The sequence below is a fragment of the Molossus molossus genome, unplaced genomic scaffold, assembly GCF_014108415.1.
Source record: "Molossus molossus isolate mMolMol1 unplaced genomic scaffold, mMolMol1.p scaffold_m16_p_3, whole genome shotgun sequence".
Classification (NCBI taxonomy): domain Eukaryota; kingdom Metazoa; phylum Chordata; class Mammalia; order Chiroptera; family Molossidae; genus Molossus; species Molossus molossus.
The window spans coordinates 127,538,975-127,611,063 of record NW_023425366.1 but is presented as its reverse complement, the minus strand read 5'-3'; the positions used below and the strand labels follow the sequence as shown (position 1 = coordinate 127,611,063).

At 41.3% G+C, this 72,089-nt stretch overlaps 1 protein-coding gene across 2 annotated transcripts; it reads left to right on the top strand.

Annotated features, from left to right (window-relative positions):
- Positions 1 to 26,478: 26,478 nt before the first annotated feature.
- RBBP6 (RB binding protein 6, ubiquitin ligase) lies at positions 26,479 to 58,914 on the top strand. Of its 2 annotated transcripts, XM_036278762.1 has the most exons (18): positions 26,479 to 27,679; positions 32,170 to 32,269; positions 35,005 to 35,041; positions 39,337 to 39,381; positions 41,434 to 41,522; positions 41,637 to 41,733; positions 42,082 to 42,221; positions 44,738 to 44,910; positions 46,901 to 47,004; positions 47,127 to 47,464; positions 49,183 to 49,279; positions 49,422 to 49,500; positions 49,599 to 49,653; positions 51,002 to 51,070; positions 53,204 to 53,566; positions 53,854 to 53,955; positions 54,824 to 56,578; positions 56,936 to 58,914. In XM_036278762.1, exons 1-18 carry the CDS (start codon positions 27,514 to 27,516, stop codon positions 58,551 to 58,553), a joined length of 5,427 nt encoding a protein of 1,808 aa, XP_036134655.1. In that variant the 5' UTR covers positions 26,479 to 27,513; the 3' UTR covers positions 58,554 to 58,914. The 2 variants fall into 2 exon arrangements, with proteins under 2 accessions (XP_036134655.1, XP_036134656.1); XM_036278763.1 differs by lacking the exon at positions 53,854 to 53,955.
- The last annotated feature ends 13,175 nt before the right edge of the window (positions 58,915 to 72,089 follow it).

Sequence of the window (72,089 nt, the reverse complement as noted above, 5' to 3'; positions counted from 1 at the left end):
ATGCCACAACGGGCAAACCAAGGGAAGAGTCTCTGGTAAAAGGAAATAGAGCTTATGTCTCCAAAAGAGATTGAGTTGGAGATAAACATGGCCCTAGGACCTAAAGCCATCTTCTAAAAACAGAAAGTGCCCTGGCTGATTTGGCTCAGCGGTTAGAGCGTCGGCCCACGGACTAAAAAGTCTTGGTTTCAATTCTGGTCGAGGGCACATACCTCGGGTTGCAGTTTGGTCCCCAGCCCTGGTCAGAGTCCTGTGGGAGGCAACCAATCGAGGTGTCTCTCTCACATCAATGTTTCTCTTTCTCTCTCTCCCCCTCTCACTCTACCTGAAGATAAATGGGAAAATATCCTTGGGTGAAGATTTAAAAAACATGAAAACAGAATGTAATGAATTTTTATACTGGCAACATGTTGAAGCCATGATAATCTAGACATGCTGGTTTAAGACATTATTACAATGAATTCCATTGAATTCCACTGAATACCTTTTTACCTTTTCAAGGTGGCTACTAGAAAGTTTTAAATTATGTGTGTGGCTCACATCATATTTCTATTGGCCAGCACTGCCCTAAAGGAAGAGGGCATTCCAGAAGGGTAGATCTGAGCTGGCCACGGAATCTTAAACCCCACCCCGAAACTCGAGGCTGACAAGGGTAGAATGATGTGAAGGTAGAGGAAGTGGGAAGCAGGGTACCCAGAGACAGAGGTGATCTATTCCGCCTCTAAGTACACTGCCGCTGTCCCCACCCTAATCCCCCAGTCCACCCATTCACTCAGGGAGAAAGTTGTCCTGTAAAACCTGAGAACAATGGGAGCAAATTTCCAGTTTTTAAGAAAAAGTCATCCTCCAGACTAGATAAAGCACCACAGCCTTTATTTACATCCAAGAGAAAGAGTTGGACAATCTAGATTCACATCCAGCTCTGCCCCTTTCCAACTGTGTGACCTTTGACCACCAACAGGAATTTATGTACATCAGTTTCTTTGTTGGTAAAATGTGGCTGGTAACAGTACCCACCTCACAAGGCTGCTGGGGGGTAACTCACATAAGGACTTGGAATAATGACTGACCCCAGAGGGACCTCTGCACAGCCTCAGGGCTGAACGCCACATCGCTGGTCCAGTAAGGACAGCGGTAGCTGCCATGTTGTTGATTGATAACCGTGCAAACAAGGGGCGAGTACACACAATTCCTGTGTGTGCCCCAATCATTGCTCAAGGTCTGCCTGATCTTCTCCATGATGTCAAACCTGCCAGAACGTTCTCAAAGGATGGTTGGGCTCTGGATTCCTAGTGATAGGGGTCCCCCAAGGGACTGTGCAATGCCCCTTTGTAATGAGACTTCCTCCCTCAGTCACCAGGCTCCCTGAACTAGCTGAAGCTCACAGGCCTTAAAATAAACAGGCGTGACTGGGTTGTAAAGCACTATTCGCATTTAGGGTCTGAAGCAGTGTACACGCTGTCAGCCTGGGGTTGGCTTTTTACCGTCAACTTTAGGAGGATTGACGGATTACTTGGACCAGGGAAGTTTGCTTCTTGCCTTTCCATTCAAGTAAGAGCCTAGACTCGACCCAGGCTGCCCATGGCCATCTTTCCAGGGCAGCCTCCGACATGCTCCCAGTTCTTGCCACTTCTGTGTCATCTGATGAGACTGTACAGCCCAAGTGCTGCTTTTCCCTTAGCAGAGGAGGCCACAATGAGCTCTGCTTCTAAATGGGCAAGTGTCAAGTCCACAGGAAGTATCCATGGGCAGTGAGCCTCACAGGGGATGACTGCTGAGACCTGGCTCAGAACCGCCAGGACCGCCAACTTGTCTCATCCCGGGCTGGAAACTCTCGAGAGTAGGTACCTTATGCCTGTTCATAGTCCCAGAACTTAGAAAATAGAAGCACAAGTGTGTGGTAGTGAATGAATGAATAAATCAATGGCTTTACAGTCATTAGGAAACAATTGAAGTCATACCTTCCTGGTGGGAATATAGAAAGAAGGGCACTTCCACTTTAAGTAATGTTCAATGAGAAGAGTCAAGCAACCAACCATCAGCAAATATTTCTATGCACCTACTATGTGCCAGGCACTGTTATGGGCATTAGAAGGAATGTACTAAACAAGAAGTCTTGCAGATAACATGACACTGTATGTAGAGAATCCTAAAGATTCCACCAGAAAACTACTAGAATTGAAAAATAAATGCAGTAAAGTAGCAGAATACAAAATAAATATCCAAAAATCAGTTGCATTTTTATAAACCAATAAGTAACTATCAGAAAGGGAAACTAAGAAAACAATCCCATTTACACTGCATGGGAAAAAAACAACAAACCTAGGAATGAATTTAACCAAGGATGTAAAAGACCTGTACTCAGAAAATCGTAAGACACTGAAGAAAGTAACAGAAGAAGATACAAATAAATGAAAGCATATACCGTGTTCATGGATAGGAAGAATTAACATCATTATAATGTCCATACTATCCAAAGCAATCTATAGATTCAATGCAATTCTTATCAAGATATCAATGGTATATTTCACACATCTAGAATAAATATTCCAAAAATTTATATGGAACCACAAAAGACCCCAAATAGCCACAGCAATCTTGAGAAAGAAGAACAAATTTGGAGGAAGCACACTACCTGATATCAAAGGCCACAAACAGCCTGGTACTGGCATAAAAACAGACATATAAATCAATGGAATATAATAGTCTCCAGAAATAAACCCACACCTATATGGTCAATTAATATTTGACAAAGGAGACAAGAACATGCAATGACATAAAGACAGTCTATTCAGGAAATGGTGTTTGGAAAATTGAACAGATATATAAAAAAAAAATGGAAAATAGACCACCTTCTTACAACATACAAAAGAATAAACTCCAAATGGATTAAATACTTACATGTTAGCCTGGCTGGTGTGGCTCAGTGAACTGAGTGTTGTCCCATGGACTGAGAGGTTTGGGTTTGATTCTGGTCAGGGCACATGCCCAGGTTGTGGATTCAATCCCCAGTGGGGGAGATGCAGGAGGCAGCCAATCGCTATATCTCTCTCACATCAATGTTTCTCTCTTTCCCTTCTGCTCTCTCCCTAAAAAAAAAAAAAAAAAATCAATATAAACATATTTTTAAAAAAAGACTTACATGTTAGACTCAAAACCATGAAAGTCCTAGAAGGAAACATAAGTAGTATAATCTCAGACATTCCTCACAGCAATATTTTTTTCTAATATATCTCTTTGGGCAAGGAAAACAAAATAAAAAAATAAACAAATGCGACTACATCAAACTAAAGAGTCTTTGCACAGCAAACGAAACCATCAACACAATGAAAAGGCAACCCACTGAATGGGAGAACATATTTGCCAATGATACATCTGATAAGGGGTTAATAGCCAAAATTTATTTTTAAAAACATAAAACTCAATACCTTAAAAACAAACAATCCAATTAAAAAATGGGCAAAGGACCTGAATATACACTTCTCCAAAGAGGACATACAGATGAGCAATAGACATATGAAAAGATGCTCGCCTGGCCGGTGTGGCTCAGTAGTTGAATGTCAACCCATGCACCAAGAAGTCACCAGTTCGATTCCTGGTCAGGGCACATACCCAGGTTGTGGGCCAAATCCCCAGTGAGGGGCATGCAGGAGGCGGCCAATTGATGTTCTCTCTCATTGATGTTTCTATCTCTCTCTCTCCCTTCCTCTCTAAAATTAATAAAGAAAAATATATTTTTAAAAAAGAAAAGATGCTCAACGTCAGTAACCATCAGAAAAATAAAAATTAAAACCACAATGAGATATCACCTCGTGTTTGTCATCAATAAATCAACAAACGAGCTCTGGAAAGGATGTGGAGAAAGGGGAACCTGTGTGCACTGCTGGTGGACTGCACGCTCGTGCAGCCACTGTGGAAATGGTGTGGAGGCACCTCAAAAATTAAAAATGGGTACATAAACACAATGGAGTACTATGCAGCTGGAAAAAGAAAGATCTCTTATTCTTTGAGATGACATGGAGGGACCTGGAGAGTATGCTAAGTGAAATAAGCCACCCAGAGAAAGACAAATATCACATGATCTCACGTATTTGTGGAATATAATGAACAGAAAAAGCTGATAAACAAAACAGACCCAGAGACATAGAAAGGAGTACGGTTCAGACAGACAAACCTCAGAGGAGGGGGGCAGTGGGGAGGGATGAGATAAACCGAAGACCTTACATGCACGTATGCATAACCAATGGACACAGACGACAATGCTTCCAGGGGGCAGGATAGGGAGGAGGGTGTCTGCGGGGAAAAAGGAGAAACATCTGTAACAAAAATAAATTAATAAAAAAATTTAAAATGGAACTGCCTTATGACCCAGTGATTCCATTTCTGGGAACATATCCAAAGAAACCTGAAACACTAATTCAAAAGAATATATGCACCCCTATGTTCACTGCAGCATTATTTATAATAACCAAGACTTGGAAGCAGCCCAAGTGCCCATCAGTAGATGAGTGGATAAAAAAAGCTGTGGTAGCCCTGGCCGGTTTGGCTCAGCGGTTAGAGCATCGACCTGAAAACCAAAGGGTCATGGGTTCAATTCCGGTCAAGGGCAGTTACCTGGGTTGCAGGTTCGGTTCCCAGCCCCAGTCGGGGGTCGTTTGGGAGGCGATTAATTAGTGTGTCTTCCTCACATTGAGGTTTCTCTCTCTTCCTCCTTTCCACTCTCTTTAAATAAAATCAATGGAAAAATTTCCTTGGGTGAGGATTAAGCAAAAAACAAAAACAAAAAACTGTGGTACATTTACACAATAGAACACTACTCAGTCATTAAAAAGAAGCAAATCTCACCCTTAGCAACAGCATGGTTGGACCTGGAGAGTCTTATGCTAAGTGAAATAAGCCAGTCAGAGAAAGACAAGTATCACATGATCTCACTTACACATGGAATCTAATGAACAGAATAAACTAACACACAAAATAGAAACAGACTCATAGATACAGAGAATAGACTGACAGCTATAGAGAGGAGGGTTAGGGACTGGGTAGAAACGGTGAAGGAATTAAACAAAAACTCATAGACACAGACAACAGCACGGTGATCACCACAGGGAAATGGGGTGAGGAGAAGGAGAAGAGGGTAAAGGGAGAAGAAATGGTGACGGATGGAGGCTTGACACTTGGGGTGATGAACACACAGTACAATATACAGATGATGTATTATAGAATTGTACACCTGAAACCTATAATTTTATTAACTAATGTCATCCCAATAAATTCAAAATAAATGAATAAATAAAAATAACAAACAAAAATAGAATATATAAGACACAACAAATGGTAAATTGATTAAATGATGATATACAAACTGAACTAACATGCAAAATAGAGACAGACTCATAGAGAGCAGGCTTACAGCTCTGGCTGGGGGGGCTAGAGGAGCGGAGAGAGAGAGCAAAACAGAGAGAACTCATGGACACGGACAACAGTGTGGGGACTGCGGGGGGAGGGGGGTTGGGGGAGGTTGAGGAGGGTATAAAGGGACTAAATGGTAATGAAAAAATTAAATTTTATATATATATATATTAAAAAGAAGAAGTTTTCCCTCTAGGAACTCACATTCCGGAGGAGACAGGAGAGAAGTCGGAGGTTGGACCTGTGAGGTAGGTTCTACATTTCATGGAGCAGAAACAGAAGCTCAGCGAGGTACATCCTTGCCCAGCCACACAGCTGGCGAACGGCCGTGTCAGGATTTGAACCCGTGTCTGTGTGTCCCCCAAAGGGCCACAGACAGGAACGAAAAAGGAAGGGATTGAGTGCCCTCTATCTTCCAACATGCTTGAAAGATGTGGCCAAAGCCCAAGGTGACCTGGGCCTGGGAGGTGCGTCTCGGAGCCCGGCCTGCAGCGAACCCGCCGGTTCCTAATGCAGTCAGGGGCCCGGGCTCGTCTCCGCCGCTTATGTCCTTGTGCCAACCTTCGTCTGCAAAGCGAAACTAAAATACCTACCCATAGAGTTCTGTAGCATTACGCTGATTCATACATGTAAAATCTTCATAAACACTTCCAGCACATAGTTGACACCCAGAAATTCTTATTATTACTTTCAGCTTTGTCTTCCTTTGTCTCCTGATATTTGTCAGAAGTAACTCAGCATATTTGCCCTCAGTGGGTGTCCCCATCCTCTTGGACTGGTGATAGAATCTGAGTGCTGATTGGGCAGGACAGAGACACGCCGGAGAAGGCACACGTGTCCAGTTTCATAGGACAAGGTGACTTTTGCCTTTGGACACCTGTTTCTCTCTCTGAAATAGGAGCCTTGAACTTTGGGGTTTGCCTGACCTCTAGTGGCCAAACAGAAAACTCAGTGGGGCCTTGCAGACGCCACTGCCCAGAGCCCTCGGTGCCGAGCCAGGGTGAACCTCACGGGTGTTCGACATTGCTGTCCACAGTAAGCTCTTGGACCGAGTCTCCTTCCATCTCTTTGCAGACACAGTTCCAAAGACGGCAGAAAAGTTTTGTGCTGTGAGCACTGGGGAGAAAGGATTTGGTTGTAAAGGTCCCCTGCTCTCACAGAATTATCCCGGGATTTATGTGCCAGGGTGGTGACTTCCTACACCATAATGGCCCAGGCGGCAAGCCCATCTACAGGGAGAAATTTGATGATGAGAATTTCATCCTGCAGCACACGGGTCCTGGCGCCTTGTCCATGGCAGATGCTGGGCCGACACAAACGCCTCCGGGTTTTTCATCTGCACGGCCAAGCCCGAGTGTGGATGGTCAGCGTGTGGTGCGCAGCCGGCTGAGAGACGGCATGATGTTGTGGAAGCCACGGAGCACTAGGGTGCAGGACCGGCAAGACCAGCAAGGGGATCACCACTGCTGACTGCGGACAACTCCAATACATCTGACTTGTGCTTTATGTTTTTTAAAAAAATGATCAGGAAGCATGCTCAAATGTCAAAAACTTAAATATTGCCCAGCTGGTGTGGCTCAGTGGCTGAGCATCAACCCTGCACCAAGAGGTCACCGGTTTGACTCCCAGTCAGGACACATGCCCCGGTTGTGGGCCCGATCCCAGGGGGGCATGCAGGACGCGGCCAATCAGTGTTCTCTCTCATCGATGTTTCTCTCTCTCTACTTCTCCCTTCCTCTCTCTATAAAATCAATAAGGAAAATAAAAATAGCCCTGGCCGGTTTGGCTCAGCGGTTGGAGCGTCCGCCTGCAGTCCGGAGAGACCCGGGTTCGGTTCCCGCTAAGGGCATGTATCTCAGTTGCAGTTTGTCCCCGGCCCTGGTTGGTCGTGCGGGTGGCAGCCACTCGATGTGTCCCTTTCACATCGATGTTTCCCTCTCTCTCTCTTCCTCTCTCTCCCTCCCACTCTGTCTGTACAAAAAATGGAAAAATGTCCTCGGATGAGGATTAAAAAAAAAAAAGAAAAGAAAAATAAAAAATGTTAAAAAAAAAAATCCATTGGTCTTGACAACCTGGGGCTTCCTCATTGGGTAACCACATCTAATTTCAAAAAAACAACAACAACAATTTAAATATCAATGGACCTCAGCAAGGGGCTTTTTCTGAGAGCTTACTAAATGCTGAATTGTGCTCATCCACAGAGAAGTTCCACCTGTGGTGAAGTCCACACAGCTTATACGTGGCAGGGGTGGATTTTCACCGAATCCTGGCTGACCTCAGAACCCTCTTGTTCATCCACAAGGCACAGTGCCGGGTTGGGGAGATGACCGTCCTACATTCGGAGAAAAAGCCCATTTATAAAGCCCCCCACTACATCACTGCTACACCACAGACATTCTGTACAAAGGCTGGGGGCCCATTTTCACACCTGGAAGCTCAGTTCTGAAGAGCCTTCCCCAAAGTCACACTCGGCCCTCCATTCAACACGTTCCGTCCGTGCTGGGCGCTGTGCTGGACTCTGGTGGTGGATGAAGACAAAGCACATGCACCCTTGCCCTGGGGAGCAGAGGTCCCTTACCCCTCACGCAAACGCTCTTTTCTCCACGACACTGGAAATGCCATGGAAAGCCAGCTTGTTTCGGGGTGGTTGGTCTTCCCACCTGGACTAGAAATAGCAAAAACAGGTTTGGCATGGTTTTATTGCCTTGTACTGCATCTTTGGAGCCTCGGGTGGGACCTCGCTTGGGGTCAGCCAGAGGCTCCGGATGCCCTCAGTCACGTGGTTTGAAGGGGCTTTCGTTTCATGAACACTGTGACTTAGGGTTAGTGCTTGCTCAGTGTGGGCCCTGCCTGGCGTGACGCTAAGCACTTCGCGTGCATCTCCCAGCTCTTTCTCACAGCACCCCGAAGGGAAGGCTCGATGGTATTATAGAGAGGAGGAAACTGAGGTTTAAAGAGGTTAAACAATTCATCCAAAAATGGTAGAGCCAAGACTTGAGTCCAGTATGACTCCAAACCCCACACTTCTACCAGTATATCCCTAGTAGGAACACTCTATCCCTCGTAGAAACCTAGTACCGCACAGCCAGTGTGGCTCAGGGGACTGAGCGTCATCCCATGGACTGAGAGGTCCTGATTCAATTCCAAGTCAAGGCACGTGCCGGGTTGCGGGCTCAATCCCCAGTAGGAGACATGCAGGAGGCGGTCGATCGATATTTCTCTCATATCGATGTTTCTATCTCTCTCTCTCTCTAAAAAATCAATAAAAACATATTTTTAAAAATTGTTTAAAAAGAAAAAGAAACCAGGGACCTGACCATGGGCTGCCCAATATAAGCTAGCTGTTGTTGGACCCACTGAGTCATAAGAGTGGGCAAATACAACAGACACCTATAGGACAGTAGAAATGGTCCACTCAGAACCATTTCTAAGCAGGTCCACGGGGTTCAATTAAGTCATACAAACATGTGACCCAGACCTCCCTGCTGTCTATCTCTGTGACTCTGACACTCTTATTTATACGTATGTCCTTTTGAAGGGTTTCCTACATACAGCCACAGAGAATAAAAAACCAAAGCCAAGTCCATGGATGCTCAATACTTCAGTGTGAGCTGAAAATGCACTGTATCCCCACTCAGGGACAGCTTCGAGAGACTGGACAGAGCTTCGGGCAGCAGACCTGGTCATCAGCTTGGCAAGAAGAGAGAAGTGACTTATTGGCAGTGGTGAATGGCTTCGATGACTGGTTGGGAGTCTTGAAGGAGCAAGCTAGTAAGTCAGAGATCTTGAAGCAGAAGATGAGTCTGTGGGAGAGGCACAGAGAGAGTGTGTCATAGTGCCTCATGTCAATGCCCACCAGAGAGCATCCTCCAAAAGAAATCAACTGAACTGAGTGGACAGGATGAGTTGTCCCATAGAGATGGGCCAGCCTCTGTATTCAGCTAAAACTGAGCTGTAACTGTGAGCCCTTGAGTGAAATAACCATGTTGCAGGAACCCGGCAAAGGCCCAACCATGTGGGTCCCTCCCACCAAGGCTGATCCAGTCACTGCTGCAGATGAACACTTTGCCTGGCAGCATCGTCTCTTGATACTATGTATGGAGCCTTCACTAGAAGAACCCAACTATTTCTACCCTGGAGCAGGTAGTGAATTGTCCCTCCTGAGAGCCATATGGATCTCAAGTATAGGCTTGTTTACATTTTCTGTCCACAGTACCTTGGTCGACACCACTGTCTAAAGACTCGCAAAGTGTCTGCTTTTCCATTCTGGGGCCCTGGATAACAAACTCTTAGGCTAAGGGACTTACCTTATGTAGACGGAGAGATGACCAGGGACATGCTAGTCCCCATCCCTCAGTAGCTGCTTGTCAGATAGGACAGTGAAATGGCCTCTTAAAAAGCACAGCTTGGGGTCAGGTGCTGTCCCTCAGGATGCAATATATCCTTTGACCCAACAGCCGGTACATGGTGTCGCGTCCCCACAGGGCATGATGAGCAGATCTGAGAGCCGGGGGCAGCAGTGGCCCCTCCACTGTCACTCCCAGGGGCCCACTGAGAAACCTTTCCTGTCCCTGAAATGTTGGGCTCTGCTGAGCTTAAAGGCCTGGTTCCCAGAGGAGGGATGCTCCTACCAAGTGACACGGTGACCATTCCACAAACCTAAACCTGCTGCCTGGTCGTTTGGGGCTCTGTATACCAGTAGCCCAGCAGGCAAAACCCAGCAGTTCCTGTATTCGCAGAGCTAATTGACTTTCATTAGCACAAGGACATAGATGGCTGCTACATAATGAGGACAGAGAGGAGGATTCTGAAACTCAGAGGACTTACTGGGGTGTCTCTTGGTGCTTCTGTGCCCAATTTTAACTGTGAAGAGGCAATTACAGCAACCCCAGCCTCCTCTAGGCGTGAAAACCAGGGGCTCAGAGCCCTCAGGGATGAAGATCTAGGCTAAATCACCAAGTGAGCAAAATTGGGGGCCAAAATAAGCACACGAAATAATGCTTATCATCAGTCGTTGGGGGAATGCAAATCAAAACCACACCCACCAGGACGGCCATAATCAGGAACAAGTGTTGGCGAGGCTGTGAAAAAGCTGAACCCTCACACATTCCTGGTGGGGACGTGCAATAATACAGCTTCTTCTTTTTTTATTTTTTTTTATTTTACTTTTTTTGGTACGTGCCCCTAGTGGGAACCGAACCCGGGACTCTCTGGTCCACAGGGTGACGCTCCAACCGCTGAGCCAAACCAGCCAGGGCAGTATAGCTTCTTTAAAGAACAGTTCAGCAGTTTCTCACAAAGTTAAACTGTGAGTTACCATCTGACGAAGCAATTTCACTCCTAGGTGTATACCAAGAGAAATGAAAACAGGTGTCCACATAAAAACTTGTACATGAATGGTCTCAGCAGCATTGCTCATCATAGGCAAAAAGTGGAGTAAGCCAAATGGCCACCTTGAATGAATAAACAAAATAGAATGTTCATGCAGCCACAAAATGAATGAATTACTGATACGTGCTATAACACGGATGGACCTTGAGAATATGATACTAAGTGAAAGAAGCCAGCTTCAAAACACCACATACTCTGTGATTCGTTTTATATGAAATGTCCAGAATAGGCAAGTCTGCAGATTAGTGGTTGCCAGGTGCTGGGTGCAAGGGTGGGGAGGGGAGTGGGGATGGCTGCTAATGGGCACGGGGGATGAGCCTGTTTTGAAATCAGATAGCAGTGATGGTCGCACACCTCTGTGAGTACGCTTAAAGCCTCTGAATCGTGTATGTTTAAAAGGTAAATATTATGTAGGTGAATTATGTCTCAAAAGTGCTGTTATAAAGATCTATGGTGGCAAATAAGCACATGAAAAGATGCCCCAACTTATCAAACTAGTACGGAAATGTGTATGAGAGGTACTCCTGTGTACCCACAAAGAAGGATGGCCAGTGCCGCATGCCCACGAGGCTGCATCGCTGGTGGTGGCGCGCACGGAGCCACTATGGGAAACAGGTGGGCAGGCTTTTGCAAATTTAAACAGACACGTACCTTGTGGCCCAGTAACCTGAGCCTCGGTCCTGACCAAGGGGCAGTGAAAACCATGCGCGGGGTCGGAGGCAGGTAGTCACCATCGCCAGAACAGGAAACAAACCACGCAGTCCGAGGAACACGGCAACCGTGGTGCACCCAGAGAACAGGGGATTAGTCAACAACAAAAAGGAATGAAGCACTGATACATCGTGGATGAAGTTCAAATGCAACCTGTTAGGTAAAAGAAGTCAGCCTCAAAAGGTGACATACTGTACAGTTCCATCTACATGGTGAGCTGGAAAAGGCAAAAGGGGGGGGGGGTTGACCATAAATTTTGGAGGGTGAGGAAAATACCCCGTATTCTGACTGTGGTGGTTGTTACATAATGGTGTGTGTTGGCCAAAAATCAGAAAAATGTAAACCAAAGAGGGTGAACTTTTCTGTATGAAAATTATACATCAATGAATGTGGCTGGGGAAAAAAAAACAAGCCAGGCCAGTGTGGCTCAGTGGATTGAGTGTCCTCCCGTGGACTGAGAGGTCCCAGTTGGATTCCCGGTCAGGGCACATGCCCAGGTTGTGGGCTAGATCCCCAGTAGGGGTCGTGCAGGAGGCAGCTGATCAATGTTTCTCTCTCACATCTATGTTTCTATCTCTCCCTTCTTCTCTAAAAAATCAACAAAAATATATTTTAATAAAACAACAAACCAAAGTGGGACAAAAACGGTTCTGCCTCCTACATTGGTCAACCCAACACCCAATTTCATCTCCCCTTCCCAGAAAGTAACCACTCTTATCAGCTGCTGTTTCCTTTGAGCCTTCCAGAAATATTCTAGATACAATATACAGAAGTGTGTATGTACATAAACATGTGGCATGTATATATATGCACATGTCCATATACAAATACATATGTACATATAATTTGGACGCATGTTATGCACTGGTTTTCACTGTGCCTTGCCCTTAACTATCCATTCATATCTTTTTGTCCCAGCACGTGGCAGGCTGAACCCCCCTGCAGGACTGCCACCCCTGGGTGCGTGGCAGGCTGAACCCCCCTGCAGGACTGCCTCCCCTGGGTGCGCGGCAGGCTGAACCCCCCTGCAGGACTGCCACCCCTGGGTGCGCGGCAGGCTGAACCCCCCTGCAGGACTGCCACCCCTGGGTGCGCGGCAGGCTGAACCCCCCTGCAGGACTGCCACCCCTGGGTGCGCGGCAGGCTGAACCCCCCTGCAGGACTGCCACCCCTGGGTGCGCAGCAGCTGAAACCCAGCTCACCCAGCTTAGCTCTAGCTGGAGATGCCCTGCATATGTGTTCTGCCAGAAATCTGGGCAGAGTTCATGAGAATTTGGGGCTCCCTTCTCTGGACCTCTTTCCAGGAATCCGCCCCCCTCCCCGTTTCCAGAGGCTGTTTGGTTCTTCGGGCCAGCAGAACCAGGTAGTGTTCGAGCAGAGTCTCAGCTACGCTCCCTGGCACGAGCTTGCCCTGCCTTGGAAAACGGCACTCGTCCCTTGCTGTCCCTCTCCTCCAAGTGAAGACAGCCCTCTAGCACCTGCCGCGGCTCCCTCGTTCCCCGGTGTTTTCAGGCAGTTACATTTTCTCCGAGTTCCTAGCTGTCATTTGCGCAAGATTGATCTGTGACTGTGACCGGGATTTTGCCTCAGTCTCTAACTGCCACGTTTCACAGGACAACCCTGCAAGAAAAGTAGTGTTATTATTTTTTAAGTATTTTTTCCTTTATTGATTTTAAAGAGAGAAGAAGTGAGGAAAGAGAGATAGAAACATCAATGAGAGAGAACATCGACTGGCCGCCTCCTGCACGCCCTCCACTGGAGCTGGGCCCACACCTGGGCATGTGCCCTGACCGGGAATTGAACTGGTGACCTCTTGGTGCATGGGTCGATGTTCAACCACTGAGCCACACCAGCTGGACAAGAAAGGTATTATTATTGCCTCCTATTTGCATGCAGTGCCACTGATCTGCCTGCTGAACCCCAGATCATGTGAGCTTTTGGGATGGAGTGTGGTTTTTTGTCCTTTTGTTTTGCAAATAAAATGCTTTCAGTATGACCTTGGAAAGGTCACTAAACCTCAGTTCTGGTTTGTAAATGTGAACAGTAGTGAAGCTTTCCTTGCAGGGCAGGCTTGAGGTCAGTGGGACAGCGCAACGATAGCCCCTGTGGCACTTGTGTGGTGCTGCCCTCAGGTGCTGTTCCTTGGAGTAGCCTCTGGTTGAGGTGCTATTATTATCGCTCCATTGGACAGTGAGGAAACGGGGGCACGGTGAGCCTGTGTGATTTCTCAGTGCCTCTCATGAGCTTCCTGGCAGAGCTGGGATTTGAACTGAGGCGCCTGCACCTGGGCACTTAACCACGTGCCTCTGAGAATGGGTGGTTCCTCATCCCCACTGTGCCTGGAATCACCCACAAAGCCCTGCTGAGTCAGACGGTCTGGCCTCCGCCTTGGAAACAAACCCCCGCCTGGGCAGAGTCCTGCGGGCATTCCTTCCTGCGTGGCTCCCTTTGCCTGCCTCGCTGAGGGGCTTCTGCTTCCAGGCCCTCCGGGCCCGCACCAGCTCGCAGGCCGAGATCAGCAGGGTCACCTTTGAACATTCCTGCCAGAGCTATGTCACCAGCCTGCATGGCGGGTGGAACAGGCTCCAGGAGCTGCAGGATCCGTCTTGGGATCCATCCTTCCCCACCCGTCTGGAACCATAGTCCTGGCCATGTGACCCCTGGGACAGATGCCATGAGCCATGCATAGTGTGTGTGTCACCCAACTTCTGCCTTTTAAACAAACCACACCTGACATCCCTGTGCTCTCCGGGGCCTCTCCAAGTCCCTGGAAACTCCAGGATGCCGCTGAAGGTAATTACAGTTCAGCAGTAGCTGGGGCCTAGGAACCCATGGTTCCCGCCCCCACACTCAAATCGCCCTGAACATTAACGTAGGGTGGTCCTGAGTTCTCGTACCTTCCGAGAATGGTCCTCTCTTAAATCAAAAGTTGTTCGAATGGCTTTTATAGTCCTACATGATCTGAGCCCTGCTTTTCTCTCTGGCACAAGCCTTGTCACCCCCATTGTGCACACCTCAGCCACAGGGGCCTCCTGACTGTCCCCGCATCACACCTCAGGACTCTTGCATTTGTCATTCTCCCCACCCAGGAACTTCTTCCTCTAGAACCTCACCTCACTTGTCATTCAAATGCCAGCTGCAAGGTCGCCTCCTGCAGAGGCCTTTCCTGACCACCCAGTGTCATCACCCTCACGCCCCGTCATGCTCCACCTCGCTAACGCTGCTGTGTTTTCCTCACAACACTAGCGCCTCCGGCACTTATGTCTTCACCTCGCTCGTCCAGCTGCTTTCTGTGCCCCTCCCTCAGGAACGCCAACTCCAGGTCGGCAGAAGCCTGGCCTGGCCACTGCTGAGCGCTAGAACCATGCCTGGGACAAGCTGTCACTCGCTGAGTTCTATGAAATGAATGAATGTCTCTCTCTTCCTTTGCTCATCCAGTGCTCTCCAGGAGCAAAGCCAGCAGACCAAAGGCAAGGGGCACGCCCGAGACGGCACAGGTGTGACACACACCACCAGGAGCGCCCGGCAGCTTGGAAGGTAAGCTCACCGCGGGGTTTGAGTCCTGGCTCCATCACTACCAGCTGTGACCTTGGGCTGCCCTGCGTAAAGTGTAGAAGAACCGCACCTAGCTCACAGGAAAGGAGAAGGGAGGAGAAGGATAAAGGAGGCAGCACAGAGCCCAGTGCCAGGAACCCGGGCCCAGCGGTCGCGGGCGCGGAGTGGGCGAGGAGGTGCACAGCCTGAGTGGAGGCCGGGTGAGCAAGGGCAGCCCCATTCGCACTTCCTCCAGGGACTCTGTGCGGCGCGAGGGAGCTGCAAGGCCACTGCCGTACTCCACCGAGCTGCTCAGTGCTGGAGAAGCCAGATGGACCCGCTTATCAAGAGTCATCTGGGACTCCACAAACAATTCTCCAGCACCTGCCAGGTGCCCTCGGGAAGCAGATGAGGTCTGTGCCCTCCTGGAACTTAATCTTGGAGTAGAGGCTGATAAAAACAGGAGGCCGACATCCCGAGGACAAGTGGGAGACAGAGGGGGAGCCGGCAGGACAGTGCTGGCTGTGGGCCAGCTGAAGTCCTGGTACTGAGAGGGAGGCAGCTCCTCCGCCTTGGCCATAAAGTAGTCAGTGGTGAAGAGAATGCCCTTCCCAGCCAGGCACGCCCCGTTTTAATTTGTGGCTCCTGTGTGACCTCAAGCATGTGACCTCACCTCCCTAAACTTTGTTACCAAGCTTATAAAATGGGGACCATATTGGGACCTATCCACAGGGTTCTCGGGAGGATCGAAGGAGGATGACATTAAAACTACTTGGCACAGGGCGTAGGGAAGAGGAAACACCAGCCATAGTTTTTGGTGATGGTGTTGTTTATCCAAGTTGGAAGCACTTCAAAGAGACATCTCTAGCATTTGCCACTCGAATTTACTTCCCAAACCATCTAAATGGTGCTTTTGTGCCAGGCACTGTCATGGAATTGTCTTAATAACCCTATCAGGAAGGCACTGTTTTTTCCTTCTGTCCTTTTTTTTTAACACACAACATAAAATTTACCATCTTAACCATTTTTAAGTGTACAGTTCAGTAGCATTAAATATATTCACCTCTTCGTACAACAGATCTCTAAAACCTTCTCATCTGGTAAAATTGAAACTCTGCCCACTGAATATCATCTCCCATTTCTAGGAAGGAAGTATTTTAACTGTTTCACAAGTCAAGAAACCAAGACTAGCTACATAATTCGCGGGGCTCAGGACAAAATGAAAATGAAAATTATGAGAAATGCCAAGACAGCAACAGCAGAGCATTCAACCAAGCATGCAGTCACACAGGGCCCATGAAACAGGCTTTATAGGAAACCAAGGACCAGAGAAGTTATTTTCCCAAGGTCACACAGCAAATTTTGGAGCCTCAAAAAGTAGATGACTTCCCTGACTTATAGTAAACTTCGGGCAGGCAGGGCTTATATTTGTTCACTGCTGATGGCCAGGCACACATCAGCACTCATGACATAGTTCGTATCTGGAAATGAATGAATAAGTTGCATTCACTCGAAAGAGATGAGGCTGCTCTGACCTCTGTGCTTCGCCTCAGCTCTGTCGCAGTACCATCCTCATTGCTGCTCCTCCTCCATAGTTACCGAGAGCCCTTGAATTCCAAGGGGAAGCCAGCGTGGTATGTCTGTCTAGTTAGAGCTTACCTGGTACGTTTATGAGGCTCACCTCTTTTTTTTTTTTCCTTTATTGATTTTAGAAAGAGAGGGAGGGAGAGGAAGAGGGATAGAAACAGCAATGAGAAAGAACACTGATTGGCTGCCTCCTGCATGCCTCCCACTGGGGATCGGGCCCACAACCTGGGCATGCGCCCTGACTGGGAATCAAACAGGCGACCTCTTGGTGCATAGGTTGATGCTCAACCACTGAGCTACACTGGCCAGATGAGGTCCACCTCTTAAAAATATTCCCGGTTTGAGTCTCAGTTGTAGAGTGTGGAGTGAAGTTGGAAGACCCTTGATGATGTGAAGTCACTGGTGGCATTGTCTGGCTCTAGGTCACCAGGAGTCTGACAGCCAAGTCCCTTCTCAGATCTCAACACAAGAAAACCAGAACCGAATGATCAAAGTATAACTGAGCTTTACTTGTACTTAAGGCAGTAGGTGCTGTGGAAGAGTTCAGGGAGCTGGCCTACCTTTTGCTTCTCTAAGGGACTCATTCTTCTGTATAATGTCTGTGACCTTCTTTGCCAACAGTGAGAAGAAACGAGAGGAGAAAACCAGTGGAGCAGTCACAATTCTGATCTCATGACCCGTCAGCATTGCTGTGTGCGTGGCTCCTTGTGACTTTAATTATTCTGTCTTTGTTTATTTTTAGTAAATAATGAATATCTGTGAACCCACCCAAAAACAAGACCATTACCAATAACTCACATTCCATCTCAGAGGTGATAATGATGCCGTATTTTTTATTTCCCCATCATTTTCTTTCAGATGCGTTAAATGTATTGTTTAGTTTTACTTGTTTTGAAATTTACATGAAGAGTATTATACAATTTGTCATCCCCTGAGACTTGCTTTTTTGATTCAAGAACAGCTACAAAGACCCCATCACCATGTTGTTGCATTAGCTGTATTTTACTTATTTTCACTGTTGTATAATATTCCACTGTTTGGAAAGACTATAATGTATTTATCTCTTCTCCCTTCATGGGCATATGGGTTGTTCCAGCTTTTCACCATTAAAAAGAGCTTCCATGAAATTCTTATACAAGTATATATGGGTTCAGTTTGGCCTTGGGCATATGACCAGGAGTGGAGTTACTGATTCATAGAGTATAAGAATACTTACATTTGCAAGAGAATGCCAAATTGTTTCCCAAATACTGTTCCAATGTATATCCCGCCAATGATCATAGGAGATCCCACTGATCCCCATCTCCCACACATGGGATTTTCAGACTTCTTCATTTTGCCATTTGAATGTATGTTGAATGACTACATGAGTTAAAAGTGGAGCTCACATCAATTTTCAAAAACTCAATTCATAGGATGATTTAATCCATGACCTTTAGCTTTCAACAAATTGAATGTACCTTAAAATGTTGCTAAGAAGACAAAACAAAGAGTTCAATGTAATGTTGCAAAAATCTTCTAAAAAAACAAAAACATCATCCCATCTGTTATAAAGCACTATAAAATGTAATTTTAAAACATAGTTAAAAAACTTTTTAATATTCATAAAACATGTATAGCTTGCATCAAACCAAAGTACATATTTTATGCTTTTTTCTTTATTAATAATATATTTCACATTATAAGGCATAAACTGATCTTCACTTTATATTATACCCTATACATAAAAATTTCAAACAGAATAGAGTTTAATTTAAAATCATGAAACCCATACATAAATTAGAAGGAAACATAAGTAAATAACTATCTAAGGTGGGTACTGAGTGGCTAGAAAGCACTTTTTTATAAGTTTATAGGTGAAGGAAAAAAGATTGATAATAAGATTATTAGTAAAAATGCAAAGCTTTCTGTAGGCTGCTATAAATAAAATATGAAGATAATCAATCATCTGGGGAAGATGCATTGGTGACATAAGGGACATGCTTTTTGTGAACCTGGGCTGAGGCCAGACTTGGAATCTGGTGACGTCATGCTGCCGGGAGCGTGGCGGGATTGGATGAGGACTGTGCATGACAGCCTCGAACTTCCAGCCTGGGCAGCAGTGCCAGCTCCATGCAGCGGGCAGGCAGAGAGCCTCTCGGGTCTCCCAGTACCACTCTTGGAAACAAGTCTTGGCACAAGGAAATAAGGTAGGGGCTCTGCTAAATGTATGTGTTTGCGGAGGTGTGAGGGCACAGTGGGTTTGAGGATGACAAAGGTGTAAAATCTCAGGAAGTAGGAGATGCAGAATTGGTCCAGATGAGGAGCTTGGAAAGGGCTGCTTCATTTATTGTGGGTACGGGACAAAAGGCTCTCAAGGGCTTACGAAAATATTGGGTGGAGAGAGGCTAAGTAGCAGGGAGAACAGCTCCATGTTACTAAAAGAAATCTACAAAATTAAGGAATTTAATGAAATGAACCAAATATAACATTTTGTCCATTAGTCAAACAACGTAATTAAATCTCATCCAAACTATATTTTATATGGGTTATGGGTGCATTTTGACTTGTTTGATGTGATGTGAAGTGAGGTCTCCATAAATAAGAGTGTCTGGGGTGAACAAAGCTTTGTAAAGGGCTCTTGACTGAGGTGAACAGTTGGACCAAATCATAACACTGACTACAGGTGACCATGGAACAACTTGGGTTTGAACTGCACAGGTCCACTTATAAACAGATTTTTTTTTTTCCAGTAAATATACAGTCAGCCCTTGGGATCCCTTGGTTTTGAATCTACAGATTCAACCAAGCTCACACGGAAACAGTATTTTCTGTCCAAGGCTAGGCACCCAGGATGTGGAGGGCTGATGTACGCATTGTGCTGTACCATTTTACACGAGGGAACTAAGTCCAGGATTTTGGTATTAGGGGTCTGAGACAAATCCCCCATGGAAACTGAATGATGACAGTAATTAAGTTTTGGAGGAATCAAAAATTATATGGAGATTTTTTTACTGTATGGGGGTTAGCATCCCTAGCCCCTGCATAGTTCAAGTGTCAAACTGTTATTTTTTTCAAGGAGACATATTTTTTTGGCTGGGTCCTGATCCATTCTATCCTAAGGGCATGGCCTCCTTTGGTCTCATCAAGTTGATTAAATCAGCACTAATTAGGTGTGAAGCTATTAGCTAAAGACATATATACTAAGGATATATACTAAGACAGTCCCTCATTTTCGTGTCCTGTTTTTCTATCATTAGATGTAATTTCCCCCTTTTTTCTCATAGAGATTCTTCAGGAAAAATATTTATTCTGAAGAGGACCCAAAAACTTCTGCTCAAGTCTGTGGTGTAGGTAAACATGGTATCTATCACCTGCTCCCACAACCACATCAAAATTACAACTAGCCTGGCTGGTGTGGCTCACTGGTTGAGCGAAGACCCCTGCACCAAGAGGTCGCTGGTTCAATTCCTGGTCAGGGCACATGCCCAGGTTGTGGGCCCGATCCCCAGTGGGGGCGTGCAGGAGGCGGTCAATCCATGTCTTCCTCATCATCGATGTTTCTATTTCTCTCCCTTTCCCTTCCTATCTCTCTAGAATAAATAAAGAAAACAAATTACAAATAAACTACAGAACAACCATCATTCAAAACCTCCTGAAATCGAGCTGAAAGTCCTACGACTACGGAATTAAAGAAGCCACATGGAGACTGGCTCCAGCATGGGGGAGGCAGCTTGAAAGGCACCAGAGACATATGGGGAAGAACTGAGCTGTTTGGCACTGGGGTGAGAGCTGGAGAGGTAACTTTCTCTCGGACAGATGTGCTGGTGGAAGTTGTTGTTCCTTTGGTGAGCCCTTCCCTGGGGTGGCAGACAGCCGCCATATCTGGGACTCCAGCAACCTGGCTCACACTGTTTGCCCCGCCCGGTGACTCCCTGAGGCCCCACCCCACCCAACTTTCAGGCCCACCCAAGCTGTTTCCAGTGGCTTTACCATAGGAAGGGCCTGTCTTGGTTCCTATTTCAGATTTTCCTAAATTCTCTCAAAAAGACAGCATCTGGCCTCAGCGAGCTCCATACCTGTAACTAAGTGGCCCCAGGTTCAACACTGGGAACAGCCAGCCTTGGTTCACAACTTGGCTTTGCCTGGGCACTTCCAAGCCCAGCACAAGCAGCAGCCATCTGCAGATCACTTTGTAGCTAATGCCGGGTGGCCCCAGATAGAACACAGGCAGTGGCTGACCTTGCCCCAGAGCCAGCACACCCAGTGGACAGCTACAGACCATGGCAAAGCACCAATCATCTGCACAAGCGACACACTCAAGGGGTAGGCTCAGTGGATTCCAGAGCCCTGATGAAGTACATCTTGCTCTATGTGGTGGGTCCCTGCACAGCTGGTCCTCCAACATAGTCAGAGGTCAGTGGGCAGTGGGCACAGCCAGCCCTTGAAGCTGATCAGCCTGAGTAAATTCCTCCCATTGATGTGCCAAGAGCAATCAAGACTCGATTACAATGTAAGGGTGGACAGTCCACACAAGGGGTGCACCTCGAGGGCACAGCTGGGTGATCAGGGAGGCTGTCCCACTGCACCCTATAGGACACCTGCAACAATAGCCCACCCTACGAAGCCTAGGAGACATAGCAGCTCTACCTAATACATAGAAACAAACACAGGGAACCAGCCAAAATGAGGAGAGAAAGAAACATGTCCCACTGAAAGAAAAGAACAAAACTCTAGGAAAAGAACTAAATGAAATGGATATAAACAATCTAACAGACACAGAGTTCAAAACACTGCTTATAAGGGTGCTCAATGAACTTAGTGAGGCCTCAAAAGCATAAAAAAGGACCAGTCAGAAATGAAGGATGCACTAATTGAAATGAAGAATAATTTACAGCCCTGGCTGGTTTTGCTCAGTGGTTAGAGCGTTGGCCTGCAGACCAGAGAGTCCCAGGTTCAGTTCCCACTAAGGGCACATACCTTGGTTGCAGTATGTCCCCAGCCCCAGTTGGGGTCTTGTGGGTGGCAACCACTCAATGTGTCTCTCTCATATCGATGTTTCTCTCTCTCTCTTCCTTCCTCCTCCCTCCCATTCTATCTGAAAATAAATGCAAAAATGTCCTCAGGTGGGGATAAAGAAAAATAATAATAATTTACAGAGAAGCCATAGTAGAGTAGGTAAAGCCAAGAAGCAAACCATCGATTTGGAATATTAGGAAGCAAAAAACACCCAATCAGAATAGCAAAACTAAAAAAGAATCAAAAAACATGAGGATAGTGTAAGGAGTCTCTGGGACTTCAAGTGTGCCAACATTTGCATCATGGGGGTGCCAGGGGAGAAGACAGAAAGCAAGAAATTGAAAACCTATGTGAAAAAATAATGAGAGCCCTGGTCGGTTTGGCTCAGCGGTCAGAGTGTTGGCCCGTGGACCAGAGAGTCCAGGTTTGGTTCCCACTAAGGGCACGTACCTCAGTTGCAGTTTATCCCCGGCCCCGGTTGGGGTCATGTGGGTGGCAACCACTCGATGTATCTCTTTCTCATCAATGTTTCTCTCTCTCTCTTCCTCCCTCTCTCCCTCCGGCTCTATCTGAAGATAAATGCAAAAAAAAAAAAAAAAAAAATGTCCTTGGGTAAGGATAAAAAAATAATAATAATAATGACAGAGAACTTCTCTAACTTGGTGAAGGAAACAGACATATAAGTTCAGGAAGCACGGAGAGTCCTAAACAAGATGAACCCCAAGAGGCCCACACCAAGACACATCATCATCAAAATGCAAAAGGTTCAAGACAAAAAAAAAGAATCTTAAAAACAGCAAGAGAAAAACAGTTACCTACAAGGGCGCTTCCATAAGACTGTCGGCTGATTCCTCAAAAGAAACTTTGCAGGCCAGAAGGGAGTGGCAAGAAATATTCAGAGTGGTGAAAAGCAAGAACCTACAACCAAGATTACTCTACTGCAAAGCTATCATTTAGAATCGATGGACATATAAAGTTTCCCAGACAAGAAAAAGCTAAGGAGTTCATCACCAAACCAGTATTATATGAAATGTTGATGGGTCTTCTTGAAGAAAAGGAAAATCAAAAATATGAACAATAAAATGGCAATAAATACATATCATATCAATTGGATCTATAAATAATGAGCAAGCAGAACAGAAACAGACTTATACAGAGAACATTTTGTTGGTTGCCAGATGGGGGAATGGGTGAAAAAGATGAAGGGATTAAGAAGTACAAATTGCTTGTTAGACTGACAAACCTCAAAGGAAAGGGGGGAGGGGATGCTGAAAGAGATAAACCAAAGAACTTATATGTATAACCAATGGACACAGACAACAGAGTGAGGAAAGGCAAGAGGGTGGTGAGAGGGGGGAGGAGGGGGTCACCAGGGGATAAAGCAGGGACATCTGTAATACATTCAATAATAAAGATAAGTTTTAAAAATGGAGTTAGCCCTACGTCAGCAAACCAAAATTTAATACCTAATATAATTGCATTTGCAGCTTCCTAATAATGTACCTTTAGCCAGTCAACATGGTCCTAGTGAGATAATTGGGGTAATAGGCCCTTTCTGCTCCCCTTAGGAGGGCAACCTTCCTTTTCTACAGCCAGGTGGAGCTCCCCTCTGTTTGCTTTCACTAAAGCCACTTAGATCTTCAAAATGTACTCAGTTTAATTTTGACAATGTGAAAAGCACTGATGTTGACGTGTGGTTGAGTTGAATTGTATTATCATCTCTGGGGCTTCCCTTGACCTGCCAAAATCTTATTGCCATGGTATCTCTATAGATCACTCACACACACAAATGTAGTTATTCAACACATTTTTATTGAGTGCCTACTATGTTTAGGCAGTGTTCTTGGAGCTGGTGATACAACATAAGCAAAAGAGACAAATCTCTAGTCTGAGGTGTGGGTGAGACAGAAAATTAAAAAGTAAGCATATACCATGTCAAATAATAATGAGTGCTTGGGAAAAAACAAGAGTAAGGTATAGAGAATGATAGCTGTCCTATTTATTTATTTATAACATTTTATTATTTTTTCCATCACATTTATCTTCCACGTACCCTCATGCACCTCCACCCTCCTCCCCACCACAGTCACCACACTGTTTGTGTCCATGAGTTCTTTCTCCCTTTTTTTTTCTTTTTTGCTCAATCCCTTCACCCAACACCCTGCCATCACCACCAGAGCTGTCTGCCTGCTGTCCATCTATGAGTCTGTCTCTATTTTGCTTGTAGATAAGATAGCCTTAGGAATACTTTTCTGACAAAATGATGATTTATTTAAACCAAGTTTAGAGGAAATTTGGAGTGAGCATTTAGGAAGTCCCTAGCAAACTTGGTCCTCTTTTGGCTGTGTAATCTTGTTCTCAGTGACTGACTCAGCAAGGATGAGGAAAATGCATTGTAAATGATAGTGAATGTTACAGTTTATGAATGCAATTTTATTATATTATGAATTTTATAACATCCCCATACTCCATGGAAAAAATATTCCAATCCACTGAGGGGATTCTTGGCATAGTTCCCGGCTTTTATAATTAGGAATGAGATTTCAGACCTGCCACTGAGCAGGCATTGCCCTGATTGTGGGAATTCAGAAAGTTCATGATTGCTAGCTTCAGTTCCCTCATCTCTGAATTAGAGATAATGGTAGTGCTGACCACTTGGGGTTTTCTGTTGATGTTAAACTGACATTGATTGAACCACATTATTGACACACACTGAACCATGTGCTGGGCATGCTCCTAAACAATGGAAATCTATTCATTTATTTAATCCATACCAACTCAGTAAACCAAGTACTTTTTTTTAATCTTCACCCGAGAATATGTTTTTATTGATCTTTTTAGAGAGAGGGGAAGGGAGAGAGACACAAAGACAGAGAAACACAGATCGGCTGCCTCCCATACATGAACCGACCGTGGATGGAACCCAAATCCTAGGTAGGCTCTGTGACCAAGAATCAAAACCACAACCTTTTGGTGTATGGGATGACATTCCAACCAACTGAGCCATCTGGCCAGGGCCAAGTACCTTTTTTCTTTTTTTTTCCTTTACTGATTTTAGAGAGAGATGAAGGGAGAGGGAGAGAGAGACAGAAACATTGATAAGAGAGAACATCGATTGGCTACCTCTTGCATGTCCCCCACTGGGGATTTGGCCCACAATCTGGGCATGTGCCCTGACCAGGAATCAAATTGGAGATCTCTTGGTGCATGGGTCAATGCTCAACTGCTGAGCCACACCGGCAGGGCCCACGTACCATTTTTAATGGAATTTTTTAGAAATTAAATATATCGGCATGACAGTGGTTAATAATTATATCAGTTTCAAGGGTACAAACCTATAATACAACATCTGTATCTTGCATTGTTTGCTCACCACCCAAAATATATGGTGATGCAAAGAGACTAGAATATAACAGCACTTTCCAGCCAATAAAACTGTGGTAGGCAGTTAGACTCATATGATCAGAGAAAGGACAGTGGGCCAGGTACAGATCACCAGGGCAGAAAACACCAGGTGTCTAGCAATGGGGAGAACTGTGAAAACAAGGACCTCGCCCCCTGGGGAACCTTCCCTTCCCTAGCATATGCTGGCCATGTGGCTCAGGCCCTCCCCTGACCTTTCCTCCAGTGGCATTTTGCTAGTCATGTGGTAGACCCCCTTGGAGAAGGAACAAGGGGACAAAGAATGGCCTCATGCGACTCCCACACTCCCGCAGGGGCCCTTGCATGACCACAAAGTAGCAAAACCAGACAGCGATGCTATGGCTGACCTCAGGACCAACTGCTATGACTAAGGATCCCCTGCCCTGGCGCCAACCAATCAGTTGAGACCAGACCCTGAAAGGACACACCTGAAAAGCTGATGAATATTCTATTGATATCCTTCCCTGGGAGTTCCAAAATTCTCCACTGTTAAGCTCTTAGGGTGGAGGACCCAGTGCCACTTCTCTCCGAGGAGCATGCCTGAGCCTTTCTTATCCCTCTGTGCCTCCCTCCCCCCCAGAGTGTCGCCTTTACCGGTTTCTCTCCTAAGCTCCATAGGCCCTTCCTGTTTCTGTCCCTTGTTTCCTGAGCCCATTTCTTCTACAGCTCACTTCTTCTACCTCTGTGGCTTTCTAAATAAACTTTCTCTTATGGTCTTGGCTGTGAAGTCTTTCCTAGCCAGAACTCAAGTACCAGAGTTGCTGAATCAAGGTCAGGTCTGACTCTACCAGTCTAACACCTGGTGCCCTTCTCCCAGCCAACAAAATCCGGCACTGAGTTAAATCTGCGAGTCCCACGGTTAGTGTTCCAACCTGACAACGTGGCTCCACAACCGCTGGGCCCTGCGCCTGGCACATACAGTAGTAAGATTCAATAGCCCTTCATAGTAGTTGTTGTCAGTTCTATCCCGGGGCTGCTCCATAGTCTCCGCTTAGAAGATCTTAGGACAGCGAGTCTGTTGCAGGGGGAAGTTTGGGGCTGCTTGCATAGCAACCATAAAGTTTACTTAAATTGGGGGGCTGAGAGGAGTGGGGATTGTGGGCAAAGGAAGTTACCCAGCCACCCGTCGGCAACCCCGCTTTGTGGTGCAAACTAGCCGGGCAGTCGCTGCTGAAATCGGAGCTCCCCTCCCAGAACCGCCCCATGAGTCGGTCCTATTTGCAGTCTCCCCTCTCTCTGCCGTCCTATTTGCAGTCATCCCCTCTCGGTAGATGGTTTCTCCCGACCCCCAGGCGGCTGGTTCCGGTTCCGGGCTCCGGCGTCACAAAGCGCGGGGTCACGTGGGCAGAGTGCGCTTTGTGACGTCCAGAGCCCCGCCCCTCGGGCCGCCGACGCGCGCACGCCGGCTCCGCCCGCAAGCGCCGCCCGTGCAATCCCTGCTTAAGAGACCCCGGAGTGGGCGCTCGCCTGCAGTCAGGCCGCGTCCGCCATAGTTCCTGGCTCGGAGGTGTCGGCGGCTCCTGGTGAGGGTCCGAGAGCGGCAGCGGGGCAGTGCTAAAAGGGAGCCGTTGTCGTCGCCCGGCGGTTTCCGGGCGTGTTCTCGCCATTCTGGGCCTAGAGGCGACGGCAGCGGAAGACGAGAGAAGCGCGGAGCACTCGGCGAGAGGAAGCGTCAGGGAGCCTCGGCGGCGGCGCCCGGGTCCGCGAAGCCCCCCGGCCGCCGGCGGGGCCCGGGGTGGTGAGGCAGCGCCTGGAGGCCCAGCGGAGGCCTGGTGCCGGCTTGGCGGCGGCGGCGGCGGCGGCGGGGCGGCGGCGGCGGCGTCGGCCTGCGGAAGGCCTCTCCTCCGCCGACCGCGCGTTTGGGCCTAGGCCGCGGTGCCGCTGTGGCCGCCGGGGAGCCGGCGCCAGGGCTTGTGTGTGTGGGTGGCGGGCCTGGGCCTGGGGCAGCCGACGCCGCTCGTCCGGAAGCCAGGAGGAGGCGAGAGGCCGCTGGTGGACTGCGGGCCTAGGCCCTCCCCCCTCGGCCTTCTCCCGGGGCCCGGGTCACCCCAAAGCACGGAGAGAGCCACCGGGAGGTGCGGCCGCACTATGGACCCCTGACCCCGCGGGGTCACTCGGACTTTTAACGTGTGGACTGACCGCTACTGACTGCACTGCCGGCCCTTAGCATGAGCGAGGGGCACCCAGCCGGGTGACACGGTGCCCGTTGGCGGATTCTCCATTTCCCTGTCCCGTCCTCGTCCGCCTTCTTGCACATGAAGTGATTGAGTACCGGGGTTCTGGAGTATTGTTTTTACGAACCCCTGCTTGTGGTTGGGGGGTATTTAATCCGAGGCCTTAGGGTCCTTCCGTGTCTTTGAGTGTTTTGTGTGTGTAAATATTCTGCTCTTACGTTTATAAATATACATATATTGAGCGTGTCCACGTCTCCTCGCTGAACTTTAGGAGTCCTTTGGCACCATGTCCTGTGTGCATTATAAATTCTCTTCCAAACGCAACTATGATACCGTCACCTTTGATGGGCTGCACATCTCCCTCTGCGACTTAAAGAAGCAGATCATGGGGAGAGAGAAGCTGAAAGCTACCGACTCCGACCTGCAGATCACCAACGCGCAGACCAAGGAAGGTAAGAGCCACACGGACGGCGGTCGGTGCCGGGTGAAGACGGGCCGAGCTGCGAGGCTCCTGGCAGAAGACTAACCGCCATTATGGCTCCAGTGGGACTTTATGACGCTTCCGATACAGCCGGCGGCAGCCAGGGGCGGCAGCCTCGGCCTTGGCGTTGAACTGGCTCCCATTTCTGCATACGTGGGTCATGTGTAACAAGCTAGTCCGCAAAGCCTGGTTACTCCTCAAATGTCTGAAAAGGAAGGTTTGGGGGGGCGGGTTCTCGGGGTGCGTGCGTGCTTGCTAGTGGCCTTTTCTACCTTTTCATCCGAAGCAGGGGAGGGGAACACGTGCAAGCTTCTGTGTTGGAAAGGCAGCCGAGATAATTCTCTGTCTTGCTAACCTAACGGCGTTTTGGGGGTTTACTGGCAAGTTTTATGTCCTGCCTGCCTGCCTGCCTGTCTGTCAGCGTTAATGTCGGAGTTGTCTGTGCTGTGAGAAAGGAGCCTCACTTGAATATTTTTGAGGATTTAATCCAGCCAGTCTTCAATGTTGGAGTTGCTTTTGGAACTTGGTATGTTCTGAGGTGTAACCACATTTGTGTGTCAATCTCAGAACTCGTAATACAGTAATTAAGTAGATGAGCTCTTTGTTGATGTTTATGAAATATCAAAAGTAGAGACTTTTGAAGAAAGTACTGATAGTTGATACAAGGATACTGGAAAACAGTAGGCTGCTGCTATGTGAGTACCAGTAACCACTGATTGTACTCTTCTTTTAAAATGCATTTTGTAATATTGAGAATTTAATAGTAGGTATGAAAACGTGACAAATGACCCTTTCAGATGCTGACTCAACTAGTCTTGGTTTCTTTTTTTCGGTATTGTAATGCTTATCTGTAGTTTTCAGTTGGTCAGTCTTTTGGAGCTTTATCATTGGCATGAGAAGAAATAAATAACTTATAATTAGGTTAGGGTTTTTCTTGATTACTAAATTTGGTTTATGGTTATGTGTGGTTGTTTTATCACAATTGGGGGGATCTCCCACTTCTAGCCTGTTTGGTACAGTATGTCTGGTTATGTAAAAGGGTTGTTTTCCATTTACATTCAGACATAAATGTGATCGTGTTGTTAGGGAACAGCAGTGTACTGACAGTCATGACTCAAATATTAAGAAAGAATTTTATTTATTCACAGGACAGTATGTGGAAGAATATTCTTCCCTTCCCCACTTTTAAAAAAAGTTTCAAACCTAAGGGACACTCCACGTGAGGCTGTAGTAATTGTAATTATGTGTAGCGTCCCTGTACTTAAGGAGAGGAAAAATTGGTGGTCATGAACGTTTGAGAAACAGCCTTTAAAGATATTGTTCAAGAAAACTACCTTAAGGGAAACACTGTTTCTTTAAGGCCACCAAAAGCATTCCTTAAGTATTATAGGCACACTTAACAAAACAGGTGAATTTATATGAATGAAAGACAATGGAATCAGAGAATATTAAGGCAAATTTAATAATTTGGAACTAGACTTGGTCCATCTTTTCCACCTAATAATTGAATACTACTATGTTAGACCAAATTAATTTGATAAAGTAAGGTCGATGGAATTCTTATTCAAAATTTAAGAGTTTTGTGGCATGTTATTTTTTTCTAAACCAGGAAATAATGTGGAATATTATTTTGATAAACCCCGAAGGACAGGGAAATGCTTTCTTTGCCCAGCAGCATATTTATTTTATATATTTGTATGGAATGTCCTTATTGGAGAGAGCTTTGATATTAGGTTGGTTAAGAGAAGGAGCTTCAGGCGAGAAAGTGCATTATTTGCAATCCTCAAATTAGGGGAGAAATACTATATTGCAGAGAATAGTCACTTAATGAATTTTATTGTCACAAGGCAACTGAGAGTGCCACTTGGTTTTAGCACAATCCAGTGAATTAAAGAATACAAAATAAATGTTTATAGCTTCATAGTTAGGAGATTGCTTAGGAGAGAATGCTGAACTGGATCATCACTAGTTTGTTTGAATTAATGTTTAAATTGCCTAATCTGTCTATGCTTCGGACCCTTAAATATTGATTAGATTAAAGTGCTTGGCTCAGAATTTCGTGTTTTAGATTTAAGACTTCTACTTCTTTATTTCTAGACTACATTTCAAAATAAATCCACAATGATCATTTCATGTTTTTCCTATGTAACTTAATTATATTAACTTGTTTACCTACATTTCTGCACCACCACCACCATCCTGAAAAAACAGCCTTCATTTTGAAGTTAGTGTGAAAGAATTTCGAAGCTGAGGGTGAAATATTTTTAAAATGCTCTTATTACATATCTTTCTCCGTTTCTCACATACATCTTATTTTTCATTCTGTCCATGGTCTGCATATGCTTTGGGATAAAAAAAATTATACTGGTCTTTTGAAGTTAACAGGCTACTTATTGAAGAGGTATTTAAAGGTAAAAAAATCATTGCTGTACAGGTACATCAAAATTAAAGGTCAATTAGCGCATCTGGTTTGGGGAGGCACCTATCTTTTAGTGTGACACAGCACTGTACTGATTAAATTGATTGTCATGGAAAGCAACTCTGGACGCATTTGCTATTTTCCCTCATTAAACACTTTTGAGAGTTGTTACATGTTCAGAAACTGTCAGGTGTTTGACACCAAGTTTTGATTCTAGAATTTGCTTTTTAAAGATTCCCCTTCTCTGTTCCTAATATTTCTTACTCAGCTTGCTTCGGATCTGGGACTGTCATGAACTACCCAAGATGATAGGCTTACATTGGTATTCCTGGATCTAGGAAATTGCATCACTCTAACTGAATACCTGTGAGATACAGCCTACTTCTTGAAAATACACTGAAAAGACCCTTTTCCTGAACAACTTAGTTCATAACAAGAACTATTAATATTACTATGATTAAAAATAATAGAAGTGATATGTGTGTATATATTTATATACATACAAAATGCTTAGATATGTGACAAACATGAAATAATTGGAAGTCAGTCACCTGATGCTGAGTAACTTAAATGAAACAAGTAAACTCATAACCTTATCAGAGTAAACCCTAATGTCTGATTGTATGATTAAAGGAGATAGGCCCTGGCCGGTTTGGCTCAGCCATTGGAGTGTCAGCCTGTGGACCAGAGAGTCCCGGGTTCGATTCCCACTAGGGGCACATACCAAAAAAAAAAAAAAAAAAGGAGATGGGTACGTTTTTACATCTATCTCCATGTAGTAGATTATTACTCTTTTTGGTAATTTTACAAGTTCCTTATCAATTCTTTACCATGGTTAAATTCATTGGTCCATTTACTTTAATAATAGTTAAAAGAGTAGAAAAATTGAATCCACTCACCTTCCCCATTTGTCTTTTCAGAAAATGAATCACTGTTCATCTAGTCACTTAAATCAGGAACCCAGAAATTCGTGCCCAATTCCTGTTTCTCCTTCACCCCCTAACCCCAGTTCAGTTTATCCACAAACCTTAGCTTTTCTGCCTCAAACATTCTGACTCCATTTCTCTCTCATATCCCAGCACAGGCCTTCATTATCTCCTACCTGGACTGCACAGCAGCTGCCATATTAGTCTGTTTTTACCTTTATTTCTCTATGGGTGTATGCTCCACTTAGATGCCAGAGTTATTGCTGTTTTGTTTTGTTTTGTTTTGTTTTGTTTTGTACGTGCCCCTAGTGGGAACCGAACCCAGGACTCTCTGGTCCGCAGGCCGACGCTCCAACCGTTGAGCCAAACCGGCCAGGGCTCATTTTTTGTTTTTAACATATATAAAAATGTCATTATTTGTATTTAAAGCCTTTCAGTGACTTTCTGTTGTACTTAGAAACAAAATGTAAATCTATGTATGATCAGTACCTGTCTACCTGTATTTCACATCATTTCATTTTCTTCAGCTATTTCGTCTTTTTTTCCTCTCTCGCTTTTATCTCTGTAACACTCTTTGTCTAGACTTTGCACATCTGTCTGACTTCTCAGTCTTTAAGTCTCAAATGTCAGTTCCTTCCTTGAATCAACATTCTGTTCAAAGTTGTATTCTACTTAATTTCTGTTACAAAACCCTTTTTTCTGTGTTCAAAACATGTCAATTTAATTTTTTAGTCTTCCCCCCCAGTAGTACATATGTTTAGGGGCTAGGAAAGACAGAATTTTTTGTTATAAATGACAACTTTTTTCATAGTTCAGATGTTCAGCATTACTGGCTAAATTAACTAAAATTTGGGGTTCCACAAAATGAAAGTGCCAGGGCCAAGAACCAGCTGACTGTTTGGTGTCCTTTGAAGAGAAGTTACTTACAGCTTTGGATATTTATTCTGACAGTATCAGTAATCCAGATGCAAGGAACATGTCCTAAATATTAATGCTTTTTTATATTTAAATTTATTTCCCATAAAATTCATGTTTGGTTGAAGTTCTCTAATTCTTGAGAACTGTAACTTACCCAACTCTCCAAATAGAAATTCAATTCTATCATTTCATTTACAGAATATACTGATGATAATGCTCTAATTCCTAAGAATTCATCTGTAATTGTTAGAAGAATTCCTATTGGAGGTGTTAAATCTACAAGCAAGACGTATGTTATGTAAGTATCAAGTTTCATGTATTTAAGTTCTAAAATAATAGAATTTTTTTGTTTGAGAAAGAACCAGGGGTATTTTAGAACCAAACTCATTATTTGACCCTAATGAATATATCTCCTCAATCCTTAAAACTGTGAGGACGGGTTTGTTTTTTCCTGATTTCTTCCCCACAAGTACGTCAACTTAACCAGTAGTTGGGAGTAAGTGCTTTTAGGAAGAATTTTTGCTGTGTATTAGATAGTATTTAGAAAGACAAGACAGTGATGGCCAAATAGTGAACAAATATTTCTGTGCCCTTCTTTGATTTTATTTGCCTCTACACTTTCTTTTTTTCCCCTGCTGTTAAAGTATGTATGTAAGTTTTTTAAGAGAGCTGTCCTGAATATTTTGACAGCGTCGAGAGTATTCAGTAATGCTGACATTTGCTCCTCATCAAAAGGGGTTTTGTTGGGAGGCTCGAGAGTTTATAGGATTTATGAGCAGACACTGGGATCAGACTTAGGTTTGATTTCACTTACTGCTTCACACTAATTGTGTGGCTTTGGTTAAGTTACCTAAAGTCTGTGCCTTAGAGTCCTCAAAATGAAATAGGGATATGAATAAACAGTGCCTGGTCCATGGTAAATGGCCATTATTGGAGTAAGAAGACAGTAGTATCTTAGGACTAGTCTAGAGCTTAAGAAATTCAGCAAAGGGGGCAGGATTAACATTTTGTATCTTTAACTTTCTATGCTTTCTTGCAATTTAAACGGTGATAGCAGAATTATAATATGTGGAAAGGGCGGCCGCAACTTAGACTATTTTTAAGATTGTTTAAAAATTGATTTTTAAAGAGAGAGGAAGGTAGAGGGAGAGAGAGAGAGAGAGAGAGAGAGAGAAATGTCTATCCACTGCCTCCTGCACCTCTTGTACCAGGGATCGAGCCTGAAACCTGGGCATGTGCCCTGGCTGGGAATTGAACCGGCAACCTTTCAGTGCACCAGACAACACCCAACCAACTTTGCCACACTGGCCAGGGCACAACAACATAGATTATTTAAAGGGTAGTGATTTTCCTTTAGAAGTTAAATAGCCTTATTTAAAGTTTTGGCAAATTCTGCTTTTGATTAATGAAAAATTCTAGAATTTGCCAATTTGTTAGTCCTAGGAAATAGAATGTGTTCTTTGAATTGAGGTACAGTCATTTCTTGGAGCCTTACCTTGTGTGGACAAGTGTTCATTCTTATAGATTATTCTCATTGTTTGCTGTGAAGTTCTATTCCATATCTTAACATTTGGAGGTCCTTTTGTATAATATCTACTGTATAGAAACAACTTAAAAAGCTGAATACTTTTTTTTCTTTTTGGCTGTCAATACCAAGTGAACACTGTACTTTTAATGTAATTGTAAAAAATTATAAGAAAAAAATTAATTCTTAGAATCTAGTATGAAATTACACTTTAATTTACCAAGTGCCTTTTAAAAACATTGAGTTTCAGATTTTTTTGTTATTCAAAAACTCTTGGGGAATTATTTGAAGTACGTGGGGAAATAAGTTGGATGTTAGAGAACTGCATGTTAATTTACTATGGATATGACTTCCTTTCTAATGCCTTTGAGCAAATATTAGAACATGAAGACTTTATTTTCTCAGGACTTCCAAATAATACACAAACTTAGAAATTTCTTTCAGTACAGTCTGAATTTCTGTATAGTCAGGACAGCATAAATTTAAACTAAAACTAAGCATTCAAAGGCTATATGTAGCAATTCAACCTCTGGCCTGTTTCTTGTGGGGCCTTTAAAGGAATGTCTTTCTGGGCTTATTTGTGTGCTCTTTAAAAATCAATTTGTCCAATTATCCATGACTGTTTACTCTCTTTACTAAAATACTCTCAAACTATGTTGTATTTTTCTGGAAGTTATAATTCTTGTTTTGAGACTTTTTTAAAAATTAAAGTAACTATCCAATAGTATATAAATTTAAAAGTAACCTCAGCATCACCCTGGCCAATTTGGCTCAGCGGTTGAGCATCGGCCTGCAGACCAGAGAGTCCTGGGTTCGGTTCCTGCTAGGGGCACGTACCACCAAAAAAAAAAAAAAGCAACCTCAGTATCAAGAAAGTGTTTTTCAAATTTAAAAATATATATTATTAAAGTAACTATCAACCTGTATTTGGAGCACAGCAGTTTCTCAGGGATCCATTACAAATGTTAATAGTGGTCTTACTTTAAGAAGATCTAATGTATGAAAATTGACATCTGTACCTCTAAAAAACTGGGGAAATTTTTAATTGTAGTCTGTTAAGAACACCCCAAAGTTTCTTAACATAAGTAAGTCAGAAGGCATATGAGTTTGTTGAGGTGGGTTGTCAGATGTGGGGTATGGTCTTAATAACTAATACTTAAATTTTTCAGACCATTATTCTAGTCAGCCAGGGCCAGAAATGAATGTATTTTCACTCAAATAGAATCTCTCTTTCCTTGAAGATTCTAGAGGTCTGGCAGGCCTCCAGAGTAGATTTTTTTTTTTTTAAACCACAAATGCATCTTAAACTGTTAGTGTTCAAAGGCAGTATAAGATTAATCAAGGTAGTGTATTTATTATTTTGGAAATTGGCTGTTTTTAAATCTTTGTTCTAAAGGAACATTGTGCTACAAATGTGTGATTAGAGATATGTATTGAGATTTTTCTAGCACAAAAATTCCTAAATAGCTGCTCATAGAGCTAATGTTATTTTTGTTTTTGTTTTATAGAAGTCGAACTGAACCAGTGATGGGAACTTCAAAAGCAGTATGTAAAAACACAATCTCACACTTTTTCTACACATTGCTTTTTACCTTTATAATGTAGCAGTGAAGTAAATAATTTTAGAACTTAATATCCAACGGATCATAGTACACATTGTAAATAAAATGTATTTTGATGACAGCTCAGTTGAATCTGGATATATGTGGCATAATTTGCACATTTTGAAGAAATGGGTAATTTGTGCCCAAAAAACACTGTTTCATATTAAATAATAGCAACCCTGTATGACACTGTGTTGTACAGTTAATGTATGATCCTTTTTAGATCATGTAGGTTTTACACTAATGAACATGATAACATGTTCTACATCTGTCTGTCTATAGTTAGTATTTTGTATGTATGTACAGGCTGTTGTGTGCTTTTTGTTTCTTGCAATAAAAAAAAATGTTTGGAGTGTATATTTTGCCATTTTCACGTTGTATCACTTAGTTTTTGTTAGATTTTTTTTTTTTCTGCCTGATGGATGGCTTTGAAAAGTGCTTTAGCAACATGTGAAGCTCATATTAAAGTTTATACTTCTCTCAAGTTCAGACACATTATAGAAGTAAGATTTCCAGAGACCATTTATGCAGCTTTAGTTTGCTTTATTTGGCAAATTTGAGCTTCAGTTCTTTGTTTCTATCCATACTATAAAATGAAACCTGAAATTGGTCCCCCACAAGTATATCTATGTCTCCTCAATGATTTTGATGATTTCATACAATTGAGTACATTATTTTCAAATTTTAATACAAGGTCTTTCAGGTCTAGTCTGCTCGGTTGTCCAAATTAAAATATTTTCCTCTTTCTCATAAGATATTAAAATGCATCAATTGTAAGCTAATTGAGAGCTGTAGCTTATGAAAGGTAACTGCCCTTAACCAGGGTAAAGTCTTAATTTTATCACAGATTTACCTGAAGTATGACACTGATTTGGCTTTGAGCTAATACTTAGTAGCATTCCTCAGTTGTGGGGTGAAGCATCTTGTTTCCAAACACAAGTCTGCAGTAATCGGGTTCTGTAAACTGGATGGTTCTCTATACAGTTGACTGCTTAGGCTGATTTGTACACAAGATGTCTGAAATCTTCACTTAGAATTTAAGAGTACTGCTTGCTGTTTCACTTTATCCTTTCTAAATACTGATCTTGAATTGTGTATCAGGCATTTCACTAACCTTGGATCATTGGATCTTAAACATGATAACATAGAAAATCTGAACTTTGGACTTGTTCTTTAAAATATATATGGCCTTTAGTTCCCATGGAACTAAATACAGTGATTCCAAACTCATAGTGTTTGGGGTTCCCCCCTCTTTTGGGGTATATGGGTTTTTGTTTTTTTTTAAGCATACTGCTGTAAAAACTGTCCAAGTTTCTGTTTTGCTGGTGATTGGTTTAAAACTGATTTTTATGTATCCAAATGCTAGCACAAAATAGATGGCTATCCTGGTGACTGTAGTAGTTAATGTAACACATTTTGTATGAAGTACATTTTATATAGTATTTAAACTAATTCAGATGAAGTTTTATTTCTTGAAAACAGTTATTTCCCTTTTGTTTATTAGCATGTGTATAAACACAAATCACATGTTCATAAATAAAGTTAACATTCTTTTAGCCTTGTGTGTTCCCTGGCATGTCTGTATTACACTTATAAGAAGCAGTTTATTTTATGCTTATTTAGGTTTCTCTTTCTTTCTTTTTTATTTTTTTAGTACTTTAAAAGTGGCTTTAATTTTTAGGTAGAATTATCTGAAATGGAGACATTAGATAACAATATCCCCGTCATTTATTTGGTTGGGGTACATTTGCTGACATTTAGGATGAGAGAAGAGATTCACCAAGCATAATTTATTCCCATCTTAGGAGGCTTAAGAATCACATGTATCGTACACATTCACAAAAGTCACTAAACCAGGTTTTTAAATTCTGATTAGTAAAAGTGAATGTATGTACATTTTGGTAACTTGGCCATCTCTAACCAAGGATGGCTATTTCTGTCTGTACTACTCAGCTTTGTTTACTTAGTTGCCTTTCCATGTTGAGACTCTAAAACTGGGTGCTCTTCCTACTAACTTAACATCAGAATTACATTATGTAGGGTCCTTAAATTTCAAGCAGGTATATTTGGCATTAAAGATTGTAGATTCTTGCTCCTGGAAGCAATACCACAAATTACATGTGGGGAGGTGTCTTAATTTTAATGTCTACAGTGTACATTGATCAGTTGTTGTGAAGACTGCTTATTTTAAATGTGGCAGAATTTTTTTTATCAGTAGTATCTGGGAGTTACTGTATTTATTGCTGTTTAGTGCATACAAATTTCTAGTCATTTCTGAATCATTCCTTGTCAGCAGTTTTCACTTATTTCTTCATACCTTGCTATATGTAGAAGACAATTAGATGCCCTTCTAAATTTGTGGTACATTTGACTTCCTGTGGATTATAAAGTAGGTAGGTGCTATGGTGATTATTTGGTGGCAAAAAGTGATTTAGATGCTGTTGAATATCTGAAACCACTTTCAACCCAATAAATATACAATACAATACTCATAACAGGTTGGCAGAAAGCTAAAAAGAAAGGGCAGAAAGCCTGGCATAACAGAAAGCTATATTTTAAGTGGTAGGAGTGGGAAGAACAAAAATATTAGTTTTTTAGTTTCATTGGTAAGAAAGTTAATATAACTGATTACTTTCTTTCTAAGGAAATGATCAGTATCATATTCTAGGTAGTAATGGATCGTTTTTTAAAGGCTGTTTATTTCATTAGTTAGAAGCATAGTATATATAGATGATGGCTGAGAGCAGTTTATTCAGTTCTTATTATTTAAATTCAGGTAAAATTCCTGGTTGATATAAAATGTAACCCTTTTTAAAATAGATTGACTAGGTCAGTATATTCTGGCTAAAAGTAGGATATTGTAAATTCTTTCAAAAAATTTTTTAAATTTACCCCTTGAGACTGGACAAGGGTGAGAACCCAATGGTGGATTATATATAGCTGTATATTAGGAATGTGGGATTAGTGCATTATGAACTCTAGAGTCCCTCAGTATATAGAACTAAGAACCTTTTGTTTAAGTATCTCAAAAATAATATCCATCAAACTAATTTTTAAAATCCTAAGATATTTATAAGATGTATTTTAAATTTAACCAACATTATTTTTATTTGCATTTATTGAATTCCTACTGTGGTGGGCATTGTGCTAAGAACTTCACATTGAAACTTGTTACATTTCTGTTCGGAACTCTTAAAACCATACTGCTCCTCTTCAGTTCTCTGGAATACTTGAAAAATACCTAATGAAGACTCACTTTTTTTTTTTTCTTTGATTCAGACATCTTGTTACATTCTCTCCATTTTAAACTAGAGTTATGGACCAATAATGCATGAGAGAATTATAACATCCTCCTAAGTACGTAGGAAGTTAATGTTTTTATTTGGGTACACCTTTAGGGAAATTGTATCTTCAAAGTTACATGCTAAAGATATGTGTATGTGTGTGTGTGTACACATATGCACATACATATACACTTTAAAAAAACATATTAAAATCATGCCAGGGACCGAATAATGCAAAATTTTGGAATGTCACGTTTAAAAATACATTTTTTAAAGCTCCCTTATAGTTTTCATTTATCATACTTGCCCCATTTGATAACTTTTTCCCTTCACATATTAAAGTCATCCTCATATGTGCTACTCTGTTTGCCCCAGGGCACCTTTTGTTTGGCCTAACATCTTTGCCCTGATAGAGCTGTGGTTTCTTTGTCAAGAATCTAATGTTGAGCAATATATGCTGAAAAAAAAGAAAAAGTCACAATTATGTGGTAGCCTTTAAAGAACTGCTTATTTTACAGTTTATATAATGTCATTCCAGGAAACTTAGATTTCTTGCTCTCTCTTCTAGTGTCCATTAATTATCTTGAGCATCATCAAATTTAGAGACTATTGACAAACACTGGACTCTTTCTTATTTAGCATTTAGTTACCAGTCTGAATAGATTAGAACACCTATGTGATATACTTTTCTTTACCCTGTTTACTCATTGTGATCGAGCCCCCCTCAGCTGTTAGCCTTTATTACTGTGTGTGAAACATGTAGGGAAAGATAAGGGGGGGGGCGTAAGCAACACTTTAGCTTTAAAACATTTTTTAGAAAGTAACATTCTTTAGAAAACTTCTAGGAAAATGCCCAATATTTAAACATTAAGTGGCAGTAGGGACTAAATGATCACTTTCTCGGATGTTTTCAGTGTGGAACTTGAATGTGTGTTTAATTTTTTGTGAACAGATTGATGACTCTTCTGCGTCTATTTCTCTGGCCCAGCTTACAAAGGTATATATACATATATTTTTGAAAATATAAATCTTTTTTTAACATCGTATTTTTATGTGGAACAATTATTTTTGGAGGGATTGGGTGGGGGAGGAGATATTTTGTAAAAACATTGTATATATTATTACTATCCTGTAAAGAGTAGTTGTGGTTTTGAGAAGATAGGGGGAGTATTTTGTCAGCCTCACCATAATGTTGGAATATTTTCATCTTCAAGACAGAAGAAACACAATGAAGCCACACTTACTTTTTTCCCTCATATATTTTGTTTAATTATACATTGGAAACTAACAAAGTTCTGAAGGAATTCCCTGGTTTTGGCTGTAAATTATGTGGACTTCCTTTAAGCAGCCAAATAGAAACTTTCCTTTACATGGACGATTACGTGGTTCTTTCTTGAATATTTGAATTGAACCCATGAAGGTCAATATATTAAATGTAATACAGTTACTTCTTTATGCTATAGCTTGTAGTCTGTCTGCATTAGAAAAAGTTTTAAACAACCTAATTTGTTTGAACACAGACTACATGAATTGTGTAAATGTATAAAGCTGTTTGCAGGAATATACCAATGTGTATGTTTAGCAGGGGGGCAATTGTTACCTCCTGAAATCATTGTATATGCCATGTTTTGCTCTAAGATTGCTTACATTTTCTGCTCAACAATGTGTACTTTTTATTTGGGAAAGCACTAGTGATGAACTACTTTTTAAAACAATAGATTTAGCTTGCAAATCATGCCTTTTTTTTTTTTTTTTAAAGGGCAAATATTACAGAATAGGTAGATTTTTCAGGGCCAAAAAGGAAGTTTTCCAAAAATCTTTTTTTCCCTACTATCACAAATGTAAAACAAAATTTAGCAACTAAGATTAATGAGTTGATAGGTTTTCCATTGGTGCTGTCCTTCTTTTCCCTTGGCTTTGTTATAGGGTGTGTTTATTTCCCCTAGAATGTACCCCCAAAAGTGTCCTAGTTACAAATACAGCTTTAAGTTCCTGTTCTGGGAAAACTAAATAAAAATTGATGACTCTAAAACATAAAGTGGGCTGAAACCATCCTCTCATAATTTTCTAATACAAAGTGGTTTAGCATAGAGTTAACATTATTAGCAGCTTGTAGTTTACTGTTTTAATTCTTATGTACTGTAAGGACCATATTTAAGTTTGGGTCTATTCCTACCATTGTTTCTCTGTGGAAAGCAGTTGGGGAGTTTTGGAGGTTTGGGGGATTTTTTAACTATTTGTAAATGAATGTTTGGGTTCAAACAAATTAGTTGTTCAACATATGTAATCCAGTTTTCTGTAAATGTTGCTGTTTTAAGCTCTGTTAATGTTAAGCATTTTTTGTATATAAAATTACAATAAAATGTTAAAACTGGTTGCTTGTTTTGTGAATGAATGTAAAGATAGAAACCCAACGAATGACTGATACGAGTGCTAGATGCCTGAACATTCAAGTTATTGGGACTCACTGCCTTAGACCCTGCTTATATCTAGATTTGTTTGTACCTTGAAGGTGAAATTCATCATAGTTTGGAGAGTCGGATTTAAAATTATGAACACTCATTGCATGTGCTTTGTATTTAATTTGAAACTGACACTGCTCCCTAAAGGGCCTTCTGATTTTTAGTATCAGCTGCATAATGTGTTCAGTTATTCTGCCCCCAACCCTATCTTCCAGTTGTAAGTTAAATTACAGCCTTAATGCTATGACACTTAAATTATTTTTAAGGTTGAAAAACATCAAGTATTTCTCTCTAAACTTAAACTCAGTTTTTAACTCTTAGAGGAGTAGTGTGTAGATCCTAACGCAAGATACAAACAGGGTCTAAGGTTTGAGTGCTCCCAGAAAGACTTTTCTCCAGCCCTGCAGACACTCAAAACACCTGAGGAACTCCTGGTACCTCTTCTGGGTTATACATGTAAATAGCTGTTTTTGTTTTTTTTTTGCAAGATTAGATACTGCTCTTTACAGGATGAGTGGTGTTGTCTTTGGCTGTGTGGTCTTAAATGTGTTTCTAATGTGTGTGTCAAATAATTACCTGTTAAACAGACTGCCAATCTGGCTGAAGCCAATGCTTCTGAAGAAGATAAAATTAAAGCAATGATGTCGCAATCTGGCCATGAATACGACCCAATCAAGTAAGTTTATAGGTACTTTATACTAATAGTGTCTTTAGGGTGGGTTTCTCCCCCAATCAGAAGCATAATTTTTTTCAAGTATTTGTGTACATGTAATTTTTTTCTCCCTTTCAGTTACATGAAGAAACCTCTAGGTCCACCACCTCCATCTTACACCTGTTTCCGCTGTGGTAAACCTGGCCATTATATTAAGAATTGCCCAACAAATGGGGTAAGTCCAGAGTATAAAACATGGCACAGCTTATTTTTGTTACAATTATTTATTAGCAGTTTTATTTTTCTTGGTAAATACTGTCCTATAGTACAGTGGTAAATGACCACAGCCTCTGGAGCCAAATTGCCTTGCTCCAGATCCTATCTCATCTACCTAATAGCTGAGTGAGCTTGGGCAAGTTACTGGATTTCTCCAAGCCTGTTACTTTTTGCCTGTGAAATGACTATTGTAAGGAGTAAATCAAATCTCGTAAAGCACTACACATAATATATGTAGCTAGTGAACACTGCATGTTAGCTAATATTAAATTTATCTTCCTTTTCTCTCCTTTTTTCATCTAAAAAGGATAAGAACTTTGAATCTGGTCCTAGGATTAAAAAGAGCACTGGCATTCCCAGAAGTTTCATGATGGAAGTGAAAGACCCTAACATGAAAGGTGCAATGCTCACTAACACAGGAAAATACGCAATACCAACTATAGATGCGTGAGTATTCACATTAGGTGTGGCCTGTGAGGGCTGCAGTTAGTCCAGGTTACAGTGTTCTGTTTAGTCTTGGGCTTGGGACTTCTGTGTTATGAATGAGAGGCTGCAGTCTGCTCCATTTAAAGCATATTTAAAATGGATTTGGAGGCTTTTGTTACCAGAGAGTGCCACTTCCCTTGTAGTCTTCTAGTTTTTTTCTTTTTCTGTCATTTCCTGCTTTCTTCCTCATTCATATACATACTCCCACATAATCTTACATGCCACTTGAACTTTTAAGTGAACAAGACAAATATCTTAATCACTTTGAGAACCAAGAGGCTTAAGAGTTAAAGTTCTGCAATATGCCAAGGCAAATGTAAGTGCCAAGAAGAAGTGAAATACTGAGGTATCTGTGTGAGTCTTAAGATTCTCAAATGTGGTATTTTTTTGTAAGCCATTAGTTGAGGTTGTCACTAGCACTATAAGCTATGCCTTAATGCTCATTTTTAATGTGTTTTCAAATTTTGTTTTATGAGCTAATTTTTTTAATGAAATGGATAAACCTTGAAAACCTAGGAAAATAGTTTAACTAAATAAGTTCCATTTTATATGCTCTTACTAATGTTTCTAATTACTTTTTTTGTTACCATTAACAGCTGTGAACTCACACAACACGATATTAAGTGTTTTGGACTGTGGTTCTCTAACATGGTGCATAAGAATCTTTTACATTCAATGTAAAAGGGGGCTGCAGCTCCCCTGACCCCGTTAGATGCAGAAGCTATGTGCTAGGACTCCGATTCTATATTCCTAACAGGTCTTCCAGGAGATTGTGAAGTTACCCTGACAGACCTCATTTCAGAAAATAGATGTCCCTGTTCTTAATGACACACAAAAGAAATTTGTAACATAGTTTTTCCTCAGCTTCTTGCTGTGTTGTTGAAAGTAGTATAGTGAGCGTGAGAGGATAGTGAAAATGGCTGTGCCATGGAGTGATTTCGAAAAGATTGAGTATTTCTGCATAGCTACTTCAATAAAAATCGTTTGTTTTCAGATAAGAATTAATGTTTTCTTAAGTTCCCTACCCTGCTCATTCTCTTAACTTCACCTCCATCTGTTTATCAGTTACCGTCTTGTGTTTTGTGGTTCATCTTAGAGCAGTCTGTTACGCTGTTTCTGATTCAGACATTTCATACATGCTTTCAAACAAGTTTAGGTTGAAATTGATCATTTTTTTTACAGACACAATTTAAGAGCAGACCGCTTCATCTTAGTAATATATAGAAGTAAAAGTATTTAAATACATACTTGTGCTGGGAAAATTGCCATCATCTGTGAACCATAGCTAATAATTAACTTCATTGCCTTTGAATGCTAAAATACAAAAAGTCCATTTGTGCCAAACACAAAGCAAATGCTGGGGAAAATGGGAGCCCAAATATTTTAATTGAAACTTTCACCCTCTCCACTAACACCACTAATAAGCAACTCAGACTCTTCTTCTGTTTCTTTTTCTATCCTCTCTTCTCGTTTTTTTGTTTTGTTTTGTTTTGTTTCCCTTTTCTCTCTCGGGCAGTGGGAGACTCCTCTTTCACAAATTGGGAACAGTGGGGCATAAGCAAATTGACACTTATTTCTGGAATCGTGGTGATGTCTGTGGAGCAGCTGCAGCACAAATAACACACCTAAGGTACCTCCTCTGTCCAGCTGAGATAAACACACTGTTCCCAAGTGAGATAGAAGGGATTCTCTGAAATTCCTGTTTCACAAGTAGCCTGATTACAGAGAAGATGGGGGGTGTTGGAAATAATGGTGATGAGTCTGAGAATAGTGTGTTTTGGTTTTTTATTTTTAATATGTTTAATGTCCAACATTTCTGCAAAATACATGTCTACAAAACAATGGACCCAAAATGTTTATTGAGGTGTTACTTTAAATTTTTGTAACACACATTCTAATTATTTAAGGAAAATTGACTATAAATAGATAAATCTTTTAAAAGACTACTTATAAGTAGACCACTGACTATTAATTGTTAATGTGGTTGGTGACATATTTCCTCTTAATTGTCCCAATTTTAGTTTCTTATATTTTGACATTCACTCTAATTACCTTTACAGGTATTGGGACTATTAGACTATGGAGGGGAACTTTATTTCTTCAGGAAACATGATAGGATAGAAAACTGATCAGGGTATTGTCATGTCTAAGTTCAAATCCTATCTCTGCCACTTGTGGCACTGAATGTGCACTTGACCTCTCTGGCCCTCAGTTCTTGAGAGTTAGGGATTCTAAGATCCTTTCAGCCACTGTTAATAGCATTTGTTTGTTTCTTTTTGTATACTTGGTGAGGATTTTATTTTATATGTTTTTGTTGTTTAGACAGAGAATGTTTATAATTGCTCCCTTATTTTGTAAAGTATTACACTCGTGTCAACTACTTAGGCATTGTACTGTATGATATGGTCCCATTATGGTATAGTAGAACTTATACTTTTCCTTCTTAACAGTGTAAAATGCTAAACCTTCTTTTACAGAGAAGCATATGCAATTGGGAAGAAAGAAAAACCACCTTTCTTACCAGAGGAACCATCTTCTTCTTCTGAAGAAGATGACCCTATCCCAGATGAGTTGCTGTGTCTCATCTGCAAAGATATTATGACTGATGCCGTTGTCATTCCCTGCTGTGGAAACAGCTACTGTGATGAATGTAAGGCATGCTGAGTGAGCCTTTGAAGACATATATTTTAGAATATGTATACAGTGGACCCTTGAACAACATGAGGGTTTGGGGTGCTGACCCCCTGTACAGTAAAAAATTCAAGTATAACTTTTGACTCCCCCAAAATATAATTATTGATAGCCAACTGTTGAAGCTTTACTAAAAAAATAGTCAATTAACACATTTTATATGCTATATTATAAACTATATTCTTACAGTAAAGTAAGCTAGAGGAAAGAATATGTTATTAAGAAAATCGTAAGAAAGAGAAAATACTTTTACAGTACTGTACATATTTATTTGAAAAAAATCCATGTATAAGTGGACCCATGCAGTTCATATTCATGTACAAGGGTCAGCTGTTTTACTTGGAAAAGCACTTAGCAACGTTGTGTATTTTAATAGGATAGGAAACGTTGATAATTTAATAGTGAGAGCTCTGTTTTTGCTGCCACTTTTTTTTTAAAACCATAGCCTCTCTGCCCTTTTAATATTAGAATTAACCTCAGGGTGACTGACTATAACTGAGGTTTTATAAAATGTAAAATTCTTGTTTGCTATACATTGTAAATGGTATATAGAACTTAGATAATCTACAAATATTTTAAAATGGTAACTAATTCCTTTTTCTGGATTATGAAAATATCTTAACTATAGCCCCCCTCTTATCTGAGGTTTTGCTTTCTGTGGTTTAAATTAACCTGGGTCAGCCATAGTTCAAAAATATTAAATGGAAAATTCCAGAAATAAACGATTCATAAGTTTTAAATTGTGCGCTGTTCTGAGGAGCATGATAAAATCTTGTGCCGAGCAGGTTTGTCCCACCTGGGACGTGAATCATCCCTTTGTCCAGTGTCTCCAGGCTATAGACACTTTCTACCCATTAGTCACTTAATAGCCATCTTGGTTATCACATCTACTGCCATGGTGTAACAGTTCTTGTATTCAGGTCCACCCTTATTTTATTAATGGCCCCAGAGCATAAAAATAGGGATTCTTGAAATTCAGATACACCAAAGGGAAACTGGAAAGTGCTTCCTTTATGTGAAAAGGTATGTATGTATAGGGGGGAAAAACATAGCATATATAGGGTTTAGTACTACCCGAAGTTTCAGGTATCTATTTGGGGTTTTGGAATGTATTCCCTATCACCCCGTTATGCATAAGGAAAGCATACTCTATTCTTAAATTCCTAAGTGTGATTCAGAACTGCTCTCTGTAAACAAATACCCAAAATTTTGCTATGTGGTTACTTGAGAGTTTTTTTTTTCCTGATCCCTTATGTTAGCACCTTTTTTTCCTGCCACTTATTCTAAGTTTGTCCCTTTTGCTGAAATGAAAATGGTATAATCTGAGAATTTCACTCCTCTGGCCTTTTTTATTTCTAAAGATAGTTTTGAAATACAAATCTGTGTTTGGGGGCCTATAGTGAAGACCAGTGAAGAGAGGAGGCCTCTTTAAGACTTTTGTCAGAGTGTGTCTTGGCTTTAACAAACCACTGATTGCTGATTTTTTTTTTTACTACACTGGAACATAATCAGTCAATATGTAAGTTATTGTTATTCCTGCTTACTGTGCTATAGATGTCTCTGGTTTCGTAGACTGAATAATACTTCTGTTTCTTATAATGCCCTTTTCTCGTAATGATTTTTTTTTTTTTAACCCTATGTAAGCCATGTAAAATTTTGTGTTTTGATTCTTTTTTAGACTAATTTTTTCTGTAATATTTTAATTACTATCTCAACAAAGACAAAAGTATTTGGAAAAGAGTGATTTTTTTTTTCTTAATTTAAATGTTTAAATTATGTTCATGATTTATTTTTTTAAGGCAAAAAGAAGTTAGAGCAGAGTGCTATGAGGCAAGAGATTTTAAGTTTCTTAATTTAAGAATAGAAGTGATTAGTGATGTGTGCTTGGAAAACAGTAATGTAACTGAGCAGTACTACACTTTTATTAATATTTAAAATCTTATACATAGGCATAAGAACAGCACTCTTGGAATCAGATGACCATACATGTCCAACATGTCATCAAAATAATGTCTCTCCTGATGGTTTGATTGCCAATAAATTCTTACGACAGGTAGCTTTCTATTTGTTTTATAATAACCCTTTTATGAAAAAAAAAATTGAAATATTTTAATTGATTTAACTGTACTTAAAACTACATTACATTTTCTACATTTTTATTTTTGGTGTCTGTAGGCTGTCAATAACTTCAAAAATGAAACTGGATATACGAAAAGACTACGAAAACAGCTACCCCCACCACCTCCCCCAATACCACCTCCAAGACCGCTCATTCAACGGAATCTACAGCCTCTAATGAGATCTCCAATATCAAGACAACAGGATCCTCTGATGATTCCAGTGACATCTTCATCAGGTCACCCAGCTCCCTCTATATCTTCATTAACTTCGAATCAGTCTTCCTTAGCCCCTGCTGTGCCTGGAAATTCATCTTCTACCCCAGCGCCTGTGCCAGATATAACTGCAACAGTCTCCATATCGGTCCACTCGGAAAAATCAGATGGACCTTTCCGGTAGGTCTTTGGATTTCTCAGTGTTGGGAAACAAGTGAGAGCAGTAGTGTGGCTTTTATGGTTGTATATTGTTTTAATGACTTGCAATTTGTGCGTCCTTGTGGACCACTGTGCTCAATAAGGTGGGTGACTTGTAAGAAATGGCTTAGCCTTATTTGAATGAAGAGGCAGATGAAGGAGATTGATTGGCAATGATTAAGCATCCCAAGGTCAAAATCTGTGCAAGTTACCAACACCCACTATTAGATACTGAATCATATCCCGTAACAGCTCTGCAGTTGACAAGAGTAAGAATTCACTTGTGGTCATACCGATGGTATTGGCAATGAACAGATGTGAGCAGAACTAAGAACAATTTTGAATAGGTTTAGAAAGGGGGCATAAAACATTGGTAGAGGTACAGAGGCTAGCAATAAGCATTGTTTTGGAGCATAATTACGTAGAAAAGTGGTGTAAACTCACCTAAATGCGCCCACTTGAGAAATGGAAGTTTCACCATGAAGTTCAGTGACTCATAATATATTCTTAAAAAGTCAACAAGTTGTTGTGGATTGGGTTTTTGTGGGTTTTGTTTTTTATCCTCACCCAAGGACATTTTCGCATTTATCTTCAGATAGCGAGGGAGGAAGAGAGAGAGAGAGAGAGGGAAACATCAATGTGAGAGAGACACATCAACTGGCTGCCACCCACATGACCCCAGCCGGGGCCGGGGACAAACCGCAACCAAGGCACACACCCGTAGCGGGAATTGAACCTGGGACTCTGGTCCGCGGGCTGACGCTATAACCACTGAGCCAAACTTGGCCAGGGCTGGGTTTGTTTGTTTTTTTATCTTCACCCGAGAATATGTTGGGGTTATTATTTTTTTGTTTGTTTTTTGTTGTTGGTTTTGGAGAGAGAGGGAAAATAAACAACATTAATTGGTTGCCTCCCACATGCCACATGAAACCTTTTGGTATACGGAATGATGCTCCAACCATCTGAGCCACTTGGCCAGGGCTCAACCAGTTTTAAAAAACAGATGCCAGGGACCTACCTAGTTCCAGACATGCTGAAGCAAAACCTTCAGGTGTGGGACCTTTACATATATTTAAGAAATCCCACTGACCTAAGTAGGTTAGCCTTTTATTTGATTAACAGTGGGAATAAAACCCAGACTTCATTGGAATCTGAGAATTGCCCCTTTGATTTAATGGCAGATCTGGAAGTAGAATTTTTTTTTTTGTCTCACATTTTGAGCTTCCATTTTTTAAAAAAATATTTTTTCTTTATTGATTTTAGTGAGGGGAGAGGGAGAGAAAGATAATAACACTGATGAGAGAGAACATCAGTTGGCCACCTCCTGCATGAGCGCCACTGGGTATCGGGCCCACAACCTGGGCATGTCCCCTGACTGGGAATTATACTGGCGACCTCTTGGAACATGGGTTTGACGCTCAACCACTGAGCCACACCAGCTGGCCTTGAGCTTCTTTTTTTCAAGCTTTATTTTTCTTGCAACTTAACCGATTTCTGTCATATCCATTATAAATCATAGGTGGTGCCTCTTAAGGAGATTTCTTATTACTTTTTACTTGAAGGACTCCCAAAAGTCCAGTCTCTCACTCTCCTCAAAAGTTTTCATCTTTGATTTAACTCATCTTAATGCAGGTGATGAATAAGCAGTTGTAACTTTTAATCTTCCATGTCTAATGACTTTTTAATGTATTGTTTTCTAGGGATTCTGATAATAAAATATTGCCATCTGCAGCCCTTGCATCAGAACATTCAAAGGGAACCTCTTCAATTGCAATTACTGCTCTCATGGAAGAGAAGGTAAGTTTTACTGGCTTTTAAATTTGGAGACTTATTTTTAAACAGTAGAGGGTTTTTTTTGTTTTTTTTGTTTTTTTGGTAGGGTCGGGGTTTAACTATTTTTTTTTTTACTTTTTTTTATTTGTGTTTTATTTTCCTGAAGGGTTACCAGGTGCCTGTACTTGGTGCCCCATCTTTGCTTGGACAGTCATTATTGCATGGACAGCTGATCCCTACAACTGGTGAGTAAAATCATTCTGGTTTGAACGGTTTCACCTTTAACTTGATTTGAACACAATTTAATATTTACTTACTATTTTTGTTTATTTTTGTTTCCAAGGTCCAGTAAGAATAAATGCTGGTCGTCCAGGTGGTGGTCGACCAGGTTGGGAGCAGTAAGTATATGATTAAAATAATCTTCAGCTGACTGTTTTGATCTAGATAATGAAAACTTCAATCTAGGCAGTGTATTGCTGAGTGTCTTTTGTTGTAAACTTTTATAATGTCATGTTAACATAGTTTTTATGTAAAATATCACAACTTCGAAATTATATGAATTGTTTTTTAAAAGAATTCTTTTGTAAACTACAAAGTTTTATAAATTCTTTTGTCTTAAATGGTGATCTTGACAAGGTCTCAGTTAATGAATAACTAAGAATTACTAGAAAGAATAGTTTAAATACTGATAAATACATGTTGAGATTAAAGCCTACCCAACACAAAAGTTCTCATTTTGAATAGTCTGTGTTAATGAATTTACTGCATTTTAAAATCTGTTGGATGTGGTTTTCTGTCCTGAAATAGAAAGAATTTTGATATTCTTATAGGATGTTCTATGGCATTAAAAATCACTAGATTTTATTTATTATCTTTCTATTTATACAAGCATTTCTACCTAGGTAATTCATGTGAACAGGCTTCTATATTTGTATAAATAGGCTTATATTCTAAAACTTTGATCTTTTTTTTGTTTGTTTGTTTGAAAGATAAACCAAATTTCTCTTAGAAAAAATTTGTTAACTGAGAGACTAGCACTTCATCAATAGAAAAAATGTGGGATTTGGAGGCAGGTAGACCTGGGTTTGAATCCCAGCTCCTCCATTTACTTGTGACATGACAGTGGTTTCACCTCAGCCTGTTTCCTCATCTATAGAATTGGATTGATACTGCCCACCTCAACATGTAAAATGCCTATACAGTGCCCAGCAGATAAAGGGCTTTATATCTTTTCTGTAACACTAAGTTTACAGACTAACTTATAGAATGCTAATTAATACATAATGCTGGAAATATATATATATATATATATTTTTTACTATGTTTTTATTGATTTTTTTTTTTTTTTCTTTTAAGGAGAGAGAGAGATAAGAAACATGGATCAGCTGCCTCCTGTACACCCCCTGCTGGGGATCAAACCCGCAACCTGGGCACGTGCCCTGACCCAGAATCAAACTGGGACCTCTCGGTTAAAGGGACGATACTCAGTGCACTGAGCCACACCAGCTGGGCATAATGCAGAAAATATTCTATATTGCAGTGTCATTATTATTGTAATATGTTAATCAGAAAAATTGGTTAATTTAAAGTAAATGTAATGCTTACTCATATCTGCTCTATCTGGAGTCATAATAAGAGTTGGGAACAGGGAGTAAGAAAAAGTTTTCAGAATAGTTAAAATTAGTGTATACACCCTAAAAGGTAATGTGTTTTAATCAAGCCTATTTTATCTTTCTTTCCACACAGTTCTAACAAACTTGGATATCTGGTTTCTCCGCCACAGCAAATTAGAAGGGGGGAGAGGAGCTGCTACAGGTATGCTTGCTAAAAATCTTGAAAAAAACTAATCTGATGAAATACTGAAAAATATAACACAGAGAAATTAAAGCACAGCAGTGATTTACACTTATTTTGCTTAAGTCCTCAGTAGTAGCCCTTAAGAGGCCTAGAAAAAAATAGATTACACTTAGTATTTTAATGATGGTTTTTAAGGCTGCTTCCCACTGACTGCTTTCTTTCTGTCAGCACTTGGTTTACAGATTGTTGGCTTACATTTACTCTTGAGGGTAGAAGGAAGTCACTAAGACCCAGGAGAGTATATAAGTTAACCAGCTCAGCTCCCAAGTGTAAGGAAAGAATTGTGTTTATTTCTTTTCTGTACTCAGTTGTCCCAGTCTTTTTGTTTTTTCTTTTTTCTTTTTTTTCTTAAAGAAGAGACAAGGAGATTGTTAGGGGCTCTTGTCCAGCACAGGCACAAGCAAAGTTAATCTAAGAAATAATAGGTCATACTCACCCCCGGGGTGTAAGGTACTCCAAATTAACTTGATGACAGCATTAGTAAAGGTACATTAAACCTTTGATTTTGTGGACCTCAAGTTAATGGACTTCAGATTTAATGAACAAAATTTCCAGTCTGTATGCAATATGTGAAAATTTACTTATAATTAAATTAACAGAGTTTTTGTTACTGGTTTACTGTTATTTTTAACAAATTTTAGCAAATAGACCATATGTTGGGAAAAACACTGTAGTAATTTTGCTGAAATAAATACTTTTTACATATCTACAATGATAGTCTACATATTTAAATCGAGAGTCACCACTTGGCAGATGATCAGCATGGGATTACACCACATCGTGTGTGGTAATTGGTTCTGTTGTCCTGTGGCATGGCTTTCTGCAGCAGTTTTAATGCATGCCAGCCAATGTTCTGACGTGCACTTAGCCACCCCAGCCTTGTGCATCTGTTTACTTGGCGATGACTGGTGAAGGCACGCATTTACTAGACCTATTCAGTATAAACTTAAAATTACAGTAATGCATATAGAAAATTTTTGTGTGAAATTGAACTTTTCTTACAAACATGTCACATAAGTAAAAACAAGTAAACTAATTTGTCAATTTTTTAACATACCCATTTGGAAAACCTACTTCATTATATAACAGACTTTCAGCTTTAACAGACATTTCCTCTCCCCAAATTAGGCCTTTATATCGAGATTTTTACTGTGTTTTTGAGTGCTCCATTGAGAGTTTTGAACCTTCTGAAATGGGAGGTAATGTTTACTAAATCAGACTCTGAAGAAAGGCTTAAAAGCTGTTGTGTACCAGTAAGCTATAATTTAAAGGCTCTTTAACAGAAAGAACCTCCACTCTTTCATTTAATTTTATTGCTATTTATAATCCTCACCCGAAGGTATGTTTTTCATTGATTTTAGAGAGAAAAGGGAAAGAGAGAGAGTAAAAAAACATTGATGTGAAAGAGAAACATTAATGGGTTGCCTCACGTAAGTGCCCTGACCAGGGATCAAACATGCAACTCTTTGGTGTGCAAACGCTCTAACCATTGAGAAACACTGTCCAGGGCAAGAAACCTACTCTTTTAAAGAAGCCACTATTTCTTTGATGAGGCACAAATCAGAAACGTTAGCCATCACTGTAATTTTTACCTAACCCTTTGAGAGAAAGCAGTGAAATTTTCAGTTATTCATTACAAATGTTAAAACTAGTATTCTGCTTTGGAGGGTCTTTATCTACTTCTTCCCTCAAAAAGATTACAAGAAGTGTTTTTTCTCCTTTTAAACTTTTGAGAAGGTATTTTGGGGAAAATTAAGTGCCTAGGTTATGGCGACAGTTTAGCTACTTCTTTTACAGGAACTAATGAGATCATTATAATAAATGTGAACTTCACAAAAGAGAAATTTTAAATATACCATCACCCATAGAGAAGTCTCCATAAACATATTATCTCAGTCTCTAGGTGGCCTTTATAATTATTTTTACATATAAGTGATGGTACATATAAATGTCAGTGTTCTTATGCTTACTTGTTCTTATTCTATTCCATTGTTTGTAAGTTTGAAAATAATTATGGATAGGAAAGACAAGTTTGTTTGTCTCAGATGATTTTAGTTTGAAGGAATAATATCTTGGAATTTATTTCTCCAGAAGTATAAACCGTGGACGACACCACAGCGAAAGATCACAGAGAACTCAAGGTCCATCACTACCAACAACTCCAGTTTTTGTGCCTGTCCCACCCCCTCCTTTGTACCCGCCTCCTCCACATACGCTGCCTCTCCCTCCAGGTGTTCCTCCACCACAGTTTTCTCCTCAGTTTCCTCCTGGCCAACCACCACCTGCTGGGTATAGTGTCCCTCCCCCAGGGTTCCCTCCAGCGCCAGCCAATTTATCAACACCTTGGGTGTCATCAGGAGTACAGGCCGCTCATTCAAATACCATCCCAACAACACAAGCACCACCTCTGTCCAGGGAAGAATTCTATAGAGAGCAGCGACGGCTAAAAGAAGAGTAAGTATTTTCATTTGAAATTAGGCACTTTCATTTTCTGATGTAACCTTAAGCAGATATCTTTGGAAACATTTTCCAGTGTTTCCAGGTAGTATAAGAAAAATCACCTAGAAATCGAACCAAAGCCATACAAGCAACTTCCTCAGGGATTCCTAGTTATCTGTAGTTTTAAAAGTGGAAAACTAATGGCAATTTCATTCATTTCATTCATGGTCTAATTACATTTGTCTTGTTAGTTTTCTTAAATGGTTTTTGTTAACGTTCACTCTTTAACTTTATTTTACTAGGGAAAAGAAAAAGTCCAAGCTAGATGAGTTTACAAATGATTTTGCTAAGGAATTGATGGAATACAAAAAGATTCAAAAGGAGCGTAGGCGCTCATTTTCCAGGTTAGTGTTTTGCAAGCCTTCACAACAGAATTACAAATGGGACTTTGCATATCCAGGGATTAGCTATGGATATAAATAACACTGCACTTATGGAGTTTTTCTGATTCGGTCCAGATATATAGAGATGGAGACGTAGCTTATTTCCCAATATCCTTCTATTGAAATAATGTCTCAATGTCAATTCTATTGTGTAGAACTAGCAGTCTTGGGGATTAAAGTACCCTTGTCCCTCGAAGTTATTTATAGTGTGAAATAATTGGGAAATGTTTGTGGAAGGAAAGAAATAGGGGAATAGCCAAAGCACATTTCTGATGACCCTGTTACTTAAGGCTACAGCTTTTTGCTGGAACATTAACCTGTGCAATTATGATATATGGTAGAATATAAGTTGCTTTATTGATAGAAAAACTGAATTATAAAAATTCCCTGGAAGTTTGTTTAAAAGACTTATTTTTTAAGCTTACACTTGAAATGCGGTTTCTTTTCAAGCTAGATTATATTGGCCGAGATAGGAAAAAACAGTTACTCATACTTAATTAAATAAGCAGATAGGAAGTAAAATTTACATTTAATTGGCATTTTTTTAAATGTTAAGTTAATTAGCTCATATAACTCACGGTACATTAATGCACTTCACTCTAATTGTTAAGATTTCACTTTTGTTTTGTAACAAGTGATTGATCCTGATCTTTGTGTAGAGTACTTTATTCCATTCCAGTAGAGGCCACTGTGCCTCTTTAATTGTCCAAGATGAAATCTGATATAAAGAAACATGGAACCACAAGGAGAAGCATGCTACAATCTAAGTCTGTGTTTTATTTTGTATATATTTCTCAACTATCAACTATTGTTTTGTTTTTGTTTTTAGGTCTAAATCTCCTTATAGTGGTTCCTCATACTCAAGAAGTTCTTATACTTATTCTAAATCAAGATCTGGTTCAACGCGGTCACGTTCTTATTCTCGATCATTTAGCCGCTCACACTCTCGTTCCTATTCACGATCACCTCCATACCCCAGAAGAGGCAGAGGCAAGAGTCGAAATTACCGTTCACGGTCTAGATCTCATGGATATCATCGATCTAGGTCAAGGTCACCCCCATATAGACGATATCATTCACGATCAAGATCCCCTCAAGCATTTAGGGGACAATCTCCCAACAAACGTACTGTACCTCAAGGGGAAACAGAACGTGAATATTTTAATAGATACAGAGAAGTTCCACCACCTTATGACATGAAAGCTTATTATGGGAGGAGTGTTGACTTTAGAGACCCATTTGAAAAAGAACGTTACCGAGAATGGGAGAGGAAATACAGAGAGTGGTATGAAAAATACTACAAAGGTTATGCAGCTGGAGCACAGCCTCGACCATCAGCAAATAGAGAAAACTTTTCTCCAGAGCGATTTTTACCACTTAATATCAGGAATTCTCCCTTTACAAGAGGCCGGAGAGAAGATTATTCTGGTGGACAAAGTCATAGAAGTCGAAACATAGGTGGCAACTATCCAGAAAAGCTTTCAACAAGAGACAGTCACAATCAGAAGGATAATACAAAGTCAAAAGAGAAGGAGAGTGACAATGCTCCAGGAGATGGTAAAGGAAGCAAACATAAGAAACATAGAAGGAGAAGAAAGGGGGACGAGAGTGAAGGCTTTCTAAACCCAGAGTTATTAGAAACTTCTAGGAAATCAAGAGAACCTACAAGTGGTGAAGAAAATAAAACAGACTCATTATTTATTCTCCCGAGTAGAGATGATGCTACACCAGTTAGAGATGAACCAATGGATGCAGAATCCATCACTTTTAAATCAGTGTCTGAAAAAGACAGGAGAGAAAAGGATAAACCAAAAGCAAAAGGAGACAAGACCAAACGAAAAAATGATGGATCGACTGTGTCCAAAAAAGAAAATGTTGTAAAACCTGCTAAGGGTCCTCAAGAAAAACTAGAGGGAGAGCGTGAAAAATCTCCTCGATCTGAACCTCCACTTAAAAAAACCAAAGAGGAGACTCCAAAGACTGACAGTACTAAATCATCATCTTCCTCTCAAAAAGATGAAAAGACCATTGGCACCCCCAGAAAAGCTCACTCTAAGTCAGCAAAAGAACACCAAGAGACAAAACCTGTCAAAGAGGAAAAAGTGAAGAAGGATTATCCCAAAGATGTCAAATCAGAAAAACTAACTGGTAAGGAAGACAAGACCAAGAAGCCTAATGAGAAAAGTAAGCCTCTTGACAGCAAGGGAGAAAAAAGAAAGAGAAAAACTGAAGAAAAAGGTGTAGATAAAGATTTTGAGTCATCTTCAATGAAAATCTCTAAATTAGAAGTAACTGAAATAGTGAAACCATCACCAAAACGCAAAATGGAACCTGATATTGAAAAGATGGATAGGACCCCGGAAAAGGACAAAACTTCATCAACAGCCCCAGCCAAAAAAATCAAGCTCAACAGAGAAACTGGTAAAAAAATCGGAAGTACAGAAAATGTATCTAATACAAAAGAACCCTCTGAAAAATTGGAGTCAACATCTAGCAAAGTTAAACAAGAAAAAGTCAAAGGAAAGGTCAGACGAAAAGTAACCGGAACTGAAGGATCCAGCTCCACTCTTGTGGACTATACCAGGTATCTGATAGTGGTGGATGGGTGGGTTTGGGTGTTTGTTTTGGGAGAGAATTTTCTTTAATTTTATCCATGTTGGTACTTTTTATTTAAGTGGAATATGTTAAGTAAGAATGTGTATTGATATTGGGGGTTAGGCTGATTTATCTCTAAAGAAAGGAATTGTTAAAGATAAGGTTTTAAGTTTTTGGGGTGAGTCATATTGTTTTTATGCAGTCATATACTTAAATCATTTATATCTCTTAATGCAAAATAATTCCTTTTGGAAGTTAAAAACACATTTAAGTCAGCCTTTTTACATTTATCAGTGTTTAATAAAAGTAAATTATTCACTAATTAAAATATTTTAATTCTTTTAAGTACAAGTTCAACTGGAGGCAGTCCTGTGAGAAAATCTGAAGAAAAAACAGATACAAAGCGAACTGTCATCAAAACTATGGAAGAATATAATAATGACAATACAGCTCCTGCTGAAGATGTCATTATTATGATTCAGGTTCCTCAGTCCAAATGGGATAAAGATGACTTTGAATCTGAAGAAGAAGATGTTAAAGCCACACAGCCTATATCAAGTGTAGGGAAACCTGCCAGTGTTATAAAAAATGTTAGCACTAAACCACCAAATACAGTCAAGTATACTGAAAAAGAAAGTGAGCCAGCAGAGAAACTTCAGAAACTCACCAAGGAAGTGGGCCATGAAATTGTACAGCATGAGGTCAAAAGTTCAAAAAACTCCACATCTAATGAAAAAGGGAAAACCAAAGATAGAGATCACTCGGTGTTGGAAAAGGAAAACCCTGAAAAGAGGAAGAGCAGCACTCAGCCAGAGAAAGATAGTAATTTGGACCGTCTCAATGAACAAGGAAATTTTAAAAGTTTGTCTCAATCTTCCAAAGAGACTAGACCTTCAGATAAGCATGATTCCACTAGAGGTTCTTCAAATAAAGACTTTACTCCCAATAGAGACAAAAAAATGGACTATGACAGTAGAGAATATTCAAGTTCCAAACGTAGAGACGAAAGGAATGAATTAACAAGAAGGAAAGACTCTCCTTCTCGGAGTAAAGATTCTGCATCTGGACAGAAAACTAAGCCAAGGGAGGAGAGAGATTTGCCTAAGAAGGGAACAGGAGATTCCAAAAAAAGTAATTCTAGTCCCTCAAGAGACAAAAAACCTCATGATCATAAAGCCACTTATGATACTAAACGCTTATGTGAAGAGACAAAATCTGTAGATAAAAACCCTTGTAAGGATCGTGAGAAGCATGTATTAGAAACAAGGAACAGTAAAGAGTCAAGTGGCAATAAATTACAATATGTACTTAATCCACCAGACCCACAGATTGAAAAAGAGCAGGTTTCTGGGCAAGTTGACAAGAATGCCACCAAGCCTAAGCCCCAGTTAAGTCACCCCTCTCGACTTTGCTCTGACTTAACTAGAGAAACTGATGAAGCTGCTTTTGAACCAGATTATAATGAAAGTGATAGTGAAAGCAATGCATCAGTAATAAAAGAGGAAGAAGCTTCAGGAAAAATTTCTAAGGAACTGAAAGAAAAAGTTGTGGAGAAAGTGAAAGAGAGCCCAGACACAGCAGCAGTAGCAGCAGCAGCAGCAGCAGCAGCAGCAGCAGCAGCCGCCGCCGCCAGCCAGGTAGGCGTCACCAGGAGCCAGAGTCAGAGCAGTCCTAGTGTCAGTCCAAGTAGAAGTCACAGCCCTTCTGGAAGCCAAACTCGAAGCCACAGTAGCAGTGCCAGCTCTGCAGAAAGTCAGGACAGCAAGAAGAAGAAGAAGAAGAAGGAAAAGAAAAAGCACAAGAAACATAAAAAACATAAGAAGCATAAGAAGCATGCAGGCCCTGAAGCAGAATTGGAAAAAAGCCAGAAACACAAACACAAGAAAAAGAAATCAAAGAAGAGCAAAGATAAAGAAAAGGAGAAGGAGAAAGATGACCAAAAAGTGAAATCTGTCACTGTGTAAATGGACAGATTTTAAAAATTGACTTAATTACTAAGTCATCTGTATTAAATTTTGTTATAATGTAAAGAGATTCAAGCCTTGTAAATAATGATATGGAAGACCCTGTGCTGCACTTAAAATATTGCTGCTTGATTATTTGATTTTTACATCAGAGCTTTATAACACGAACTTTTGTACAGAATTGTGAGTTGTGACCATGTAACATGAGAGTTTTTGCTAGGACCTATTATTTTTAACCACCATTAATTAGTTGGGGTGGAGTTTACTGTGAAATTTTCACATTTGAATTTTTTTAATTGCCTGGCAAAAGCTGGTATCAGTTCTAAAATATCAGCAGAATGATTTGCTGAATTCATTACAATCCCGTTATGTCACTTTTGATTACAATAAAAGTTTTCAGTAAACTTTTCAAATGTGGAATATTACATTATTTGAAGAAAGTAGTGTCATGTCTTTTTCTCTTTCCATTTTCCTATTTAAAATACCCTTTGAGCCTTTAAGGTGAACTGAGTATACAAGATTTTGAAGTAAACAGGACATATGCTTTATTGAGGTGAGTAAGTAGGTGGCCAGAAATAAGCAAAGTGCCAGCTACAAAGGGTACACTGGTGAGCGTCTTTGCCCAGGCAGCAGAAGCACTGCATACAGCTGATGGACGTCCTTCATTACTGTGGCTCAGGAAATGTAGTGTAGGCAGTGAAAAGCTATTCACAGGATTTGGGAGTTAGGACACTTTGGAAACAGCCATATAAATGGATTAAGAAGGCCTGATGGTGGGAAAGGAGAGGGAGAATTCGCATCTCCTTACCTTGACTCCGGGTTTCCAGGGTGTGCATGGCTACAGTACTGTGTGTAGTCGTTGGAACCTGATTTCTAGTGATACGCAAACATGCTTTCTTAAGTATGTTTCTAATGTATAAAGAAAAGTATTAGGTAATTTAAAAGAAAAATTATATAAGGGACCCACAAATGTTATTAACATGAAAGCTGTTCAGGACTCAGTTTGGGAAATGCTGCCTTTCAGTGAAACCCAGTTTCCTTTAATCCCCAGACATCCATCACCAGAGACAGGATGTCCTGCCTACTCCCAGCCCTCCCCACCCCACCACAAACACATTAATCCTTCGGCTTCTATTCTCCAGCCAGACTACACTTCTTTTTAGCCTCACCTGGGGACATGTTTATTCACTTCTTTCTTTTTTTAATGAAAACTCAACTAATCTTTTAAAAGATTTTTAAAATAAGTTTTTAGAGCAGAAGGGAGGGAGAAACATGGATGTGGGAGAGAAACATTGATCAGTTCCTTCTGCATACCCCCTACAGGGGATCAAGCCTACAACTCAGGCATATGCCCTGACTGGGAATCAAACCAGCAACCTTCTTGTTGCACAGGATGACACCCAGCCAACTGAGCTACACTGGCCAGGGCATGTTGATTTTAGAGGAAGAGAGAGAAAACATCAATCAGTTGCTTCCCATATGTGCCCCAACTAGGGATCAAACCCACAACTTTTTGTTGTACAGGACACTGCTCCAGTTAACTGAGCCACCTGGCTAGGGCAAGACTGCACTCTTAGGTCCTTACTAGCAATCTGGACCCAAATCCAGATACCTCCCATACTCAAGATGTTGGCACCCAGAACTCATTTTAATGATAAATTCCATCATGTGGTTGGTTTCATTACCTAGGTCTATTGTCCTTACATCTTTAAGCTCACCTGACCTTCACTTTAACTGCAGCCCACTCATGACAATTTTCTGGAGTTAGTCATCACCTGTGATTGTTTCCTAAATTTAAACTCAACATTTTGTCTACAACCTGGTTGGCTCCATCCTTGTTCAGGCCTGAGGTATCAACTCAACACTTTGTCACTCTTCTTTCTACTGTCCTTTCTGTGGTTGCCTGCACCTTGTCATTTCTACCACACACCATCCCCCTAATCTGCTCACCTTTATCCATCTTGCTGTACCTAAACAGTTTAGCCCCCTAACTTAGGTAAGGGTTCTGAGCACAGCTTAATGAAATTAAAGACTTGAAAGAATTTTTTTTCTTTTTTTAATCCTCACCCGAGGACATTTTTCAACATTTTGTTGAGATAGAGTGGGAGGAAGAGAGAGAGAGAGAGAAACATCGATGTGAAAGGGACACATCGAGTGGCTGCCACCCACACGACCCAACCAGGGCCGGGGATAAACTGCAACCGAGGTACATGCCCCTAGCGGGAACCGAACCCCGGACCACAGGCCGATGATCTAACCGCTGAGCCAAACCGGCCAGGGCGAAAGAAATTTTTTAAAATAATTTTGCCAGGCACTATTAGGTGCTTATACTTATCCCTTAAAATGATGTCTAATGCGACATTGAGCAGGAAACTCCAGTGCCTATGAAGGTTTGGTTCAGCCCTGGATACTTAAGCCTGGTGCCTAATCAGTCCTACTCCTCCCTGCTGTGTGGAGGGGTTGGACAACATGTAAAACCCACCTAGTTTTACTGGTCCCCTAAAAGGCCATGTTGTATTTCCATATCTTCTGCTCTTGGCTTTTTCATCTGGATGGAATTTCCTCCTTTACCTGTCTCACAGTTTCCTATTCATTGTTCAGTACCTGCCTGCCCATGCCCATGTACAATAGCCATAGCTTCACTGAACATGCTGTAGTGAAACTCCATGTTGTTTTCTATGGGCTCTGCCTGGTCGTCTCCCTCCATGGACTAAGTGGGAGCTTCTCAAAAGGAATGTGTCTAGTCTAATTCCAGAAGCCAAACTATGGCTTGCACATAAGAATGTTTGAGTTGGTAAAATGAAACTTTTTTGAGCTTTGAAGTTACATTTTGCAAACATTCTATAAACCAGTGGTGTCACCTTTTTCTAGGGTAGAAAATTTTGTAGCTACTATAGGTTAGGAAAATATCCTTCCAATACCTAGCTGCCTCAGTGAGCCAAGGGAATTGGAGAGCCTTACAGTCAGACCTAAAAATAACTTCTTTGCTGGTCTCCGAATGCCAAAGGAAGGGAGCTAAGTTTTTAGAAATGGTAAAGCCAGGGTTTCAGAGGTGTGGAAAGCTAGTTAGTGAGTTATTCATCCTGATTTGTGCAAGTGTCCCCATATATCTGTCCATTTTTTCCTATCTTTATTGAATGCTGTCATTGTACAAAACTACATGGAACAAAAGCTCTGATTTGGAACATGCCCTTTTCTGAGTCCTTTTATACAACTGCCAAACTCTTTCTGGCTTTAGCAGGTCTCATTTTAACAAAACAAAAAAAGCCTCACTAATACATAAATATGTATATAGTGTGTCCTACTTTTTCTTTTCATAAATCATGAACACTTTGAATTTTAAGAATGCACATGGTCATGAAAGGCAAGAGTTGAATAAGCCACTTCAGTCCTTTATAAAGGGTACTGGGGGCTGCTGTATGTGAGTAATTAATAGTTCAGCACATTCATGTGGGAAAGATGGAGTTAGGGTAATACTCAGATTTCACATGAATTAGTAGTGTAGTCTATCTAAACAGTTTACCAGTCTCCGATTATTTTAAAGATCATTTTACTGTGATAAAAATAGCTATTGCTAATTTCTTTGTGCACTTTTTTTTTTTTTTTTTTAAGCTGATGAAGGGTTCCCTGGCCAGTTTGGCTCTGCAGTTAGAGCGTTGGCCTGCATACTGAAGCGTCATGGGTTTGGTTCCTGGTCAAGGGTACATACCTGTTTGGGGTTCAATCCCATGCATGAGGCAACCAATCGATGTGTCCCTCTCACATCGATGTTTCTCTCCCTCCCAACCTATCTGAAAAAAATCAATGGAAAAATATCCTCAGGTGAGGATTAAAAAAAAAAAAAAAAGCTAATGGAGGTTGAGCAGTAATTTTATATGAAAGCCAACACCAGCATGAATCTTGCTTTTCCTCTTGGAAATGGAGGTATTTGGTAATTGGCTATTAAGTTGGCTTGGCCAGTATAGTTTTCTATTTAGTTTTACCTTCTTAGTAGTAAAAGATAGTAATATAAGAGAGGACATAAATTAAGATTCGAAATAAAATAATCTTTTGTAGAAACACTGGCACCTTAATACAATAAATTTTATAAAATTTTACAGTTGAACAATATTTTATTAGTTTCAGATGTGCAACCCAGTGTTAGACATTTATATAATTTATGAAGTGATCACCCCGATAAATCTAGTACCCATCTGACACCATACATAGTTATTACAATATTATTGACTCTTCTTTATGCTATAAATTACATCCCTGTGTTTATTTTTAACTACCAACTTGTACTTGTTCATCCTTTCCCCTTTTTTACCCACCCTCCAACCCTGGTAACCATCAAAATGTTCTCTATCCATGAGTCTGTTTCTATTATGTTTGTTTTTCTGTTTTGTTTTTTAGATTCCACATAGAAGTGAAATCATTTGTCTTTGACATATTTCACTCAGCACAATACCCCCTTCTAGGTCCATTCATGTTTATGCAGATGGCAAGATTTAATTTTGTTTTTTAATGGCTGAGTCATATTCCACTGTGTATATGTGCCATCTCTTCTTTACCCATTCATCTGTTGATGAACATAAGTTACTTCCTTCCATATCTTGATTATTGTAAATAATGCTGCAATGAACATGTAGATACATATGTCTTTTCAATGTAGTGTGTTGAGTTTCTTCAAATAATATCTAGAAGTGGAAAGGCTGGGTCTTTGTCTCTTGCTATATCCTTTGTTTTAAAGTCTATTGCATCTAGTATTGCTATACCAGCATTTATTTCTTATTTCCATTTTATTTTATTTTTTATTTTTTTTCCTTTATTGGTTTTATTTATTTATTTTTATTTTCTTTTCAAATCTTTATTGTTGGATATAAAATGTATTACAGATGTTCCACATTTTTCCCCCATTGACCCCCTCCTCCCCACTCCCGCCCCCCTCCCACCTTTTCCCACACTATTGTCTGTGTCCATTGGTTATGCATATAAGTTCTTTGGTTTATTTCTTCCCACCCACCCCCCCAACCCTTTCCCTTTGAGGTTTGTCAGTCTAGCAATGAATTTGTGCTTCTTAATCCCTTCACCTTTTATACCCATTCCCCCAAACCCCCTCCCAACTGGCAACCAACAAAATGTTCTCTGTATCTATGAGAATGTTTCTGTTCTACCTGTTCATTTTGTTTGTAGATTCCATTGTTGATAGATATGTATTCATTGCCATTTTGTTTGTTCATACATTTTATCTTTTTCTTCAAAAAGACCCTTCATCATTTCATATAATAACGGTTTGGTAGTGATGAACTCCTTTAATTTTTTCTTGTCTGGGAAAGTTTTTATATGTCCATCGATTCTAAATGACAGCTTTGCAGGATAGAATAATTTTGGTTGTAGGTTCTTGGTTTTCATCACTCTGAATATTTCTTGCCACTCCCTTCTGGCCTGCAAAGTTTCTTTTGAGAAATCAGCTGACAGCCTAATGTGAACTCCCTTTTAGGTAACTAGCTGCCTTTCTCTTGCTGCTTTTAAAATTCTCTCTTTGCCCTGGCCGGTTTGGCTCAGTGGTTAGAGCATCGACCTGTGGTCTGGAAAGACCCGGGTTCGGTTCCCGCTAAGTGCACGTACCTCAGCTGCAGTTTGTCCCTGGCCCTGGTTGGTCGTGCGGGTGGCAGCCACTCGATGTGTTCCTTTCACATCGATATTTCTCTCTCTCTCTCTGTTCCTCTCTCTCCCTCCCACTCTACTTGAACAAAAAATGGAAAAATGTCCTCGGGTGAGGATAAAAAAAAAAAGATTCTCTCTTTGTCTTGAATCTTTTGCATTTTGATGATGATGTGTCTTGGTGTGGGCCTCTTGGGGTTCATCTTGTTTGGGACTCTCTGTGCTTCCTGGACTTGTATGTCTGTTTCCTTCACCAAGTTAGGAAAGTTTTCTGCCATTATTGTTTCAAACAGGTTTTCGATTTCTTGTTCTCGCTCTTCTCCTTCCGGCACCCCCAAGATGCAAATGTTGGCACGCTTGAAGTTGTCCCAGAGGCTCCTTACACTATCCTCATTTTTTTGGATTCTTTTTTCTTTTTGCTGTTCTGATTGGGCATTTTTTGCTTCCTTATATTCCAAATCGATGGTTTGCTCCTTGGATTTATGTTCTCTATTATTGAAGCTGTGTAAATTATTCTTTATTTCAGTTAATGCCTCCTTCAATCCTAACTGTGTATCCATGATTTCTAACTGGTCCTTTTTTCTGCTCTTGAGGCCCTCCCTAAGTTCACTGAGGTTCTCACTAAGTTCATTGAGCATCCTTATAAGCAGTATTTTGAACTCAGTATCTGTTAGGTTGCTTATCTCCCTTTCGCTTAGTTCTTTTATTGGGGTTTTGTTCTGTTCTTTCATTTGGGACCTGTTTCTTTGTCTCCTCATTTTGGCTTCCTCCCTGTGTTTGTTTCTGTGTATTACTTAACGAGAGGTATGGGGCTCGCTGAGACCCAATGCTGCTCGTTTGAAAGAATTTAGGAAAAACCTGAAGCAGGATCCAAGACCTGCCAATCCTATGGTTAAGCAAGTGGCAACAGCTTGGGTGGGCTTGAAAGTTGGGTGGGGCGGGGTAGGGCCTCGGGGAATCACCAGGGTGGGGCTACCAGTGTGAGCCAGGTTGCTGGAGTCCCAGATATGGCTTCTGTCTGCCGCCCCAGGGAAGGGCTCACCAAAGGAACAAAGGCCTCTGACAGCACATTTGTCCTGGAGAAAGCCCCCTCTCCAGCCCTCGCTCCTGTGCCAAACAGCTCAGTTCTTCCCTGTATGTCTCTGGCGCCCCTCGAGCTGCCTCCCCTCCGAGCTTAGAGGGAGAGAGTCCGATAAGTCCGTGCACGGGCCCTTTAAGGAGCTGCCTGGGGCTCCAGCCGCTTCAGCCTCCCTGAGCCTCAGTTTCTGCTGGTTTTTCCAGCCAGAAGTGATGGGGATTCTCTTCCTGGCACTGGAACCCTGAGTGGGGCACCTGGTGTGGGACGGGGACCCCTCAGTCCTCAGGAAGGACCTTCCCAGCCGCGGGAGCCTCCTGAGTTTTATCCGCCACACTTGGGTGTGGGACCAGCCCACGCCGCCGCCGCCCCTCCTACCAGTCTGGATGTGGCTGCTGATTTAATTCCGTAGCTGTAGGACTGCCATTCAGCTTGATTTCAGGCGGTTTTGAATGATGGTTGTTCTGTAGTTTAGTTGTAACTTTGATGTGGTTGTGGGAGGACGTGATTCCGCGTTTACCTACCTGCCATCTTGACCGGAAGTCTCCTTTATTGATTTTAGAGAGGAAGTGAGAGGGAGAGAGAGATGGAAACATCGATGAGAGAGAACATCAATTGGCCACCTCCTGCATGCCCCCCCCCCCCACACTGGGGATCAGGCCCACAACCTGGGCATGTGTCCTGGCCAGGAATTGAACTGGCAACTTCTTGGTGCATGGGTCAACACTCAACCACTGAGCCACACTGGCCGGACTTTTTATTCCCAATTTAATTATGATGTGTCTTGGTGTGGATCTCTTTGGGTTCATCTTGTTTGGAACTCTCTGCACTTCCTAGTAGTGTGCACCTTCCTATTATAGTTGATTGCCATTGGCAAGTCCGTGGGAGGGGTTGTCTCCCAGACCAATCTGCTATGAGAACTGGTTCTGACTACAGTGGAGAAGCTGCTCTGCAGGGAACACCCATGGAGTAGGACTCATTTCAGTGAGTTCTGTTACCTGATGAGTCTGCCTCTTGAGTGTATCACTAATGGAGGTGGTTGGGTGGTGTTCCAGCATGGTCTGAAGCTGGCCACCGGGTGCGCTGGCTCTAGGGCCTCCTGGGAAGTACAGTCCAAGGTCAGCCACCTCGTGTGCCCTGCCCGGGGCCACTCAGCATGAGCTACAAAGCAATCCGTAGATGGCTGCTACTGGTGCTGGGTTGCTGGGTTTTGAGATGCCTGGGAGAGACCAAACTGTGAACCAAGGCTGGTTTCCACTAGTGCAGGGCCTGGGGCCACTTAGCAAGAGGTACAGGGCACCCCTGAGGTCAGATGCTGCTTGTTTGGGGTTTGTGAACCTGAGAGATTTTTGGGAAAATTTTCTGTATGAGCCATGATAAGCCATTTGTATGGAAAAGCCATTGGAAGCAGCTTTTGTGGACCTACAAATTGGGTTGGGAGAGGTCTGGGAATCACCAGGGTGGGTAGAACAGTGTGAGCCAGGTTGATGGAGTCTCAGATAAGGCACTCACCTGAACCTGCATGGGGAGGCTCAGCAAAGGAACAATGGTCTCTGTCAACATTTCAAACAATTCAGTTCCCTCCCCCTATGTCCCTGATGCACTGCCCCAAAACTGGAGCTCAGAGGGAGTCAGTCTGAGCAAGTCCGTGCATGGGCCCTATAAGAGGAACTTCTGGGACTCCAGCAGCCCTCCTCACTCAGCCACAATCCCTGCTGGTTTTCACAGCTAGAAGTTATGGGGACTTCTCTTTTGAGCACTGGAACCCTGAGCCGGGGGCCTTGTGGAGGGCTGGGACCCATCATTTCTCAGGGGGGACCTCTGCAGCCAAGATAGCCCTCCTGATTTTTAATCACCATGTGTGGGTGTGGGACCAGCCTATTTTGAGTTTCCGCCCCTCCTACCTTTCTCCATGTGGCTTATTCTTTAAATCCTTAGTTGTAGGACTTATGTTCAGCTAGATTTCAGGCAGTTCTCACAGTTGGTTGTTTTGTAGTTTAGTTGTCATTTTGATGTGGTTATGAGAGGAGGCAAGAACCATGTTCACCTACGCCACCATCTTGACCGGATGCTCCTCTTAATACAATTAAAACATTTTCTTCTTTTATTGATTTTAGAGAGCGAGGAAGGGAGAGGGAGAGAAAGAAATGTCGATGAGAGAGAACATTGACTGGCCATCTCCTGCATACTCCTTACTGGGGATTGGGCTCACAACCTGGGCATGTGCCCTGACCAGGAATTGAACCAGCGACCTCTTGGTGCCTGGGTCAATGCTCAACCACTGAGCCACACTGGCTGGGCTCTTTGATCATTATTTATAAGTATGCTTTAAGCTAGGTTTAATGATGTGTAAATAAAGCCGGTAGAATGATTCTTTTTTGTTTTCTGAAACAAGAATAATAACAATTTTTAAGAAATGTGAATATTGGGGAAACTATGTCACTGCTAAAAGCCAGGGAAAGGAGGGAAGGGGCAGACATGGCAGACATGTGAAATTTTGCCACAATACCACATTTTTAAAGTTTTTTTTTTAATTGTCCTTTTTTAGAAGGCAGATGCCTCTTGGAAAATATAAACAGAGGGCCTTAGGCATTGTGAGCCCCTCATAACCTGCAAGGAAAGGGGAGGTCATGGAGCACATGAGGGTCATTCCCTTGAAGGTCACTTTTTATATGATGGAAATTGCCCAAACAAAACCCAAGGCATGGGCTTCAACATCGATGGGGGTAGGGGAAGACTATCCCAAAGTGGATTTGCTATGCCTGATCTCTCTGCTAGGAAGGAGGCCAGGCCACACTGGCCTTCATCCCCTGGCTGTGGGGAAAAGCACTCAGTGATACACCAAGTCTTCAGAGTGCAAAGTGCTCACCGTCACACTGCTGAACCTCCGGTGTACAGTTTTCAAATCACGGTACTAAACCAGTACTATTGCATAATATTCTAGAAATTGGCCCAATATAAAAGTACTTAACAATTTCAGCATAAGTTAATGTGAGAAGAACAAATTTTTTAGTAGTTTTGAGAGAACTGGATTATCATTTAGAGAAATTTCTAAAACGTTTGCCTATTTTTAATTGAGTTATTTCTTTGCTATTGAGCTGTATGAATTCTAGATATATTTTCGATATTAACCCTTTCTTAGATAGATGGCAAATATTTTCTTCACTTTGTAGGTTGTCTTTCATTTTGTTGATGGTTTCTTTTGCTGTGCAGAAGCCTTTTAGTTTGATGTAGTCCCACTTGTTTATATTTTTATGTTGTTGCTTGTGTTTTAGGTGTCATATCCAAAAAATCCAAAATTTTATTATATAGGCCAAGTGTTGATCTATGTTCCTTCAGTTCTAGGATCACCTTCTCATTAATAGGTTAGGTCTTTATTGTTCAAATTGGACAATAACTGGAAACCAGGATCTTCCCTAATATTTCTGATGATGCTCTGAGACCTGGAGACTCGGCTTATCCTGGCTTGCTCCATTTCGGTTTCCTGGTATTTAGTCCTGGTGCTGCTTTTTCTCCTCTGATCTCGCTATGCTAGAGTCTCAATCTTTATTAGTTTTATGACATTTCTCCCAGAACACATAATCCTCTCATTCTCTGTGCACAATATCATCCCTTCTTTTCTGTCCTCTGTCATAGGTTCTTCATGTTTTACACTGCAATTAATCAGTAAGGTACGTTTCTGAATCAAGATACAATTTCCTCTGTGATGAATTATGCCATTAGAGGGCAGAAGAAGCTGCAGTTGGTTCTTTTAAAAAGCAACTTCTTTTTTCCTCTCTAAAAATTTTTTAAATTACAAACTCAACTATTACACAGAAATACAAAGGACCAATTAACATTTGAAAAAGTTAAATGTCACTGGTAATGAAAATGCCTATAAAACAAGGTTGCATTGCGGTCAGGCATTTAAAGTCACCTGTAATAAGTCCAACACTAACCTAATTCTCCACCCTCGCACCACCTTGACATCTTCATTGAGTTTGCCCAGATCATAATACACAGTCTCAACTTCAGGCTTTTTAAAAAAATTCTCATCGAAGGAAATTTTTCCATTTATCTTCAGATGGAGTGGGAGGAGAAGAGAGAGAGAGAGAAACATTGATGTGAGAGAGACACATCCACTGGTTGCCTCTCGCTCGACCCCAACCAAGGCCGGGACTGAACCGCAACCAAGGCACGTGCCCTTGACCAAAGTCGAACCCAAGACTCTTCAGTCTGCGGGCTGACAGTCTAACCACTGAGCAAAACTGGCCAGGGCTCCATTTTAGGCTTTAAAATTCTTTTGTTTTTATTTTTAACAAAGCTGTACATAATTTAAAAAGTCATAAATTTCTTTAAGTCAGCAAAAAACTTCAGATTTCTGCCCTATCCATTACACCCTGACACCAATTCTTCAGAGATGATCTATTTCAACTCTGCGCATTCTTTCCCGTATTAGCCGTTACTGACGTAGCGCCTCCTTCTCCCCACCCCACATGCATATATCCTCTGCCCTCCTCCAAATAAGTTTTATCATTTGGGCTAAACCTAAATGGTGTGTACATTGTTATGTCAGTATATATTGTTCAGAATCAAGTCACTTGGTATATGAGGATTTTTGTAACATTTTGTTTTTCCTGGAATTAATAACCGGCTCATTTAAAAAATGAGTTACTGAAAATGCTAACCTTGTCTCAGTATATTCAAATAAATCAGCGTTTCTTCAGGTTTGTCTGTTTTGTCTTTGGTGACCACCCTCCTAGAACCCCCTTTCTGTCTATTTCTGTAGGAGGTGCTGTCCTCCCGGCCGCCGCACAGGTGTGAGCTCACAGCTGCTTGTCACCCTGGGACTTTCGCTCGCCCTCTCCTGCACGGGGCCTTTGCGGCTTTCATTCTGTGTCTTTCTCTTTCTAGTTTTGTTTCCTCATTTTGGGTGGAGGACACGTGTTCTAGTGAGAAAGCTGCATAAGAGGTAAACTTTTTGAGAGCCTGTAAGATCAAAAGTATCCTTACTCCGCCCACTCCACACCTGACTGACAGCGTGGCTGGGCACAGAACTCGGGGCTGGAAATGATCACAGGCCTTCCTCAGGTACAGCTCCTGGCACTGCTGATCAGGAGTTCAAAGCCATCCTGACCCCCAGTCCATGTGTGTGATGTTTCCCCCTTTCCCAGGAAACTTCTGGGAACTCCTTTTATCCTGAGGATATTTTTAAAACCAACGATGTGCACTGATGTGAGTCTTTTTAAACAAACTTGTTTTGCTGAGTGTTCTGTGGGCCCTTTCAATCCAGAAATCCATGTCTTTCCGTTCTAGGAAACATTCTTTCACTGTGGGATCATATCCTCCATTTCAGGTTTTCTTCTCTTCGACTTATTATTTAAATAGTAGATTTCCTGGGCTGATCCTTCAAATTTTCTTACCCCTTTTTACCTATTTTCCATCTATGTGTTTTGTTGTGAAGTTTCTTCAACATTTTTCAATTTTTATTTCTGCTAGTATGTTTAAAATTTCTCAGAATTCTTTTTTGTTTTCTTGTCCCTTTTTAATAACATTTGGCCCTTTTTTCATGGATATAATAGGGTTTGTAGAGAAGTGATAGATTTTCTTTAAGGTTTTCTTATGCTCCTTGCATTTAGCAACTGTGTGCAAGGTTTGTCACGTGGGTTCCCTTGTGAGATGATACGATTCCCTTGTAGGGTTATTTCTTTAAAATTTATCTTTATTGCACCTGGCCCGTGTGGCTCAGTGTTTGAGGGTTGACCCCTGCACCAACAGGTCGCCAGTTCGATTTCCGGTCAGGGCACATGCCCAGGTTTTGGGCCTGATCCCCAGTGAGGGGCATGCAGGAGGAGGCCAGTTGATGTTCTCTCTCATTGATGTTTCTATTTCTCTCTCCTTCCTCCTTTCTCTCTCTCTAAAATCAATAAAGAAAAAAAAATTTTTTAAATAAAATTTATCTTTATTGTTGAAACTATTACAGATATCCCCTCTTCCCCCCACCATTGACCATTCCACCCCACTCCTGCCCCCACCCCCTGCCTTATCTGCACTAATATCTATATCCATGTGTTATGCTCATAAGTTCTTTGGTTGATTTCTTCCTGCCCCATCTCTTCCCGAGATCTGTCTGTCAGTTCCATGTATCCATGCCTCTGGTCCTATTTAAACTACAAAATCTGATAAATTTTGACATATGTATGCACCTACGAAACCATCAACTATTACTACAATCAAGATAATGAACATATCTGTCACCCCTAAATAATTTCTTTTGCCATTAGTAAGTCCCCCTTTTATCCTCACATTCTCAACCCCCAAGAAACCACTGTAATGCTTTCTGACAATATAAATTTGAATTTTATACATGAAACCATACAGTAGGTACTCTTTTTTTGTTTTCTACACTCAGCATAATTATTTTAAGATTCATCCATGCTGCGACATGTATCCTTCCTTTTGTTGCCAAATAGTATATTTTGTTTATTTTTGTTTATCCATTCACCTATTGATAGACATAGGGTTGTATCCAGTGTTTATTTCAAATAAAGCTGCTATAAACATTCATGTACAAGTATTTTTATGGATATATATATATATATATATATATATATATAAATAAAAGGTCTGAGCCGGCAGGAGATCACATCCACAACGCAAGGCCAATGTAGAGCAAAATGACTTTATTGCATGGGCCTGGGTGCAGGCAGGCTGAGTCCAAAAAAGGAGTCAGCCCCAAATAACAGTTTGGATGTAGGCTATATTCCTGTTTCTAGTTCTGGCAGCTCCTGCTGAAGTACTCTGCACAGCCCATTGTCCTCTTTGTAGTTTGACTG

What these genes read in the sequence shown, in the direction of transcription:
- RBBP6 (XM_036278762.1), top strand. Translation starts at nt 27,514, where the DNA reads ATGTCCTGTGTGCATTATAAATTCTCTTCCAAACGCAACTATGATACC. An exon ending in AAACAGCTACTGTGATGAAT is followed by an intron (nt 44,911 to 46,900) that starts GTAAGGCATGCT and finishes TCTTATACATAG; the next exon opens with GCATAAGAACAGCACTCTTG. An exon ending in CCAATAAATTCTTACGACAG is followed by an intron (nt 47,005 to 47,126) that starts GTAGCTTTCTAT and finishes TGGTGTCTGTAG; the next exon opens with GCTGTCAATAACTTCAAAAA.